Here is a 72,089-nt window from a genome sequence, read left to right as displayed (position 1 = left end):
GCCCCTATGTACAAGAATATAACTACTATAATACTGCCCCCTATGTACAAGAATATAACTACTATAATACTGCCCCCTATGTACAAGAATATAACTACTATAATACTGCCCCCTATGTACAAGAATATAACTACTATAATACTGCCCCCTATGTACAAGAATATAACTACTATAATACTGCCCCTATATACAAGAATACAACTACTATAATACTGCTCCTATGTACAAGAATATAACTACTATAATACTGCCCCCTATGTACAAGAATATAACTACTATAATACTGCACCTATATACAAGATTACAACTACTATAATACTGCCCCCTATGTACAAGAATATAACTACTATAATACTGCCCACTATGTACAAGAATATAACTACTATAATACTGCCCCTATGTACAAGAATATAACTACTATAATACTGCCCCTATATAAAGGAATATAACTACTATAATACTGCCCCCTATGTACAAGAATATAACTACTATAATACTGCCCCTATGTACAAGAATATAACTACTATAATACTGTCTCCTATGTACAAGAATATACTATAATACTGCCCCCTATGTACAAGAATATAACTACTATAATACTGCCCCTATGTACAAGAATTGAATTACTATAATACTGCTCCCTATGTACAAGAATTGAACTACTATAATACTGCCCCCTATGTACAAGAATATACTATAATACTGCACCTATATACTAGAATACAACTACTATAATACTGCCCCCTATATACTAGAATACAACTACTATAATTCTGCCCCCTATGTACAAGAATATAACTACTATAATACAGCCCCTATGTACAAGAATATAACTACTACAATTCTTGTACATAGGGAGCAGTATTATAGTAGTTATATTTTTGCACATAGGAGCAGTATTATAGTATATTCTTGTACATAGGGGCAGCATTATATTAGTTATATTCTTGCACATAGGGGCAGTATTATAGTAGTTATATTCTTGTATATGGGGCAGTTTTAAAGTAGTTATATTATTGTACATAGGGGGCAGTATTATAGTAGTTCATTTCTTGTACATAGGGAGCAGTATTAAACTACTATAATACTGCCCCCTATGTACAAGAATATAACTACTATAATACTGCTCCCTATGTACAAGAATATAACTACTATAATACTGCACCTATATACTAGAATATAACTACTATAATACTGCTCCCTATATACTAGAATACAACTACTATAATACTGCCCCCTATGTACAAGAATATAACTACTATAATACTGCCCACTATGTACAAGAATATAACTACTATAATACTGCCCCTATGTACAAGAATATAACTACTATAATACTGCTCCTATGTACAAGAATATAACTACTATAATACTGCCCCTATGTACAAGAATATAACTACTATAATACTGTCTCCTATGTACAAGAATATAACTACTACAATTCTTGTACAGAGGGAGCAGTATTATAGTAGTTATATTTTTGCACATAGGAGCAGTATTATAGTAGTTATATTCTTGTACATAGGGGCAGTATTATACAGTCATATGTTAAAGTTTGGGCACCCCTATTAATATTAACCTTTTTTCTTTATAACAATTTTGTTTTTTGCAACAGCTATTTCAGTTTCATATATCTACTAACTGATGGACTCAGTTATATTTCTGGATTCAAATGAGGTTTATTGTACTAACAGAAAATGTGCAATCTGCATTTTAACAAAATTTGACCGGTGCAAAAGTATGGGCACCTCAACATAAAAGTGACATTAATATTTCGTAGATCCTCCTTTTGCAAAAATAACAGCCTCTAGTCGCTTCCTGTAGCTATTAATGAGTTCCTGGATCCTGGATGAAGGTATTTGTGACCATTCCTGTTTACAAAACAATTCCAGTTCAGTTAAGTTTGATGGTCGCCGAGCATGGACAGCCCGCTTCAAATCATCCCACAGATGTTCAATGATATTCAGGTCTGGGGACTGGGATGGCCATTCCAGAACATTGTAATTGTTCCTCTGCATGAATGCCTGAATAGATTTGGAGCGGTGTTTAGGATCACTGTCTTGCTGAAATATCCATCCCTGCGTAACTTCAACTTCGTCACTGATTCTTGCACATTATTGTCAAGAATCTGCTGATACTGAGTTGAATCCATGCGACCCTCAACTTTAACAAGATTCCTGGTGTCGGCATTGGCCACACAGCCCCAAAGCATGATGGAACCTCCACCAAATTTTACTGTGGGTAGCAAGTGTTTTTCTTGGAATGCTGTGTTTTTTAGCCTCCATGCATAACGCCTTTTTGTATGACCAAACAACTCAATCTTTGTTTCATCAGTCCACAGGACCTTCTTCCAAAATGTAACTGGCTTGTCCAAATGTGCTTTTGCATACCTCAGGCGACTCTGTTTGTGGCGTGCTTGCAGAAACGGCTTCTTTCGCATCACTCTCCCATACAGCTGCTCCTTGTGCAAAGTGCGCTGTATTGTTGACCGATGCACAGTGACACCATCTGCAGCAAGATGATGCTGCAGGTCTTTGGAGGTGGTCTGTGGATTGTCCTTGACTGTTCTCACCATTCTTCTTCTCTGCCTTTCTGATATTTTTCTTGGCCTGCCACTTCTGGGCTTAACAAGAACTGTACCTGTGTTCTTCCATTTCCTTACTATGTTCCCCACAGTGGAAACTGACAGGTTAAATCTCTGAGACAACTTTTTGTATCCTTCCCCTGAAAAGCTATGTTGAATAATCTTTGTTTTCAGATCATTTGAGAGTTGTTTTGAGGAGCCCATGATGCCACTCTTCATAGGAGAATCAAATAGGAGAACTACTTGCAAGTGGCCACCTTAAATTCCTTTTCTCATGATTTGATACACCTGGCTATGAAGTTCAAAGCTCAATGAGGTTACAAAACCAATTTAGTGCTTCAGGAAGTCAGTAAAAAGTAGTTAGGAGTGTTCAAATCAAGAAAATGATAAGGGTGCCCATACTTTTGCACCGGTCAAATTTTGTTTAAATGCAGATTGCACATTTTCTGTTAGTACAATAAACCTCATTTGAATCCAGAAATATAACTGAGTCCATCAGTTATTAGATATATGAAACTGAAATAGCTGTTACAAAAACCAAAATTGTTATAAAGAAAAAAGGTTAACATTAATAGGGGTGCCCAAACTTTAACATATGACTGTAGTAGTTATATTCTTGTACATAGGGGGCAGAATTATAGTAGTTATATTCTTGTACAGAGGGGGCAGAATTATAGTAGTTATATTCTTGTACATAGGGAGCAGTATTATAGTAGTTCAATTCTTGTACATAGGGAGCAGTATTAAACTACTATAATACTGCCCCCTATGTACAAGAATATAACTACTATAATACTGCTCCTATGTGCAAAAATATAGCTACTATAATACTGCCGCTATATACAAGAATATAACTACTATAATACTGCTCCCTATGTACAAGAATATAACTACTCCTATGTACAACAATAACTACTATAATACTGTTCCCTATGTACAAGAATATAACTACTATAATACTGCTCCCTATGTACAGGAATATAACTACTATAATACTGCCCCCTATGTACAAGAATATAACTACTATAATACTGCCCCCTATGTACAAGAATATAACTACTCCTATGTACAACAATATAACTACTATAATACTGCTCCTATGTACAAGAATATAACTACTATAATACTGCTCCCTATGTACAGGAATATAACTACTATAATACTGTTCCTATGTACAAGAATATAACTACTATAATACTGTCCCTATGTACAAGAATATAACTACTATAATACTGCCCCCTATGTACAAGAATATAACTACTATAAAACTGCCCCTATATACAAGAATATAACTATTATAATACTGCTCCTATGTACAAGAATATATACTATAATACTGCTGCTATGTACAAGAATATAACTACTATAATACGGCTCCCTATGTACAAGAATATAACTACTATAATACTGCCCCTATGTACAAGAATATAACTACTATAATACTGCTCCTATGTGCAAGAATATAACTACTATAATACTGCTCCTCTGTACAAGAATATAACTACTATAATACTGTCCTTATGTACAAGAATATAACTACAATAATACTGCTCCTCTGTACAAGAATATAACTACTATAATACTGCCCCTATATACAAGAATATAGCTACTATAATACTGCCCCTATGTACAAGAATATAACTACTATAATACTGCTCCCTTTGTACAAGAATATAACTACTATAATACTGCCCCTATGTACAAGAATATAACTACTATAATACTGCCTCTATGTACAAGAATATAACTACTATAGTACTGCCTCTATGTACAAGAATATAACTACTATAATACTGCTCCTATGTGCAAGAATATAACTACTATAATACTGCTCCTATATACAAGAATATAACTACTATAATACTGCCCCTATGTACAAGAATATAACTACTATATTACTGCTCCTATGTACAAGAATATAGCTACTATAATACTGCCTCCTCTGTACAAGAATATAACTACTATAATACTGCCCCTATGCGCAAGAATATAACTACTATAATACTGCCCCTATGCACAAGAATATAACTACTATAATACTGCCCCTATGTACAAGAATATAACTACTATAATACTGCCCCTATGTACAAGAATATAACTACTATAATACTGCCCCTATGTACAAGAATATAACTACTATAATACGGCCCCTATGTACAAGAATATAACTACTATAATACTGCCCCCATGTACAAGAATATAACTACTATAATACTGCCCCCTATGTACAAGAATATAACTACTATAATACTGCTCCTATGTACAAGAATATAACTACTATAAAACTGCCCTTATGTACAGGAATATAACTACTATAATACTGCTCCCTTTGTACAAGAATATAACTACTATAATTCTGCCTCTATGTACAAGAATATAACTACTATAAAACTGCCCTTATGTACAGGAATATAACTACTATAATACTGCTCCTATGTACAAGAATATAACTACTATAATACTGCCCCTATGTGCAAGAATATAACTACTATAATACTGCTTCTTTTGTACAAGAATATAGCTACTATAATACTGCTCCTATGTACAAGAATATAGCTACTATAATACTGCTCCTATGTACAAGAATATAACTACTATAAAACTGCCCTTATGTACAGGAATATAACTACTATAATACTGCCCCTATGTGCAAGTATATAACTACTATAATACTGCCCCCTATGTACAAGAATATAACTACTATACTGCTCCTATGTGCAAGAATATAACTACTATAATACTGCTCCTATGTACAAGAATATAACTACTATAATACTGCCCCTATGTGCAAGAATATAACTACTATAATACTGTCCCCTATGTACAAGAATATAACTACTATAATACTGCCCCTATGTACAGGAATATAACTACTATAATACTGCCCCTATGTGCAAGAATATAACTACTATAATGCTGCTCCTTTTGTACAAGAATATAGCTACTATAATACTGCCCCTATGTACAAGAATATAACTACTATAATACTGCCCCCTATAGTATACACTGTGGTATCATCCTGTCAGGAGAAGTTTACATTGTTACTAGTGATGAGTAAGCGTGCTCGAGTCCCCGCCTCGCATGTTTCACAGTTATTAGATAGGCAATAAACAGACGGTGATTGCCTGATGTTCTTGGTAATGCCGTGGCCATGTTGGGTACTGGCATTACTGTGATTAGCCATCCGCATCGCGTAGTCAGGTCTTATATACCACTGGGTGATGCAATGTTTGGCACACTGTCACTCTGGAAGCAGTACAGGGACAGTTGATTTAGGAGAAAGAGCTTAGATTTGAGGAGGCATATAGGCAGGGTTTAATTGCTATTGTTATTACTTGTACACCGCTGCTGCACCATTAAAATAATGGTTCTTTTCAGGGCGACATACTGCCCTTTTTGTAGTAAAAGTGGTTACCTGCATTCATTGTAGGGATAGCTGGTGGAGGAGGGATAGTTTGGATTAGGGGTATATAGGCAGGGTTTACAGTCCTTCTATAGGTAAACTTGTCCTGTAGTATAAAAACAAAAGTCCTTTTCAGGGCGACATATTTTCTTTTCTCTATTAATACCAGAAAGTTTACAGGCATATATTATATACCTAATTTAAAATATGCAAGGCATGTGGTAAGGGACAGGCAAGTGGACGTGCTGCTGATGGTGCACGCAGAGGCCGAGGTCCCAGACTTCTCAGCCCAACCAGATGACTGGATGAGAACAGCAGAACATAAAACTAAATCAAATGTTACTTTTGTTTGTTCTGATGTATTGCCATGCACCCTTTCCCACCCCCAAAAAAGTACATGGTTCATATTGTTTTTTTCTTGTCCTCCTCCTCCATCATATCAACAGGGTGATCTTGCAGCCCCCCCGCTCATAATTTTTAGAGAGTCATCATGCGGCCCACACCAGAGGCGTAGCTAGGGGTTTGGTTGAGAGGGGGACGACACTTCTGAGTGGGGTCCTAACCAGGTAACCGTGATTTCAACTATGGTGGCACATCCTCATAGTGGCTGTAGGTGAACCTCAGCGGATGTCTGTGCTGTTACTAAAAAAGTCTCTATACAAAGACCAAGACTGATATTACTGCTGGTGACCATATAATAGGAGATAATAGTAGATACCAGTGCTGCAGATCATATTGGAGATTACAGTTATTGATGGTGACTTACAGCTGATGTTCTTCATGGTGGCATCATTCACTTTTCCCATCTGGCCCAGACTGACATGTCAACTTCTCCAGCCAGAACTCAGATATTACAACACAGACACATCTGGCCAGGGGTGGACACTGACCGCTTGGGGCCCCTGTGCAAGGAATATGTCTGGGCCCCCTTCCATTTATGGTGACAAAGCTATATATATATATATATATATATATATATATATATATAGCCACACAAACATACTTGTATATATATTGCATAGTCTCCTTTTATGTATATTGCCTTATACGGTGCCCTCTCTTGTTATGTACAGTACCGTCCCCTACATTTTGGATTATATAGAGCCCTGTTTTTTTATTACATACCATCCTGTCTTGTTAGCTGTATAATGCGTTGATGGCTGATGGAGCATGGGAAAGCTTCCTTTCTAATGGAGGAGCGGATGGACTGGATGTCTGGTCACCGACTCTTCCATCAGCAGTCATTTTATATCTAAAAAGAGAGGGGACTATGTAATAAAAGAGGGCGCTGTGAATAACAAAGATAACAAGAATACACTATGTAAGAGACAACAAAATACATAACAGCAGTGGAAACTATATAATAAGGGACGGCACCATATATAACTAGAGAGGATGGAACGTAATAAGGGACAGTGTTATACATAATAAAAGAGGAAACCATGTAACTAAGGATGGTGTTAAACAGAATTAGTGAGTACACTATATACTAAGGGACTGTGTTAGACATTATAAGCGATAATAATGTCAACTCCCCCTGTTCCTAAGTCCATTATAAGTCCCCCTTCCTCCCATCCCGATCCCCCACACCACTCATTGTCTTCCTCCCCCCACATCCCATTATTGTCCTCTCTCCCACCCCATCATTGCCCTCTTCACCACCTCCATCATTGCTTTCTCCACTGCCACCTCATCATTGCTCATTCCACCACCTCCACCATTTCCTCCTCCTCACCACCCCCATTATTGCCCTTTCCACCACCATCATCGTTTTTTCCCCTACCAAGCCATCATTGCCCATTCCACCACCTCCATCATTGCCTTCTCCCCCTGCACCCCATCATTGGCCTCTCCTCACCCCCATCATTGCCCTTCCACCACCTCCATCATTGCCTTCTCCCCTACCACCCCATCATTGCCCTCCATCACCCCATCATTGCCCTTTCCACCACCTCCATCACTGCCTTCTCCACCACCCCCATCATTGCCTCCTTCCCCACCACTCCCATCATTTGTCTTTTCCACTATCACCATCATTCCTTTCTCCCCTATCTCCATCATTGCCTTCTCACCCACCCTCATCATTGCCCTTTCCACCACCTCCATGATTTCCTCCTCCCTCACATTCCCATTCTTGCCCATTCCACCACTTCCATCATTTCCTCCTCCACAACCATCCTCATAATTGCCTTCTCCCCATCACCCCCATCATTGCCTTCTCCATCACCCCCATCATTGCCTTCTCCATCACCCCCATCATTGCCTTTTTCCCATCACCCCCATCATTGCCTTCTCCCCATCATTACCTTCTCCCCATCACCCCCATCATTTCCTTCTCCCCATCACCCCCGTCATTGCCCTTTTCTCCACCTACACACACACACACACACAGTACCATTCACCTCTCTGCACATTCCCCCGCAGCGCTACACATGCACACACACACAACACACGTACATACAAAAAAACACACAGCACCTCTCACCTGTCCACACGCTCTCCCGCAGCCACAGCATCACCGCCTCCGGCTGCTTCCTCTCTCTGGCACAGCCAGCCGCTGAATGATGACGTCATCCAGTGGCGCTGCTGTCTGTGTCAAAGACAGGAGGCGCGGGCGCCGGGCAGGAAGCAGGACAGATCCTTGCAGCTCCGCTCTGCTGCTATTTTCTCCTGTAGGCAGCGGCAGTAGAACTGCTGGGATCGCTCCCTGCCCACTGCACATCAGGGCAATCTGGCCAGGGACCCCCCGGAGCCTCGGACCCGGAGAAACCGGCCAGATTGCCCTCTTTATTAGCCGCCCTACAGTGGCCCCTTGGAGCCTCTGGGCCCTGGTGCAGCTGCACAGGTGGTATGTCCGCCCATGCATCTGACTTATCACATTTCCAGTCCCGTCTTCATCTATCCCCAACCTGCACAAACTCCTAATCCTGCTGATACCCCAATGCTGAGCCGCTGCTGCCGTATGTGCCCCTATTACTGCACCTGATACCCCAATACTGAGCCGCTGCTGCCGTATGTGTCCCTATAACTGCACCCGATACCCCAATACTGAGCCGCTGCTGCCGTATGTGTCCCTTTTACTGCACCTGATACCTCAATGCTGAGAAGCTGCTGCCGTATGTGTCCCTATTACTGCACCTGATACCCCAATGCTGAGACGCTGCTGCTGTATGTGTCCCTTTTACTGCACCTGATACCTCAATGCTGAGACACTGCTGCTGTATGTGTCCCTATAACTGCACCCGATACCCCAATACTGAGCTGCTGCTGCCGTATGTGTCCCTTTTACTGCACCTGATACCTCAATGCTGAGACGCTGCTGCCGTATGTGTCCCTATTACTGCACCTGATACCCCAATGCTGAGACGCTGCTGCTGTATGTGTCCCTATTACTGCACCTGCTGTGTGGTACTGTGTGCTGTCTAATATTCCTCCTACTGGAGCCCTAGATTTTCCTTTCATTGCACTCAAAGTATGATGTCAATAAAAGTGCCCCACAAACACTAAGATACATCCACAGTGAATTCCTCTACACGCTCAGTATGATGACCCTACGGTACCCCACCGTAAACTGCCCCAAAAAAGTATGATGACTCCAACACAGTATGATCCCCCAACTGTGACCGCTACACAGCCCTCCATGCAGTATAATGGGCCTAAACACAATATAATGGTCCTACACTGTATAGTATCCCCTTCACAGCCTTCCACACAGTATAATGGACCCCACACAAACCTTCACACTGTACAATTGCTTACATACAGTTTAAAGGCTCCCAAACAGCCCTCCAAATATTATAATAACCCCCACATAGTCCTACATACAGCATAATGCACCCCACAGTCCATATAGTATAATGCACTCCATAATCCATACAGTATAATTCACCACTTAGTTTTTACAGTATAATGCATCCCATAATCCATAAAGTATAATGCATCCCATAGTCCATACAGTATAATGCACCCCATAGTCCATAAAGTATAATGCACCACATAACCCATATTGTATAATGCATCCCATAGCCCATACAGTATAATGCACCACATAACCCATATAATACAATGCACCCCATAGCCCATGCAGTATAATCCACCTCATTGTCCATACAGTATAATGCACCCCATAGCCCATGCAGTATAATCCACCTCATTGTCCATACAGTATAATGCACCCCATAGCCCATGCAGTATAATGCACCCCATAACCGATGCAGTATAATGCACCCCACAGTCCTCCATAAAGTATAATGCACCTCATAGACCATACAGTATAATGCACCCCATAGTCCATACAGTATAATGCACCCCATAGCCCATACAGTATAATGCACCCCATGGCCCATACAGTATAATGCACCCCATAGTCCATACAATATAATGCACCCCATAGTCTATATAGTATAATGCACCCCATGGCCCATACAGTATAATGCACCCCATGGCCCATAGAGTATAATGCACCCCATGGCCCATACAGTATAATGCACCCCATAGTCTATACAGTATAATGCACCCCATAGCCTATACAGTATAATGCGCCCCATGGCCCATACAGTATAATGCACCCCATGGCCCATACAGTATAATGCACCCGATGGCCCATACAGTATAATGCACCCCATAGTCCATACAGTATAATGCACCCCATGGCCCATACAGTATAATGCACCCCATGGCCCATACAGTCTAATGCACCCCATAGTCTATACAGTAAAATGCACCCCATGGGCCATACTTTATAATGCACCCCATGGCCCATACAGTATAATGCACCCCTTTTTCCATACAGTATAATGCACCACATAACCCATATAATACAATGCACCGCATAGCCCATGCAGTATAATCCACCTCATTGTCCATACAGTATAATGCACCCCATAGTCCATACAGTATAATGCACCCCATAGCCCATACAGTATAATGCACCCCATGGCCCATACAGTATAATGCACCCCATAGTCCATACAATATAATGCACCCCATAGTCTATATAGTATAATGCACCCCATGGCCCATACAGTATAATGCACCCCATGGCCCATAGAGTATAATGCACCCCATGGCCCATACAGTATAATGCACCCCATAGTCTATACAGTATAATGCACCCCATAGCCTATACAGTATAATGCGCCCCATGGCCCATACAGTATAATGCACCACATGGCCCATACAGTATAATGCACCCGATGGCCCATACAGTATAATGCACCCCATAGTCCATACAGTATAATGCACCCCATGGCCCATACAGTATAATGCACCCCATGGCCCATACAGTCTAATGCACCCCATAGTCTATACAGTAAAATGCACCCCATGGGCCATACTTTATAATGCACCCCATGGCCCATACAGTATAATGCACCCCTTTTTCCATACAGTATAATGCACCACATAACCCATATAATACAATGCACCGCATAGCCCATGCAGTATAATCCACCTCATTGTCCATACAGTATACACTCACTGGCCACTTTATTAGGTACACCATGCTAGTAAGGGGTTGGACCCCCTTTTGCCTTCAGAACTGCCTCAATTCTTCGTGGCAGAGATTCAACAAGGTGCTGGAAGCATTCCTCAGAGATTTTGGACCATATTGACATGATGGCATCACACAGTTGGCGCAGATTTGTTGGCTGCACATCCCTGATGCGAATCTCCCGTTCCACCACATCCCAAAGATGCTCTATTGGATTGAGATCTGGTGACTGAGGAGGCCATTTGAGTACAGTAAACTCATTGTCATGTTCAAGAAACCAATCTGAGATGATTCGAGCTTTATGACATGGCGCATTATCCTGCTGAAAGTAGCCATCAGATGTTGGGTACATTGTGGTCATAAAGGGATGGACATGGTCAGCAACAATACTCAGGTAGGCTGTGGCGTTGCAACGATGCTCAATTGGTACCAAGGGGCCGAAAGAGTGCCCAGAAAAAATTCCCCACACCATGACACCACCACCACCAGCCTGAACCGTTGATACAAGGCAGGATGGATCCATGCTTTCATGTTGTTTACGCCAAATTCTGACCCTACCATCCGAATGTCGCAGCAGAAATCGAGACTCATCAGACCAGGCAACGTTTTTCCAATCTTCTACTGTCCAATTTCGATGAGCTTGTGCAAATTGTAGCCTCAGTTTCCTGTTCTTAGCTGAGAGGAGTGGTACCCAGTGTGGTCTTCTGCTGCTGTAGCCCATCTGCCTCAAAGTTCGACGCACTGTGCGTTCAGAGATGCTCTTCTGCCTACCTTGGTTGTAACGGGTGGCAATTTGAGTCACTGTTGCCTTTCTATCAGCTCGAACCAGTCTGCCCATTCTCCTCTGACCTCTGGCATCAACATGGCATTTCCGGCCACAGAACTGCCGCTCACTGGATTTTTTTTCTTTTTCGGACCATTCTCTGTAAACCCTAGAGATGGTTGTGCGTGAAAATCCCAGTAGATCAGCAGTTTCTGAAATTCTCAGACCAGCCCTTCTGGCACCAACAATCATGCCACGTTCAAAGGCACTCAAATCACCTTTCTTCCCCATACTGATGCTCGGTTTGAACTGCAGGAGATTGTCTTGACCATGTCTACATGCCTAAATGCACTGAGTTGCCGCCATGTGATTGGCTGATTAGAAATTAAGTCTTAACACACAGTTGGACAGGTGTACCTAATAAAGTGGCCAGTGAGTGTAATGCACCCCATATCCCATGCAGTATAATGCACCCCATAACCGATGCAGTATAGTGCACCCCACAGTCCTCCATAAAGTATAATGCACCTCATAGACCATACAGTATAATGCACCCCATAGTCCATACAGTATAATGCACCCCATAGCCCATACAGTATAATGCACCCCATGGCCCATACAGTATAATGCACCCCATAGTCCATACAATATAATACACCCCATAGTCCATACAGTATAATGCACCCCATGGCCCGTACATTATAATGCACCCCATAGCCCATACAGTATAATGCACCCCATAGTCTATACAGTATAATGCACCCCATGGACCATACTTTAGAATGCACCCCATGACCCATACAGTATAATGCACCCCATGGCCCATACAGTATAATGCACCCCATAGTCCATACAGTATAATGCACCCCATGGCCCATACAGTATAATGCACCCCATGGCGCATACAGTATAATGCACCCCATGACCCGTACAGTATAATGCACCCCATGGCCCATACAGTATAATGCACCCCATGGCCCATACAGTATAATGCACCCCATAGTCCATACAGTATAATGCACCCCATGACCCATACAGTATAATGCACCCCATGACCCATACAGTATAATGCACCCCATGACCCATACAGTATAATGCACCCCATGGACCATACAGTATAATGCACCCCATAGTCCATACAGTATAATGCACCCCATGGCCCATACAGTATAATGCACCCCATGGCCCATACAGTATAATGCACCCCATAGTCCATACAGTATAATGCACCCCATGGCCCATACAGTATAATGCACCCTATGGCCCATACAGTATAATGCACCCCATGGCCCATACAGTATAATGCACCCCATAGTCCATATAGTATAATGCACCCCATGGCCCATACAGTATAATGCACCCCATGGCCCATACAGTATAATGCACCCCATAGTCCATACAGTATAATGCACCCCATGACCCATACAGTATAATGCACCCCATGGCCCATACAGTATGATGCACCCCATGGCCCATACAGTATGATGCACCCCATGGCCCATACAGTATAATGCACCCCATGGCCCATACAGTATAATGCGCCCCATAGTCCATACAGTATAATGCACCCCATGGCCCATACAGTATAATGCACCCCATGGCCCATACAGTATAATGTACCCCATAGTCCATACAGTATAATGCACCCCATAGTCCATACAGTATAATGCACCCCATGGCCCATACAGTATAATGCACCCCATAGTCCATACAGTATAATGCACCCCATGGCCCATACAGTATAATGCACCCCATGGCCCATACAGTATAATGCGCCCCATAGTCCATACAGTATAATGCACCCCATGGCCCATACAGTATAATGAACCCCATGGCCCATACAGTATAATGCACCCCATAGTCCATACAGTATAATGCACCCCATGGCCTATACAGTATAATGCACCCCATGGCCCATAGCTTGCAACAAACATGCACACATTTTCCTGCTGACTGGAAATTGCATCAGATTTCCCAGGCTCAGACCGATTTTGCATACGTTTAATCTGACTCCGCCCTTAGGCCCTCGCTCAAAATTTTTAGAAGGTAAACACTCGACCCTCACTTATTTTCCAGGGTGTGTATGAGGCCTACCTTAACAATTCTCTTACAGATACTGTATATATGTATACTCCACCAGGGGTAAATGTTTTCGACCCTTGCACTTAGTGCGTAGGCTTTACCAGTCTAGGAGTCCCACTATCTAACAGTTGTATCAGGATGTGTATGAGGCCTCCATCATGTCTAGGGCCACGTTCACACGGTCAGTATTTGTTCACCACGTCTCATAATGACCGTGTGACCGTGGCCTAATACGGGGTGCTTCGGGACCCTCCTCCTTCTAATATTTGGCAGTTCTCACATTGTCCCCGTAGGCTTCGTCAGTCTCAGAGTCCGCCCTCCATACATTACACAGGGAGTGTCTGACCATGTCACACACACCACAGCCCAGATAAGGGAGTAATATGGTAAAATTACATCTACCGATGGCTGCCGGGGGGTGCACTGGTAGGTCCCCCTCTACTATGTCATCTACTGTGGTCATGGGGGAAGTACGGGGAGAGGCGGCCGGCTAGTGAGGGGTGAAGGAGGAGGAAGGGGTTTTTTCTCTTTAGTTTGCCTTCTATACTAGTCATTATACAGAACGTTTAATGACATTTTTTTCCTGTAAAATCTATTTTATCTTCTTTTTTATGTTTTATCGTCAGTCCGTAAAAGTGGCGCAATCCTCTGACACTGTCCCCAGCAGAGACCTCAGAGTCAGAGATGCGTCCTGGGGTCGCCCCCGTTTCCATCCATTTCAGCCATTTTCTTAGAGTTCGAGGTTCTCATTGACTTCCATTATGCTCGGCACTCGAGTTGCGCCCGTCCGACCCTCTCGAATTCGAGTACCATTTTAGCGCTCGCTCATTACTGTTACGTTACTTTCCTACATTTCTATAGTTATTATACATTAGTGACCCCCCCCTTATTACACATCTATATCCTGTATATATCGCTCTCCACGACGCCCCCTACTGGCAGACGTTGAGTATGACACATTTTCCGGACTGGACCTTGCTTCATCCCTGGGTTCCGCTCCTTGGTTTGGACTTCTCCACCTGTCTGCAATCTCCATGGACCGAGCGGCTGATTATCCTGGAGGCTCCGCTGGTTCCTGGAGGACTTCTGGCTGTGGAGTCCATGGCTCTGTGTGTCTGGTTATTACTGGTCCTACGTCTGTCCTCGGGTGAGACCTAGGGGTCTTTCTGTATTTATCTTCCAGGATTCCTAGTTTGTAGGTTAGAAGTTTACACTTTGAGTTAACCCTTCTTCACCTTGTGGTGGGACCCTCAGGCCTCCTCAATGGGTGGCGATCGGGTCTGTGTGTACGGTATAGTGTGTGTGTATATATATATATATATATATCCTGGTGTTATGTGCAGGTATCACAGATGTATCCCCGTCCTCTCCGGTCATAGCAAAGAGATGGTCCGGATCGCCAAGAACCGCAGGTCAGATGGTTTCTAATTTTTGTATACTAGTTGGGTAAGGGGCAACGGGCCGGTGCCCATCTAAGGGGCAATGGTAAATTCTGCTGTATTTTCAAGTGGTGCCCCCTGATGGAGGAAGGTATGAATTACCGCTAGCGATGAGCGAGCGTGCTTCGATTAGGTCGCTCATGTCTTAAACGAGTATTTTCGGCGTGCTCGAAAAAAATGGTCAACAGCCACAACACATGCAGGGACTGCCTCTTTGTTTAGGACTAATGATATTGCCGACACCGTTAACCCCTTAAAGAGATTTTTGGGGTATAATAAATCTTTTCCCAGAGATATGATAAAAGTAATTAACTCAATTATATTCACCTACCTGGATCCGGTGCAGGACGCTCCGTGGTCCCTGCAGAAGCAGGAGGCGGCGAAACCAAGCTTGTAGATTTTTTTTTTTATATATATATATATATTGGTGCTTAAAAAAAAAAAAAAAAAAAAAAAAAAAAAAAAACTTTCTTAGAAAATAGCACTTTTTTTTTTTTTGGCTTTTCTTTGTGTGCCGAGCGTGTCTACCTACGTTGTTTATATCACTTTTTATTCAATCTTTTGGGAAACGCTAGAGGACCAAAAAAAAAAAATAATAATTTGAGGCTCCCTTTTTTTTTTTCCCCCGTGCCTTTCTTGTTACATTTACCCTGCAGGTGAACTAGCTGTATAATTTCATAGATTGGACCGTTTTGTGTATGCAGCTCCTGTGCAGATTATAGTTGTCTGGGGACAGAAAACAATCCCTGCGCGTTGTGGAGACTGATGGAAACATTGGTCTGTACAGGAGCTACATGCAGAAAACATTAGGGAATATCTTATTATGGCTGTTTGCAAATTTTTTTTTTTTTTTTTTTAAAGATTTTACTCACTTTGGAGCAATTATAATGTTGCATAAGTACTCACACCCTTAAGTGCTTTTTTTTTTTTACTACTTATTCTTCCCAGGGATGAAGTGCGGCATTCCACCCTTGAGGAAAATGGTAAACCTGATACAAGCGAGCTCGCGTATCGTCGGGGGAGCGGACGCCCCGATTGGTGGACAGCCTTGGACTGTAAGAGTAAACACAAGGGTGTTCCCATGATATGTAGGAAATGAGCACATTACACTCCAGTCACAGCCAAATCTGCATCAAAACTAATTTTAAAGAAATATGCAATAAACATTTCAGCTACAAAAAGGAAACTGTGGAAAATCAGATATTGTGTTGTTTTCTTATCCAGGTGTCAATAAAGTTTTATGAAAGACACATCTGCGGGGGAGCTATTGTAGAGAGAAACCTGGTGGTGACCGCCGCTCACTGTGTGTATCCTGCAGATAAGTGAGTATCAGGCAAACGTCGAGATCAAAGGTGACTCCACAGACTTCTGGGCCCGAAAGGGGACCGTCGAGGTCTTCTGGGCCCGAAAGGGGACCGTCGAGGTCTTCTGGGCCCGAAAGGGGACCGTCGAGGTCTTCTGGGCCCGAAAGGGGACCGTCGAGGTCTTCTGGGCCCGAAAGGGGACCGTCGAGGTCTTCTGGGCCCGAAAGGGGACCGTCGAGGTCTTCTGGGCCCGAAAGGGGACCGTCGAGGTCTTCTGGGCCCGAAAGGGGACCGTCGAGGTCTTCTGGGCCCATAAAGGACCATCATTTGCATCAGGAAATGTAGGAGGTCATCATCACAATTAACTTTTACCTCTATAGGCGGCCATCATTGTCATCTACCCCAGTTCCTATAGGATGATAATCCTCCAGACCCTAGTCCCTATATGCGACTTTCATAGTCCCTTTAGGTGGCCATCAGCACCTTAGTCACCCTCATCATTACCAGTGCCCACACGCGGTCGTCCTCCTCGGCCCCAATGCCTCCATTATAGAATGATAGCATAGCCGGGCTGTGCCGTCGCCCTGTAGATCATGTCCACATTCAACTCCCATCATTTCTTATTTCCAGTAACAAAGTCCAACACTTGTTGGTGGTCGCTGGAGAGTACGACCAGAGCAACGTGGACCCTGAGCAGCAAGAAATCCCCGTGTCTGAGGTGAAGCTGCATCCAGAGTACAAGCACGATGGAAGTAGGAGTTACGACATCGCACTGGTCTATCTGCGGCGGCCGGTCATCCTGGGTGAGTGTCGTGGAGGCTCCTATTGTAGATCTCCTGGGTGCTGCTCCACTTCTCAGCCTTTGGTAATAACAGTCAAAACGTAGGCAAAGGGTTGTGAGTTGTCAGCTTTATAGCAAATAGCATCACTCTCAGCTGAGGCCCAAAAGTGCACTGTACCTTTAAATTCCTTCTGCTCCTTGTCTCAGGGTCTCGGGTCCAGCCAGTGTGCTTACCACAAGTGGGGGAGAAGACTGAGCCGGGGACCTTGTGTGTGACCAGCGGATGGGGAAGGGTTAGCGAGAGTAAGTTTACCAGTTTACATATATAGTTTGGCCACAACCAATATGGCTGCCATGTTGGTTTCCTGTAGCTTAAGGGGCTGTCCAGGATCAGAAAAACATGGCTGATTTCGGTATAAAATGACGCCACACTTGTCCATGGAGGTGCTTGGTATTAGAGCTTGGCTCTGTTAAAGTGGATGGACAATCCCTTTAAGGACATCACTATGCCCCTCCCAAATCTGTTACAGATGTCTTTGCCTTGGACGTATTTTCAGGTGGGGAGCCCGCTAACATCCTGCAGGAGGTGAGCCTGCCCATACTGGATGACGAAACTTGCAGGTCTGCGCTCGTCACCATGGGGCTCCCAGCCCTCCACGAGTCAATGCTGTGTGCCGGCTTCCCAGATGGGAGCAGAGACGCTTGTCAGGTGGGCTATCTAGATGGCACTGCGTGGGTGTGAGCTCTAGTATGACACACCTCTGTTCATTTCTCTTCTTCTAGTTCATATGTTATACAATACACTGCCTCTCCATGCTGCACAGACTTGTTTTAAGCCCCTCCCACGCATAAAGAGGAAGTAAGGGGACATTAACAGGAAGTCACATGGGGGAAACCAAGTAAAAAAAAAAAAAAAAGGGGAAATCCTTGTGTCAGAAATGGAGAAAAATGAACAGTCCTTCTTACACATTGGCTTGTGCTATAAATTGGCCATGTGATTTATCTCAGGGTGACTCTGGAGGACCCCTAGTTTGCAGGCGGCGGTCCGGTACGTGGGTCTTGGTCGGCAGTACGTCCTGGGGCGCTGGTTGTGGAAGAGCTTGGGGAGCGTTCATAACTAACGGAGCCGCTCTCGGGTCTCCGGCCGTTTACTCCAGAACGTCTGCACTTATGGACTTCATCAGAAATTCCTCATCTGATAGTAAGTCGCCCAAAAATAAGCCAGGACTACGCGGGACTGAAATGTGTATCGGTAAGGGGAGGGAAGCAGTGACATCATCTCATCTGACATGATCGTATCGGTCTGAATATTCCCAAAACTCTATGCTGATTACTGCTGTAATAGCTTTATAAAAGTTGGAGCATTTCCTGATGCAGAGCTCCCCCTAGTGGTGGCTGAAGACAGGATCTTATCATGTATCTCTGTATACAGGGAGCTCCCCCTAGTGGTGGCTGAAGACAGAATCTTATCAGGTATCTCTGTATATAGGGAGCTCCCCCTAGTGGTGGCTGCAGACAGGATCTTATCATGTGTCTCTGTATACAGGGAGCTCCCCCTAGTGGTGGCTGCAGACAGGATCTTATCATGTATCTCTGTATACAGGGAGCTCCCCCTAGTGGTGGCTGCAGACAGGATCTTATCATGTATCTCTGTATATAGGGAGCTCCCCCTAGTGGTGGATGCAGACAGGATCTTATCATGTATCTGTGTATACAGGGAGCTCCCCCTAGTGGTGGCTGAAGACAGAATCTTATCAGGTATCTCTGTATATAGGGAGCTCCCCCTAGTGGTGGCTGCAGACAGGATCTTATCATGTGTCTCTGTATACAGGGAGCTCCCCCTAGTGGTGGCTGCAGACAGGATCTTATCATGTATCTCTGTATACAGGGAGCTCCCCCTAGTGGTGGCTGCAGACAGGATCTTATCATGTATCTCTGTATATAGGGAGCTCCCCCTAGTGGTGGATGCAGACAGGATCTTATCATGTATCTGTGTATACAGGGAGCTCCCCCTAGTGGTGGCTGCAGACTGGATCTTATCATGTATCTCTGTGTACAGGGAGCTCCCCCTAGTGGTGGCTGCAGAAAGGATCTTATCATGTATCTCTGTATACAGGGAGCTCCCCCTAGTGGTGGCTGCAGACAGGCTCTCATCATGTATCTCTGTATACAGGGAGCTCCCCCTAGTGGTGACTGCAGACAGGCTCTCATCATGTATCTCTGTATATAGGGAGCTCCCCCTCCATGTTCTTGCAGTGATTTGCACGTAGAATAGCCCCTACCTGTGGTTATAACCAGTACTGCTTCTTATTTTGTCCATTATTTGTGTGTATTCTTCTCTTCTTAGATAAAATCTTATCTATTTTGCGTTTTACAGGCATTTGCAGTTCTAGACCACTGACTATTGTCGCCAAAAATGGTTACATCAAGTACCCTCTAGATGCTAACAGCAATTATTCCAACAACAGGTAACATTGGTTTTGGTGTTGTCATTCTACAAACTCTCCGCCTCCTAGTGGTAGAATTATGTCTTCCATGGAAACAGTCAACATGTTGCTTATGTCATAGATGATTATCTGTAAATGGTTCCCTGCTTTATCTTGATCTCTGTCTACCCTTAAAGAGCATGTATAAACTATATGCATATCAACACTGTGCACCGCCCCTTTAAATCTGTCATCATTGCAGTCAATGTCGATGGACAATAATTTCATCTGCGAATATCAAGATCCGATTTATTAAACTGGACCTGGAGGATCATGTGACCTGCGCTCACGACTCGCTGACTTTTACTGTCAAACAGAAGGAAGTCCGTGAGTATATTTATGCATGAAAATTATTTTGTTACTTTTTATAATAGAAATCCCATTTATAAATGAATTGCCCAGAGTTACAGCCCACATCTTCATATAGTGGTTACAGCTCCATTTTCTGATACAGAGCTCCAAATCCCCTGCATAGCCATCTGGATACATGATAAATATCTGGATGCTTGTAGTCACCACTAGGGGGAGCTCACTGAAGACAGGATTCACTATGTGCCGTGAGCTCCCCCTTGTGCTGGATGCAGGTAGTGACTGTAATGGATTTACATAGAGAATGTATAGAATGGTCGAATACGACAATCTTTTCTGATATACAGTACAATCAATGGAAATGATGGGGGTGAAACATTTCCTGCCCTTTCTCAGGAAAGTTGTGTGGATCCGTCCTGCCATCGCCTCTGATAATCCGCTCCGGTAATGTCACGGTGTCTTTCATCTCGGACGGCTCCGTCAGTGGTCGTGGTTTTGAGTTCGAGTTTTCTACGTTATGTCCTACGTCGAAGAAAGGTGGGTGCTGATGTGATTGGACGGCCATTCTGTGTCGTCTCCGGCGCGGGGTCGTGAGATCTTCTGTGTCGTTGTACAGGCTCCGGGTGCGGCAGCGCTGCAGAGCTACGAGAGGAAGGCAAAATCTTCACCCTTAATTATCCCGGGTTGTACCCAAGTAACACTTCCTGTCGCTGGGTCATAGAAGCGCCAGAAGGGAGCATGATACAGGTAAATGGCTTCTTGGGTCCACAGCGATTGTAAACAACCTCTTATAGAGATTTAATAGTATTAATGTCTATTAGCCCTTTTGGGTCCAATATCAAGGATTCAATAAGAGGAGTTATTTAGGGTTCAGTGATCTTATTTTCAAGAAACAGCGCCACTTAGGTCTATCTGGCTGTGTCTGGTAATGCAGCTTAACCCCAGTATCCACATCTGTAGACCAGACTCTGATGTAATAACCTTGTTGTGTTGCCTTTGTAGATTGTGTTTGAAGACTTTTCTCTGGAGTATCAGAAACGATGTGAATACGATCATGTCTCAATTTACAGTGACAGAGAGGAATCTCGCCTAATCGGTATTAGCAGATACATAACATCCTGTCTGCAGCCACCACTAGGGGGAACTCCCTGTATATAGAGATACATGATAAGATCCTGTCTGCAGCCACCACTAGGGGGAGCTCCCTGTATACAGAGATACAGAAGATCCAGTCTGCAGCCACCACTAGGGGTAGCTCCCTGTATACAGAGATACATGATAAGATCCTGTCTGCAGCCACCACTAGGGGGAGCTCCCTGTATATAGAGATACATAAGATCCTGTCTGCAGCCACCACTAGGGGGAACTCCCTGTATATAGATACATAAGATCCTGTCTGCAGCCACCACTAGGGGGAGCTCCCTGTATACAGAGATACATAAGATCCTGTCTGCAGCCACCACTAGGGGAAGCTCCCTGTATACAGAGATACATGATAAGATCCTGTCTGCAGCCACCACTAGAGGGAGCTCCCTGTATATAGAGATACATAAGATCCTGTCTGCAGCCACCACTAGGGGGAACTCCCTGTATATAGATACATAAGATCCTGTCTGCAGCCACCACTAGGGGGAGCTCCCTGTATACAGAGATACATAAGATCCTGTCTGCAGCCACCACTAGGGGAAGCTCCCTGTATACAGAGATACATGATAAGATCCTGTCTGCAGCCACCACTAGAGGGAGCTCCCTGTATATAGAGATACATAAGATCCTGTCTGCAGCCACCACTAGGGGGAACTCCCTGTATATAGAGATACATAAGATCCTGTCTGCAGCCACCACTAGGGGGAGCTCCCTGTATAGAGATACATGATAAGATCCTGTCTGCAGCCACAACTAGGGGAAGCTCCCTGTATACAGAGATACATGATAAGATCCTGTCTGCAGCCACCACTAGGGGAAGCTCCCTGTATACAGAGATACATGATAAGATCCTGTCTGCAGCCACCACTAGGGGGAGCTCCCTGTACCCAGAGATACATGATAAGATCCTGCATGCAGCAACCACTAGAGGGAGCTCCCTATATACAGAGATACATGATAAGATCCTGTCTGCAGCCACCACTAGGGGGAGCTCCCTGTATACAGAGATACATGATAAGATCCTTTCTGCAGCCACCACTAGGGGGAGCTCCCTGCAGACAGAAGTGAGGTCCTCCTGCCATCACTCCTCCTGCTGCTGGTTTTAGTCTTTCTGACTCTTCTCCCTCCTTCCAGTTACTTTATGTGGGTTTCTGGTGGATCGTGACGTCTTCAGTCCTAGTAACATTATGGTCGTTAAATTCCAAAGCGATCACGAGGGAAATTATGCCGGTTTTAAGGCGAGATTCAGCTTTGTATATCCAGGTATGTGGTGTGCATGATGTGTAGACTTTTGCTAAGTTCTTTTCTCCTCCATCTAAAATAAAACTAATTGTGCTAATTTCTTTAATTTTATAAATAATCTGTTTTATGAACTCTCAATCCTATGTGTCTCCATGGTAGCAGACTACAAACAATCCCTGTGTGTAGTCAGATCTTGTAGTTATGAAACTTTCCTGCTTCTTTCCAGAACACAGCACCACTCTTTTCCAGAGGTTGTCGGTTACTGCAGGAGACCCGTTCACTTTAGCTGAGCCAATCTGCAGTGCCAGACACAACCTTCCGATGGGGTGGCGCTGTTTGAGGAAGAAATCCCTAATTATTTTTGTAACCCAAGAAAATCATTTTGCTTTGTACCAACCTTGGGGGGAACATGAGAATCATGATTTTTTTTTTTTCGTTTTGGATTTCCCTCCAGATCGGTTACATTTTGCAGACGGACAGACAGATGAAAAATCCATTCAGACGCCTCCGGCACTAAATCAGGAGTCAGAGGGTCTTCACATAGGCGAGAAATTGACCCCATTGCTTCTTGGTCCAGGTCCATTTCCCATCCCCACCCCCCATTGTTTTGCTGTTCTTGTCCCCTGATGGGGTCATAATGTTTCTAATATAATGCCATGATTTGTCCCCCCTTGTGTCCGGCTGGTGTTTAGGGGTCTGCGGAGTGGCGCCCCTGCCCCCCCAGTGGCTTCTAAGTCGTATAGTTGGAGGGGAGGAATCTTGCCCGAACTGTTGGCCGTGGCAGGTAGCCATGATGTACGAGGACACGTTCCTGTGCGGAGGAGTCATCGTATCGCCTCAATGGGCCCTGACGGCTGCTCACTGCAAAGTGTAGGTCCCGAAAAATTGCAGGTGGGCTCCCCTGTGGGCGGTGTTGGGCGGCCATGTTTGTTATTACACATAGTAATGGAGCAGATCGGGGGGCTCCCCTCTGGGGGGTGTAGGGTGGCCATGTTGATCACTATACATAGTAATGGAGCAGATCGGGGGGCTCCCCTGTGGGGGGTGTAGGGTGGCCATGTTGATCACTATACATAGTAATGGAGCAGATCGGGGGCTCTGTGGGGGGTGTGTAGGGTGGAGATGTGTGTCACCATGCTTTGACTTTGTGGTTACAGATCCTCCGATGTCTCCCAATACCGTCTCATCGCTGGGATCCATGACCGCTCCATGAATGAATCCAGCAGGCAGGTCAGTGCGCCGGACGGACATATCTGGCCACCTGTAATAAGGGATCGTCTGTATATTTGAGACGAGCTGTTCGTTTTGTGACTTCCAGGTTCGTATGGTTCACTTCTTTGCCGCTCATGAAGCGTACAATCCCATCACCAGAGACTACGACCTTGCGCTGATCCGCTTGGCAAAGGAACTGACCTTTAACGACTTTGTACGTCCCGTCTGCCTGCCCAGTATGGAGGAGCCCCTGGAGCCATCGTCCCTGTGTGTGGTCACGGGCTGGGGCAGTACAAGAGAAGGTGACGGTTCTTGGCATAAATTCTACAATGGGAACTCGCTACCCATCGCTGAATTTGTTTTTGGAGTTGGGGGTCTATATTTTATTATGGAGTTTGGGATTTGTATTTCTTTAGGGTTGCGGGTCTTGATTATTGTAGTTGGTCTATATTTATTTGTTGGGGGTGGGGTCTGGTTTGATCTGTGGTCTGGATTTAAAGGGGGTCTTTATTGGGATGGCCTTGGGTCTCAACTTGTTTATTTGGGGTGCAATGAATGGAGCCATATGCACACCTTGTGATTCAATGCCGTACATTTGGGTGGTGCCTTGTATAAGAAGGACAGGTATACGTAAAACATTTAGTATTTGTCACAACTTTTCCGCTCAGAGTTCCTTGGAAGCAGCGAGTGACACTTTTCCAGCCCTATAGAATAGGGGTCGTGCTGAGCAGTCGGCATTTTGATTGACAGCTCAGCTGTCCAATCTGTGACAGTGAGGTTTTGAGTTTCCTTCAGGGCTTCCCTGTTCTAAGTGATTACCCAACTACTTAGCTAAGCTGTCAGTCCCAGATCACTTGTAGTCACAGCATTTGCCTGATGGGGCATGTTTGCCTTGTATTTCAGTGCTCTGCTTGTTGAGCTATTGCTCCTGACCTTGGACATTACTCTGACCATCCATTTGCCTAGCCCCTTTACTTTGATCCAATATCTTCCTGGTATTCTGACCTCGGACCGTGAACTGACTATGCCTTTGTCTTTCCCCCTTTGTTTACGACATGCTCTCTTGGTATCTGACCCCGGAACATTTGACTACCCTGGCTGACGGCTTGTCCATGAGTAGTGCCTTTGTCACAGTGTTATGTTGAATTTTCCTAGAGGCCTCAAAAGTTGGCAAGTAGGCTATGGTGTTCGGGTGTGTCCACACGTTGTGGCTGGCTACACGGTCAAAGCACTTTCCACCCTTGGTTGGCCAATTGATGAGTGATTATGAAACGACATGGTGCAGCAATTGGCCATGGTGGTGTGCAGAGTTTCTACATGTTGCCAGCCGCCGCCTGTGGTCTCATCCTTGATGTAAAGAGCCAATCAGACCCTGATTACAACTGGTGGTTGATGATTCGATTTGAGTTGGCACTTTCTGCTAGGAGAGGGTAAGAGGGAGCTGCTTCATGCACGGTCTGGCCACAAAGCAGGTGACAGAGACGACGACATGGTTTCAGGTTTTTCTTTTAATGATCCAGTACTTGTCCCATTTATCTGGTAAAATAAAATGAGCTTATTTTTTCTGTACTTCAGATGGGCAATACTCCAATCGCTTGCAGCAATTGCCAGTCCCCATTCTGAACAACAACATCTGCAACAGCACCTATTACCCCGGAGCCATCTCAGATAATATGTTCTGCGCCGGGTTTCCTGGAGGTGAAGGAAAAGATGCCTGCCAGGTCTGTAACAAATATGTCTGAAGTCTCCGATCTCTAAAGCGAGAGGTTATACAACCACACATCACGTATGGTTATTTTATACAGGGGGATTCTGGGGGGCCCTTGGTCTGTCCCAGATCAAATAAAACCTATGTACTTTACGGCATAGTCAGCTGGGGCGTGGGCTGTGCACGACGAAAACGGCCTGGTGTATATACAAGAGTCCGTTCTTTCCTAAGCTGGATTGAAAATACCCAAAAAGGTAACTAGGTAGAGTGGACAATGGCCTCTGTCCAGAAGAAGACCTACGCTGAATGTTAACTTTTCTGTTTATACAGAAGTAAACAAAACTCTACATCATCCACATAATCCCATAAAGAAACCAATGTCTCCTGAGGGCCAAAGATCTCTACCTACTGGTAAGCTGGACAAAAACAATAAGGTATACTATCTCTATGTGAGTCTCAAATGTATCTCTGAGATTTAGAGACAAAGAGCAAAAACTGCACTTGGCTCTCTGAGAACTCATAGGTGTAAGACCTAAAATACCTGCAGATAATTACCTTCTAACAAAAATGTCTTGTGTCTTGTAGCTTGTCCCAATGACCTTCTTTTGGAGGATACGGTTGGCTCGATTGCTTCACCAGGATTTCCATATGGATATACCGGGGGCCTGATCTGCTCTTGGATCATCTCCACCTCATCCTCTCGCGGCTTAATAAAAATTGTTGTGGAACAAGTGTCTATAGGGGAATATGTAAACTGTATGACAGAATCTCTGTCCATCTACCAGGAGAAGAACAATGTCAGTCAATTGATAGGTAAGAAAAACGTGGGTGACGCTTTTGGACTCTCACAGACCAGATGCAGAGAAGGAAAATTGCAGGTATATTCACGCTAATCGAAGTGATCAAGTGATTGATGGGGGAGATCCACCCAAGAGTTACAAGAGCAAGGCTATAAAACCTCTTTCTTGGCCATAGGGCTAAGGTTTGACGAGACAATTTATTCGTAACGGTATTGTCTCTTCAGATAAGGTTTGTGGCTTCCACTCCACTCCTATCACCTATAAAAGTGGCGGGCCCATCATCAGAGTGGTCTTCAGCTCTGCTAGTCAAGGCACATATAGCAGGAAAGGCTTTAGTCTCCAGTACAAGATTTATGGAGGACGAGGTAATATTAGATATCGCCATGAGATCCCACCATATGACCACCTGTTCTTCTTGGGGGCGAAAATATTTTGAACTAATTTACAGTTCTCCGCAGTGAGGGAATTTATGGAGACAAGCTGGAAGAAGTCTAGAACTCGGGAAAATTGTAAGGATGTCATTGAAACTTCAGAGAACGGGGTGATCACATCTCCGGGATATCCGACCAATGAATATCCCAGTGATCTAAGGTAATAGTTCTGAATGTTTCCTTGGATTTTGGAATAATAGTTGGTCATAATGGTCTATAGAGAGCGATTCCTAAAATTTGTGACCTCATAACTCCTAATGATCCTATTGTTGATCAAACGAGTCTAGAACAACACATTCCTTAAAAGTTCGTGGTGCCAGTGACCTAATCTATCCAGTAAGCAATAGCTTGCCCAATCTGAGGACGTGGACAGCTATTCTATGAGGCCAAGATAGTTGGTGGCCCACTACTGGAGCACATCCCCCTCCAGTCTGAATTTCAAGTACCGCACCTGGAGAGCTGTTTCATAGGCGTAACCCTATTTCTGACTTGAAGTTATACCAAGGGTCAATGTAAAAACTGTGTGTGTGACTGGAGGGGGGGCACATACTTATTGTATTTTCACTGCACACGCAAAGGTTCAACTCAAAGTTCAGCTTTTAATTCTAGATGTGAATGGAGGATTATTGCACCACTTGGAAGCATCATCCGTCTAGACATCGACTCGTTAATTACAGAAGAAGACGAGACCGGCTGCCGGGATGTCCTCCGCGTTTATCAAGGGCTTGGTGAACAAAAATTTCTTCGAGGTGAGAAATTAAGAAGGTGAAACTTTGACAAAACACATTGTCTATACCCAATGGTGAGGATGGAGTAAGTGATTTGGGTTATGACTGGCCATTGAGGTGTCTCACAGACTTCTATGAACATGAAGGAGTCCAGTGATGGACCACATCCAGAAATGAAAGTTTCTTTTCGTTGGACAGATTTGATTCCCATAGTTAAGATTTACCATATATATTTTTTTTCTTCTCAGGATATTTTTGTGGGAACATGTCTGACTATTCCATGAAGACTAGTAGTCCAGAGATGACCTTGGTGTTTACTTCAGACTCCAAGGTGTCCATGAACGGGTTTATTTCCAGATATTCCTTTTGGAAGCTGCAAACCGGTATGAAGGCTGTTCCACTGGTCAATTATTCCAATATATTAAAAACATGTAGTATCTATTACCTTTAGGGTTGGTTGCTCATAGTTCATAGACCTGGGAATTCACTCTAGCAGAAATCAGAATAGAAAAAAAGATCCGTAATTGACTAACCTGCTTGAAGGCCGTTGCCATGTGGCCGTACCCTACACAATATAAAGCCGTTACCGTGTGGCCGTACCCTACACAATATAAAGCCGTTACCGTGTGGCCGTACCCTACACAATATAAAGCCGTTACCGTGTGGCCGTACCCTACACAATATAAAGCCGTTACCGTGTGGCCGTACCCTACACAATATAAAGCCGTTACCGTGTGGCCGTACCCTACACAATATAAAGCCGTTACCGTGTGGCCGTACCCTACACAATATAAAGCCGTTACCGTACCCTACACAATATAAAGCCGTTACCGTGTGGCCGTACCCTACACAATATAAAGCCGTTACCGTGTGGCCGTACCCTACACAATATAAAGCCGTTACCGTACCCTACACAATATAAAGCCGTTACCGTGTGGCCGTACCCTACACAATATAAAGCCGTTACCGTGTGGCCGTACCCTACACAATATAAAGCCGTTACCGTGTGGCCGTACCCTACACAATATAAAGCCGTTACCGTGTGGCCGTACCCTACACAATATAAAGCCGTTACCGTGTGGCCGTACCCTACACAATATAAAGCCGTTACCGTGTGGCCGTACCCTACACAATATAAAGCCGTTACCGTGTGGCCGTACCCTACACAATATAAAGCCGTTACCGTGTGGCCGTACCCTACACAATATAAAGCCGTTACCGTGTGGCCGTACCCTACACAATATAAAGCCGTTACCGTGTGGCCGTACCCTACACAATATAAAGCCGTTACCGTGTGGCCGTACCCTACACAATATAAAGCCGTTACCGTGTGGCCGTACCCTACACAATATAAAGCCGTTACCGTGTGGCCGTACCCTACACAATATAAAGCCGTTACCGTGTGGCCGTACCCTACACAATATAAAGCCGTTACCGTGTGGCCGTGCCCTACACAATATAAAGCCGTTACCGTGTGGCCGTGCCCTACACAATATAAAGCCGTTACCGTGTGGCCGTACCCTACACAATATAAAGCCGTTACCGTGTGGCCGTACCCTACACAATATAAAGCCGTTACCGTGTGGCCGTGCCCTACACAATATAAAGCCGTTACCGTGTGGCCGTGCCCTACACAATATAAAGCCGTTACCGTGTGGCCGTACCCTACACAATATAAAGCCGTTACCGTGTGGCCGTACCCTACACAATATAAAGCCGTTACCGTGTGGCCGTGCCCTACACAATATAAAGCCGTTACCGTGTGGCCGTGCCCTACACAATATAAAGCCGTTACCGTGTGGCCGTACCCTACACAATATAAAGCCGTTACCGTGTGGCCGTACCCTACACAATATAAAGCCGTTACCGTACCCTACACAATATAAAGCCGTTACCGTGTGGCCGTACGCTACACAATATAAAGCCGTTACCGTGTGGCCGTACCCTACACAATATAAAGCCGTTACCGTGTGGCCGTGCCCTACACAATATAAAGCCGTTACCGTACCCTACACAATATAAAGCCGTTACCGTGTGGCCGTGCCCTACACAATATAAAGCCGTTACCGTGTGGCCGTACCCTACACAATATAAAGCCGTTACCGTACCCTACACAATATAAAGCCGTTACCGTGTGGCCGTACGCTACACAATATAAAGCCGTTACCGTGTGGCCGTACGCTACACAATATAAAGCCGTTACCGTGTGGCCGTACCCTACACAATATAAAAAAAGTTAACAGATCTATAAAGAAGACCCCCAAAGAGGGTAGAAGGTCAACAGAGATGGAACTTTGTTAACCAGTAATATATATAATGTTTTTGCTTTTTTTAGATTCTATAAATCACAGCGAGGATTTGTCTAATCTCAGTAAGTAATTTTCTCAATGAAAAAATTTAAATTTTCGAATTTCAGAGTTCACTCAATCCTTCATGCTAGGTGTCTTAATATACCACTTCACAATTTTTGGTGCACTCCTCTCCAAGATCTGAGTACCTTGGTCAGGCATTTTAGATATTGACTACTTGTCATGTGTTTCGATATGATTTTTTTTAAAATATTTTCTTCTTCTTTGATCATTTTTACCTTTTCAGGTTGCCCCGTTCTGAAAGTTTTAAGAGCTGGAACATCCAAGTTAAAATCACCCGGGTATCCGGTGACTTACCTTAGTGGACTTGATTGTCGTTGGATCATTTCTTCTGAATCTGGGCATGAGCTTGCGTTATACATTGTAGACCTAGGACTGGAGGACTCTCCAAACTGCACATGGGATTTTTTAAGTATTTATGATGGAGACGGTAATGATACCACCTTGTTGGGTAAGCTTTATTGTTTTTGAAAGTGTTGTGAGAGGGGAAGAGATTATTTTTCCTTTCTCATGATATGAAGCTTCAAATCTTCTGCTAAATTATAAAGTTCTACCACTAGGCGAGCTCAAGAGCTTACTGCATACTGGGTTACTATTGAGTTCTATTGATTATCAGTATGCATTTAGCTCCCCCTAGTGGAGGCTGCAGGTAGACAGAATTCTATAAGGAATTTGTACGTGGTGTCAGAAAAATGGAGTAATTTTGTCTATATCTTTATTCTAGGAAATAATCCTGGGAGCAATTTTGAATCTACTTAATATAAAAATAAAATATTTTGGTAAATGATAACGAATATATCATTGTCTCTTGTGGGGATGCCATCTAGTTTACTTTTCTTCTCCTAGTATCACTTTGCGGAAATAAGTCCAATCGTGTCTTCATCTCCAGAAGCGGCTTCCTAATTCTTCACTTCCACACCGACAACTCTGTGAGTAGTCGCGGTTTCCATATTCGTTACGGTGAGAGAAATAGGTCTTCCGTCATGGAGACATGGAGATCTGTGGAGGTTGCGGTTGATTATGGTAATTCAGTCTACCATATAATGTCCTATATTTCACAAATATATTAATGAGTGCTTGGCACCAAAGTCAGTGAGTCATGACCTTAAAACAACCGTGTTTTTGATTTCTTTTTGTAGACCTCTGTGGGGTCTCTTCTGTAGATCCCATGCCAAAAACCAAGTCTGCTTCAATGACTGAAGTTGTTACAGATGAAAAAGGGACTCCTCGAGTTGTGGGAGGTCAGAACGCTCTGCCCAGGTCCTGGCCTTGGATTGCCAACCTTGAGGACCAATGGGGAGATTCTTTCTGTGGGGCGACAATCATCCATGAGAAATGGTTGCTGACTGCGGCGCACTGCAACTTTGTGTAAATGTTCTCGTTATAACTCAACGTAAAGATAATTTTAAAAGGAATTAAAAATATCCTATGACTGTGCCATAGGGTCAATAACTTTCCCAAAAGTGGAATTTTTGGGGGGAAATTATCTATGAAGCCCCCCTCTCTCTACATCATTCAATAGAAAAATGGTTCTGATTGAAAAGTTTTGTGAGGGAGGAGAAACTGGGTGGGGGTGACCCAATCTTAGTGGAACGACCATGGGTGATGGGTACTCTCAAGACCACCCAAAACCATGGCCACTTGTGCAAGGAAACTGCCTCTATGTTGTTTTTGGGGCAAATTTGACTAAACAGTACATTTTGAAGGGTCCATGTGAAGTCCTATACATGTTATGATGAATGCTGTCCTCCTTTTCGCAGTGTTGGGTCAGACAGAGTGATCCTAGGACACGTAGACCGGTCTTCTGCTAACAGGACAGAAGCCGTAGTAAGAAAATCCTACATTCACGAACTGTACGACAATGACCTGGTTCCTCCAGATTACGACCTCTGCCTACTAGAGCTTGAGTTTCCTCTTCTCTTGGGTAAGAAGCGATTTTTCTAGGACGATCATATCGATGGCTTATCCTTATGGTAGACCAGCAATACCTGAACGGAGTTGGTTAGACTCCAATCACTCTCCCTAAATTAACTGAATAAATGGTCCACGGTGTAAGTTGGCACCACATTCCCTACACCCAGGTACAGTGACATGTCGAATTGTGGCTTTGCCTGGTACTGCATCTTACAGCAGTTTAGTCCAATTCAAGTAAATGGAACTGAGACATATTGGTTCCATTACTTTAAATGCCAAATTTGGTACATTTTTATGGGCTAAATCGGGACAGTTACCAAGTACCTGAATGGTAGGGATGTCGGGAGTCTGCCTCATACACTAAACCCTTAATGGATAGCTTTATACTGACAACCAATATGGCTACCATCATAAATTCAGTAGAGTTGTCTCACATCCTTCACAGGGAGCTTGAAATGCGTCGGTGCATTAGTAAGCCGTTTCACCATTCAAGCTGGGGGAACATTATCCATATAACTGCAGACAACGTTTTATTACATTGCCTATATGAGGCTTGACATTCTGTAGACTTCTCTCTCCCTTATTTAAGGTGATTCCGTGACTGTAATATGTTTGCCGCAAGAAGCTGAAAAGTTTGGACCTGACAGCTGTCTGACTGCAGGATGGGGGGCTACCAAAGGAAGAAGTAAGATGTCTAACAATGCCAGCGAAAGTAAACCCAACTGTAACATAACTGCTTTTTGTCATGTCGGGATCCCTCAGATTACTCTTTCATCTGAAGGACCGATGTTCTTGGGTGTGAAGCATCATATGTCTCTAATTAAATCAGCTCCGTGGAGAAGAACTACACAGACACCAGCTGTATGGTACAACTCAGGATGCCTCCAAGACGCCTCTGGCTTATCAGTTAGGCTTCCGTCTTTTATAGTAAAGAATGTAAACATTTTACAGACATGCGCAGTACAAATGATTTTACAACTTGTTTTCGACAAAGAAAGTCATTTAGGCGAAAAAGCAGAGGTATTTGACCTTGGTTCACAAGGGAGATGTCTGAGACATCTCCTCGAAGAACAGATAAGGTTTTAAACAAGAGAATGCAACATAGACAGAACTCAATTTAACTCCTTCAGTTCCTATCATTCCCCCCTTTGACATCTTCATTTTCCACAATCTGGAACACTGGATCCTGCAACAACAGCGGATAGTGGCTCGTTCACCAGGTACTATCCCAGGCCGACGGGTTGCCCAAGGGAGACAGGTCTTCTACCTTCTCCATCCCCCAGATACTGAAGCCACGTCCATCATTGCAAGAGTACGCTCCTTCATGCCAGAAATGAGATGTCAATCTAGGACTCAAAGGAATAATAGTTAAATTCTTGTTGTTTACAGTCAAACTTCCTTATCTATTTCTACATCTTTTCTTGCATACAGAGATACACCAAAAAACAAGTTTCAATAGCACATATATTACGAAGATACAAACAACAATACGTAATAGACTTAGTATAATCCCAGCTATCCAGCCTCCAATACCCTTAAACCAATTAGCTGGATTAAGAAAGGAGAATGTATCTGACCACCAACTATCCTTAGTACGATCATTGTCTTTATCGTACTGATCTCTAAGTTTTTGAACATCCTCTATTTTTAATTTTAACTTTATAATGCTGTTGGGATCTATATAATGACAGCAAGCTGGTCCGATGACCTGACACATACCTCCTTGCGCTGCAGTTAAATAATCTAATACTATGGTATGCTGATTAGTGGCTATGATGAGCTGATTTTGGACAGCAACGGTGGTGTTCAATATATCCAATATATCCCATATTTGGTCATCTAAGTAATCTGTAGCCCTGACTAATTTATCCCACATTTGAGTAATCATAGGATAAATAAAAATAGAGCTGACAATTTTATTGGCCACACTCATCTGCACTATATGTGGTCTCCCAGAGAGGCGAGGTGTATTGTCAGCAGCTCTTTTGTACAACGTGTGTTTAGGTATGCTCTGAGTATTCAACTGGTCATTCGGAATAACAAAGGTAGCTGGAGTCAAACGACCCAGAGTACAAGCACCTTTTACCCCTACTGGCAACCATTTATATGCATTGTCTCCACATACCCAGAACATGTCACTAGGTAGGTCCCATAGGGCTGAATGTTGTAATACCAGTCTATGAACTAAATCTATGAACGCAGATACATTCTGAAGCATACACCAATTTGGAAGTTGTCCTAAAGGGCTACAATACCCTACATCGGGATTTCCACAGGTGGGAGTTCCTTTCTCATATCCAGATGACTCGTTGCAAGGTATATTACCTGAAATATTAAAACAAGTTTCATTATTGCCCTGGGGAAATAAATTGGAATACTCCCAGGACGTGTTATGCAACCTTCTTTCTAGCAGTATTGGTTTGAAGGCATCAGTAGAGTGGGAAGTTACATTAAAACTAACTTGTAGGCCATACATTGGAATTTGCCCCAGGTAGGTTAATCGAGTTCTATTCCTGGGTACCCAAGCCCCCCCTTTATATGCCAGATATTGAAGGTATGTATTACTTCCTGAAAGATTACCCTGCCACCAAGGGTATCCTACCCATCCCACAATAGGTATACCAACAGTTGTGTTCCATAACTTCACATTATTTGTGGCATTATTAGCAAGTGTATCAGAACAACTGGTCCAGGCAAATAATTCCTCGGGTGGCATAGGAATAACAAGGAACGGAATACTAGTGGCTGATACTGCTGAATGTGTGCAGATCCAGCAAATGATTTGACCAATCATTCAGTAATTTTTCATGATGTTGTATAAACTTATTATTCAAGGACATTGGAGAATTTAGATTGTCCCACGCAGCTACCATTATTACAGATAATGCAACAAAACCAAACCAAAACATTATGCACTCTTATGCTTTGTTAACTCCTGTGGCTAGTTTGCAATGCGATGCGTGGATCCAGGTTGGTCGTCCTTCCAACTTAACAGAAGTAGGCGTTGTTAGGAGTACTTGGTAAGGTCCTTGATATCGGGGTTCAAGGGTCTTTCTGGAGTGTTTCTTGACATATACGTAATCACCAGGTTGTAGACAGTGAGTTCCTTCCACACTATCTGGATCTGGAATGGAAGAGAAAACTAGAGAATGCATTTGAGTTAAATGCTTTTGCAACTGGATTACATAACTTGTCAAATTATCCACATTGAGTGTTAAGACCTGTGGGTAGTACAACCCTGTGTTCGGTGGTCTTCCAAACAGTATCTCGAAGGGTGACAGTTTAGTTTTCCCCGTGGGTGTGTACCTTACTGAGAATAATGCTAATGGGAGACACTCTGGCCATGGTCTATGGGTCTGCTCCATGGTTTTCTGTATTTTCAATTTCAGTGTCCCGTTCATTCTTTCTACCTTCCCTGAACTCTGTGGGTGGTAGGGTGTATGAAATGCTTGTTCTACACCTATCATTTGCATTACATTTTGCATTACCTCAGCAGTAAAGTGTGTACCTCTGTCTGATTCAATTGTTTCAGGGACACCGAATCGTGGTATTAGTTCCATCACCAGTTTCTTTGCAGTGGCTCGAGCTGTAGCCGTTTTCACCGGGTAGGCCTCTGGCCATCCAGAGAAGAGATCTACACATACTAGGATATTTGCATACACTCCTACCTTGGTAGCTGTATGTCGTCAATCTGCCGTCTCTGAAACGGGTAGAGAGGCCTAGGTGTCGCTTTCTTAGGGACTTTTACTGTTTTACCTGGGTTGTGCTGTGCACAGATGAGGCATGATTGTACAAGTTTCGCGGCTGCGCAACTGAAGCCAGGAGCGATCCAGAAGGCATCTACCATGGCACACATGTGACTTTTTGAGGTGTGATTGGGGCCATGTGCTGCTTGCGCCATGATTGGGAACAGGGACTTTGGTGGGCACATTTTATCCTTATTCTCCCATACTCCATTTGAGTTCAGCTCAGCTCCCAGTCTCCCTCGGTGTACCTTCTCTGTTTGGGCAGCCTTTTGCTGGAGGGATTTCAGGACATCTAGACCCAATGTGGCTGGAATACGCTGACTCCCCGCCACCGTCCACTGCTCTCTCTAGGCCGCCTTGTGCTATTTTAGCAGCCTCGTTCGCCCTTCTATTGCCCTCTACCTCCACGGAGTCACCTTTGTGTGTGCTTTTACCTTGACAATGCCAACCTGGACTGGTAACATCAATGCCTCCATCAATTGTTTCAACAGCTCTGCATTTTTAATGGGCTTCGAATCTGTGAAAATATTAGCGACTTTACCTGCAGCGGCTCTACACGCCTCAGTGAGTGCCTTCAACTCTGCCTCCTGCGCCGACATGTGAGGAGAGAGTGGTTCCGCTCGGATTACCTCATGTGAGGATACTACTGCATATCCAGTGTAGAATCGTCCATCCTGGTGGTATCTGGGGCCATCTACAAAAAAGAAACTCAAAGTCTGCATTAGGAACAGGTTTTTCATGAATGTGTGCAAACCCAACTGTCTCCTGACTCATCAGTTCTATGCAGACATGTTCATGCGTCATGTCAAAGTATCCTTCCTCACTTGCCAATACGGTCACCAATTCCCCCTTTTCTGAATCCACAGGCAGGAGGGTGGCTGGATTCAGAACGTTACATCTTTTGAGGAGTGACATACTCAGGAATTAGTCGAGCACACTCAAGTCTGAGCTGTCTGGCCATAGACAGATGTTTTGGTTGAACTTGTAGGAGTATGGCATGGATGTCATGTGGGGAATAGATTGTCAAAAGAAACGTCAGTGTCATCTCACATGCCTTCCCTATTACGTCTCCACTTTTTTCCTTGTGCTCCAGCATACATGACAGGTCGTTTTATTGTCCTTGTTTGCTCAATTTCTTTAGCTACCTTAAGGAGGTCTTTCGGATCTACATGTCTCCATTCAGGTCTGGCTGTCTGTACTGCGTCTCGTAAGTCTTTGTTCATACCGTCAATGAATGCATCCACCAGTATTCTAACATCAAGTGGGTTTATGCAAATGTACCCCATGTCTGCCCATTTCAGCTGTAACCGTCCAAGGTATATCTCTACTCTCTCTCCTCTTTGCTGTGTCACATTAGTCAGGAGTACAGACTGCTCTGATTGTTCCACTGCAGCCCATTGTCTTAGTGACTCACAGTACGTCTCCCCAGATCGTGCAGATTTATCATCCATGCCCCAAGCCTGATTCTTTGTCACATCTGTGTGTCTTAATTATATGATCTAGTGCGTCACCTGCCTTTAAACTCATCAACCTCTCTAGGTCTGCCCAGGTACACTTATATGTCTGCTGTACTTCCTTTATGTGTCTGTAAAACGGGAATGGTTGGTCTTCAGGGGCAGGCAGCTGCTTCAGCAAAGCTAGCTGGTCAGAGGGGCTCCAGGGATAATACACCTGTATCTTTCTTATTCTAGTCACACTTCTAGGTCCTGATGGGGTTGGCCGTCTGATGTCTACTGTCAGCTTACTCCTCAAGGGCCAATGTCCCACTACCCACTATCCACACTATTATGTCAGCTTCTTATGATCTTGTCTGGATAGGATTTAGTGCAATTCTCTTAGGTCAGTAGCACAGGTCACACAAGTAGCTATTCAGTCTGGGTTTGTCTGAGTCTGACCACAGTGTTTACAAGTCCATCTGTTTTGTCTGGGTCTCTGGTTACACTTTGTCAATCAAACATTCATAATACACCTTCCACACTGCTGCACATTCTCAAGCATCATTTATTCACTTGCTATTTTCTTCCCTTGTCTGTGCCTTTTTGTACATCCAAACTTTCACACTCTGGTATTTTTGCCTTTTTCAATATTTGTCCCACTTGTTTTACTGCTTCCTTCCTTCTCTGTCTCTTGTAATTTGACACAATTTGCTATACAAATCAATCACACAACTAGAAGCAGGTTCAAACACATTAATGACCAAGCAATCACTTACAATGACCAAACAATCACTTACAATTCCCTTCTAAATTAGGCACCATATCTTACTTTTAACTTCCAATCTTCAATTAAGTACTGTTGCTTTAAAATGCACAAATCTTTCAGCGCGTTCCTTACGGATAGAATTACAGAGAATTTTGAGCACAGCTCACACTCAGCAGAGATAAGAGCGAAGGGAGAAGAAAAACTACGCAGCGGTATCATTCCCCCCTCCCATCAGAATGCAGCGTCGTCCTTCACAGAATTCTGTAGTTCTTTAGACTTATCAAAATCAATTTCTACAAAGAAACTCAAAATCACGGGATTTCACTGTAAGGGCAGATAACTGTATAATGAGATTAACCATGCCTTGCCCTTTTTCTGGCCACATGCATTCAGGAAACTTTACAATGTAATGCCACATATAACACGAACTATATCATTACTCAATTCATTCAGTCTCAGATGTAGATTTGAAATATCTATAACGCATCTGTCCGGGATTCCACCACAACTAGAAAGGTCACAAATCTCTTGACACAAAAATGATGTGTGATGATTCATTCATACGTGCTCATTCACTGATTTTTTTTTTTTTACTCAATTACTCATCTTTCATCTTATTCAGAGGTTCTCATAGACATATATACAAGGATTCACACAGCCTGCCTATCTTGCACTTTGGATTTGATTAATACTTTTTCCAGGTTCTTTGCTGCACTACTTCCATATCTATCCTCAATTATATCACATAACCGATTTCCTTCTTCAGGTATCTTTCCCTGACTGTTCCCCATCTTATCTTTTATTCTTATCCTGTCTCTCTTGTTGTCTTCCTGTTAGTCCCCTGCCTTAGGTGGTGTATTGGGTAAGCTCAAGACTAGGCTCTACTATACCTCGTTACCTTCTTCCTAAGGTGCTAACAGGCTAAATGGAGTGTCTGTTCCTCGGTGTACTACGTGTTTCGTGTACTTATATGCTATGTAGCATCCGAACAGAAATACTCCCACAACACACAGGATTGTAAATAAAGTGTCCATCTGTCGGGGTTCTTCAGTCATATCCTGTCACAGGCTCATTTCACGGTCCTGTGCTCATTCGGTCACACTCTTATCTGTCACAAGGTTTATTCGTAAAGGGTGTTGATTTAAGCTTAGGCGGTGACCTCCCCGAAAGGACGCTGTCACATGACCCAGTTAGGCAATATCACCACTCTTTGAACGAATACCTACTGTGCAGCTTATTTGTCTACTTTTCACAGTCCTTCAAATCAAAGTAGCCATTCAACAACCTCCTCTATTCCTAGTGCGGAACCGTCTATTGTGAAAAACTTGTCCGTCCGGGCTGCGCAGTATGAACTGTTCACCCAGCCTTATATTCCATAATGTCAGACCTCTCCCATTTTGATTTGCATCAGCTCTTTTTCTAAAAATAGCTGTGCACACACAGAACCTACAGTAACCTCTCATTCGAGCAGAAATTACATATGCGTGTCACACCCGATTTCCTCAGAGTTCTTATATGGACCTGATTTTACGGCCCCCTCCTCTACTAGATTCCCCTTTATACGGACCTTAGTTATAATGATAGATTATGAAGAGCAGAGAAGAGAAAAATTGATCTCTTACCTGGCCAGGTGTTTAGGTCTGCTGTTCACAATTTCATCAGTAACTGGAGTGGTCTGTAGATCGGGTAGTCTTGGAGAGGTGCCTATATCAGGTCCCTGTTTCGGGCGCCAGGAAACTGTCGGGATCCCTCAGATTACTCTTTCATCTGAAGGACCGATGTTCTTGGGTGTGAAGCATCATATGTCTCTAATTAAATCAGCTCCGTGGAGAAGAACTACACAGACACCAGCTGTATGGTACAACTCAGGATGCCTCCAAGACGCCTCTGGCTTATCAGTTAGGCTTCCGTCTTTTATAGTAAAGAATGTAAACATTTTACAGACATGCGCAGTACAAATGATTTTACAACTTGTTTTCGACAAAGAAAGTCATTTAGGCGAAAAAGCAGAGGTATTTGACCTTGGTTCACAAGGGAGATGTCTGAGACATCTCCTCGAAGAACAGATAAGGTTTTAAACAAGAGAATGCAACATAGACAGAACTCAATTTAACTCCTTCAGTTCCTATCAGTCACAATCCATGTTGGATTGTGGCACATCTAGCACATATAACCTTTTTTTTTTTTTTCCTTCAAGCCTTTGGCTTAAGGTTAGTTTTGCCCCCGGTGGCCGCTGGGGTTACTACACTGTAGTCGCTTTAGTGTGGGTTTTGCCCCCGGTGGCCGCTGGGGTTACTACAACTGTAGTGGCTATAGTGCTGGTTTTGCCCCCCCCCCGGTGGCTGCTGGGGTTATTACACGTAAATTACCCAGCAGGTGTGATTACTCTGGCTCCTACCTATAAAGGTGTGTTAGGTGTTCTGAATCACTGTTGGTGATATTGTTCATTCCCCAACCAACCTTGGTGGAGAGAGAAGCTATTGAGAGCAGTGCCTTGCAGCTCAGCCAGAGCTTTGGATTAGCAGCTATTCAGGTGGAAACTATATCCGGGTGCCGTACTCTGTTGCTTGGAGCAATTGCAGCAGAGCAAAGCTAAGTTGTGTGTTTTCCCTGTTTTGTAGTATTTCCCTTGTGTGTATTAGTACAGCGGTGGGACTAGTGTCTGCACCTACCAGCTCCCTAGAAAGGGATAGGTGCAGGGCGAGCTAGGGATTGGAGGTATCCTGCTCGGCGACAGGTGAAGAGCCTGTATAGGGAACGTTAGGAGTGTTTAGGGACACTGCCTCAGGGGAGTGCAGGAGGTCTCCACGTCCCCGTTCCCTATTGCAGGGCCCACCGTGTAACAGTTTCCCCGGTGTTCCCCTTGTTTGTCCTGTCGTTTTAGCACCGTCCTGCGGGTCGCGTCACACAGGACAAGTCACTTTGTGACACTTTTATTCGAGAAGCAATGAAAGTTCTGACTCCGGCTTGATACCGATCAGCTGAATTCAGAGACTCCAACAGTACAGTGCGAGCTGTGTCCCCTTTATTGTTTCCCCAGTGCCGAGCCATACATAAAGTAGTGGCCCTACATTATGTTGTAGTTCAATCCTGCATTCCACCTCCATACTTCATTACATTTACTGGAAAAGAGGGGTGTTCGTCACTTAGTTGGATGAGACTGTTGTGGACATGAAGTCCCAAAACGCGTGGGATTGCCAATAGATATGCACTTTTTGTGATGCTGGTACTCCCCTTCATACCAACAAGAGGAAGATTTGGGAAGTGGATATGAGGTTGTGTTCTTGGTGAGATTGAGTATACATAGTTTACCCCGCATGTGGTTCCTGTTGTAGTGTAAGCTTCAACTTGTCAGTATTTGTGGGAAAAAGCCTGCTGGCATGATGGTAGTGAGAAATGCCAAGTCTGCATATAAGCTGCAGTGCTTGATGTCCACGTTACTTTTGGAGGCCCAGAGTTAAGAGGCCTACCTCACAAGTTGACCTATGATATGGAAAATCCAGCAAAAATCCGGTCTTCACAGGTGAATTTAATGTAACAAAATTCAAATAAATTTATTTTTTAAGTAAATTTTTAAATTCAAATCACATGTAAAGACTGAATCTTTGCTGGATATTCCACAAGTGGTGGAGAATGCGGGCAGATAAGTAATATAACATATTGTATATTGATTATATTGTTTATCACCTAGCAAGGCTTGTGTCTTACCATGTGATAACACTGAGAGCTGTTCATATTAGCTGGTGGTCTTGTCAGTTTGCGGCAGCAAAGATGGGTTGTTGGGAATTGAGTCCAAACTTCAGACCACAATCTTATAGGCATGCTCGACTGAGCTGAGCGTGCACATATCTTTTAATAGCCTCTATCAGACACTTCTGATTCAACATATCTGATCCTAATTTCCTCCATAAGTGGAAACTTCTTCAGGATCACACCTCCGTGTGTAAATCAAAGTGTCACTAGAATATTATGAACTCTGAGGACAATGCATTGAGATATGAAAAACTCTTCTTCTCTTTTTAGGTATCTTTTATCCTAAATTACTTCGACAAGCAAATATCAAGGTCATGTCCACAGAAGACTGTAAGAGCTACTGGGGCCCAGATGTAACGGAAAGAAACCTGTGTGCGGGGGCATCGGGGGCTTCGGCGTGTCTGGTGGGTGAGCTTTCAATTACTTGCTGACTCCCAAATATGCCGCCCTTAGGTGAACATTCGATAGTCAGGGTTGGACGGTTGCACCTTCATCACCCACCAGGGATGCTGGCACTAATTAAATCACTACCCTTGACCACCATATATAGAGATATAATCCCCTCAGCTGACCTGGACCACCAGGGATATAGACAATAATCTTAATTGTGGTAGTCCAGAATGCTGTGCAATATTCCTGGATACGATCTTGCCATGCATTTGGCTGCTATTTATTATATTGCTGTATATTAACATTTTTTATGTTCTATATTTCCCTGGGAGCCCGGACACATACTCTCAGGAATGGATATGTGGCCCCATATATGCAGCTCTCCAGTGGCATGACTAGAGTCCAATGGGCCCGGTACAAAATTTGGACCTGGACCCCCATTTACATCTTCGTCAGATGTATGGACCCTTGTAGCTTTCCAGATCCTGTGAAGACAGAAGTGCTTGCCCTTTTCATGTCACAATGTCCCCCATCCTGTAATAATGTCCCTGATCCGGCACCTTCCTGTAATAATGTCCTTGGCCTTTTTCTTGTATAATGTCCCCCATCCATGGCCTTTTCCTTGTATAATGTCCCCCATCCATGGCCTTTTCCTTGTATAATGTCCCCCATCCATGGCCTTTTCCTTGTATAATGTCCCCCATCCATGGCCTTTTCCTTGTATAATGTCCCCCCCATTAATGTCCCCCATCCATGGCCTTTTCCTTGTATAATGTCCCCATCCATGGCCTTTTCCTTGTATAATGTCTCCCATCCTTGGCCTTTTCCTTGTGTAATGTCCCCCATCCATGGCCTTTTCCTTGTATAATGTCCCCCATCCATGTCCCCCATCCATGGCCTTTTCCTTGTATAATGTCCCCCATCCATGTCCCCCATCCATGGCCTTTTCCTTGTATAATGTCCCCCCATCCATGTCCCCCATCCATGGCCTTTTCCTTGTATAATGTCCCCCCCATCCATGTCCCCCATCCATGGCCTTTTCCTTGTATAATGTCCCCCCCATCCATGTCCCCCATCCATGGCCTTTTCCTTGTATAATGTCCCCCCCATCCATGTCCCCCATCCATGGCCTTTTCCTTGTATAATGTCCCCCCCATCCATGTCCCCCATCCATGGCCTTTTCCTTGCATAATGTCCCCCCCATCCATGGCCTTTTCCTTGTATAATGTCCCCATCCATGGCTTTTTCCTTGTATAATGTCTCCCATCCATGACCTTTTCCTTGTATAATGTCCCCCATCCATGGCCTTTTCCTTGTATAATGTCTCCCATCCTTGGCCTTTTCCTTGTGTAATGTCCCCCATCCATGGCCTTTTCCTTGTATAATGTCCCCCCCATCCATGGCCTTTTCCTTGTATAATGTCCCCATCCATGGCTTTTTCCTTGTATAATGTCTCCCATCCATGACCTTTTCCTTGTATAATGTCTCCCATCCATGACCTTTTCCTTGTATAATGTCTCCCATCCATGACCTTTTCCTTGTATAATGTCCCCCATCCATGGCCTTTTCCTTGTATAATGTCCCCCATCCATGGCTTTTTCCTTGTATAATGTCCCCCATCCATGGCCTTTTCCTTGTATAATGTCCCCCATCCATGGCCTTTTCCTTGTATAATGTCCCCCATCCATGGCCTTTTCCTTGTATAATGTCTCCTATCCTTGGCCTTTTCCTTGTATAATGTCTCCCATCCTTGGCCTTTTCCTTGTATAATGTCCCCCATCCATGGCCTTTTCCTTGTATAATGTCTCCCATCCTTGGCCTTTTCCTTGTATAATGTCTCCCATCCTTGGCCTTTTCCTTGTATAATGTCCCCCATCCATGGCCTTTTCCTTGTATAATGTCCCCCATCCATGACCTTTTCCTTGTATAATGTCCCCATCCATGACCTTTTCCTTGTATAATGTCCCCCATCCATGGCCTTTTCCTTGTATAATGTCCCCCATCCATGGCCTTTTTCCTTGTATAATGTCCCCCATCCTTGGCCTTTTCCTTGTATAATGTCCCCCATCCATGACCTTTTCCTTGTATAATGTCCCCCATCCATGACCTTTTCCTTGTATAATGTCCCCCATCCATGGCCTTTTCCTTGTATAATGTCCCCCATCCTTGGCCTTTTCCTTGTATAATGTCCCCCATCCATGGCCTTTTCCTTGCATAATGTCCCCCCCATCCATGTCCCCCATCCATGGCCTTTTCCTTGTATAATGTCCCCATCCATGGCTTTTTCCTTGTATAATGTCTCCCATCCATGACCTTTTCCTTGTATAATGTCTCCCATCCATGACCTTTTCCTTGTATAATGTCTCCCATCCATGGCCTTTTCCTTGTATAATGTCCCCCATCCTTGGCCTTTTCCTTGTATAATGTCCCCCATCCATGGCCTTTTCCTTGTATAATGTCCCCCATCCATGGCCTTTTCCTTGTATAATGTCCCCCATCCATGGCCTTTTCCTTGTATAATGTCCCCCATCCATGACCTTTTCCTTGTATAATGTCCCCCATCCATGGCCTTTTCCTTGTATAATGTCCCCCATCCATGGCCTTTTCCTTGTATAATGTCCCCCATCCATGGCCTTTTCCTTGCATAATGTCCCCCCCATCCATGTCCCCCATCCATGGCCTTTTCCTTGTATAATGTCCCCATCCATGGCTTTTTCCTTGTATAATGTCTCCCATCCATGACCTTTTCCTTGTATAATGTCTCCCATCCATGGCCTTTTCCTTGTATAATGTCTCCCATCCATGGCCTTTTCCTTGTATAATGTCTCCCATCCTTGGCCTTTTCCTTGTATAATGTCCCCCATCCATGGCCTTTTCCTTGTATAATGTCCCCCATCCATGGCCTTTTCCTTGTATAATGTCCCCCATCCATGGCCTTTTCCTTGTATAATGTCTCCCATCCATGGCCTTTTCCTTGTATAATGTCCCCCATCCATGGCCTTTTCCTTGTATAATGTCCCCATCCATGGCTTTTTCCTTGTATAATGTCTCCCATCCATGACCTTTTCCTTGTATAATGTCCCCCATCCATGACCTTTTCCTTGTATAATGTCCCCCATCCATGACCTTTTCCTTGTATAATGTCCCCCATCCATGACCTTTTCCTTGTATAATGTCCCCCATCCATGACCTTTTCCTTGTATAATGTCCCCCATCCATGACCTTTTCCTTGTATAATGTCCCCCATCCATGGCCTTTTCCTTGTATAATGTCCCCCATCCATGGCCTTTTCCTTGTATAATGTCCCCCATCCATGGCCTTTTCCTTGTATAATGTCCCCCATCCTTGGCCTTTTCCTTGTATAATGTCCCCCATCCATGGCCTTTTCCTTGCATAATGTCCCCCCCATCCATGTCCCCCATCCATGGCCTTTTCCTTGTATAATGTCCCCCATCCTTGGCCTTTTCCTTGTATAATGTCCCCCATCCATGGCCTTTTCCTTGCATAATGTCCCCCCCATCCATGTCCCCCATCCATGGCCTTTTCCTTGTATAATGTCCCCCATCCTTGGCCTTTTCCTTGTATAATGTCCCCCATCCATGGCCTTTTCCTTGCATAATGTCCCCCCCATCCATGTCCCCCATCCATGGCCTTTTCCTTGTATAATGTCCCCCATCCATGGCCTTTTCCTTGTATAATGTCCCCCATCCATGGCCTTTTCCTTGTATAATGTCCCCCATCCTTGGCCTTTTCCTTGTATAATGTCCCCCATCCATGGCCTTTTCCTTGCATAATGTCCCCCCCATCCATGTCCCCCATCCATGGCCTTTTCCTTGTATAATGTCCCCCATCCTTGGCCTTTTCCTTGTATAATGTCCCCCATCCATGGCCTTTTCCTTGCATAATGTCCCCCCCATCCATGTCCCCCATCCATGGCCTTTTCCTTGTATAATGTCCCCCATCCTTGGCCTTTTCCTTGTATAATGTCCCCCATCCATGGCCTTTTCCTTGCATAATGTCCCTCCCATCCATGTCCCCCATCCATGGCCTTTTCCTTGTATAATGTCCCCCATCCATGGCCTTTTCCTTGTATAATGTCCCCCATCCATGGCCTTTTCCTTGTATAATGTCCCCCATCCTTGGCCTTTTCCTTGTATAATGTCCCCCATCCATGGCCTTTTCCTTGCATAATGTCCCCCCCATCCATGTCCCCCATCCATGGCCTTTTCCTTGTATAATGTCCCCCATCCTTGGCCTTTTCCTTGTATAATGTCCCCCATCCTTGGCCTTTTCCTTGTATAATGTCCCCCATCCTTGGCCTTTTCCTTGCATAATGTCCCCCCCATCCATGGCCTTTTCCTTGTATAATGTCTCCCATCCTTGGCCTTTTCCTTGTATAATGTCCCCCATCCATGGCCTTTTCCTTGTATAATGTCCCCCATCCATGGCCTTTTCCTTGTATAATGTCTCCCATCCATGGCCTTTTCCTTGTATAATGTCTCCCATCCATGGCCTTTTCCTTGTATAATGTCCCCCATCCATGGCCTTTTCCTTGTATAATGTCCCCATCCATGGCTTTTTCCTTGTATAATGTCTCCCATCCATGACCTTTTCCTTGTATAATGTCCCCCATCCATGACCTTTTCCTTGTATAATGTCCCCCATCCATGACCTTTTCCTTGTATAATGTCCCCCATCCATGACCTTTTCCTTGTATAATGTCCCCCATCCATGGCCTTTTCCTTGTATAATGTCCCCCATCCATGGCCTTTTCCTTGTATAATGTCCCCCATCCATGGCCTTTTCCTTGTATAATGTCCCCCATCCATGGCCTTTTCCTTGTATAATGTCCCCCATCCTTGGCCTTTTCCTTGTATAATGTCCCCCATCCATGACCTTTTCCTTGTATAATGTCCCCCATCCTTGGCCTTTTCCTTGTATAATGTCCCCCATCCATGACCTTTTCCTTGTATAATGTCTCCCATCCTTGGCCTTTTCCTTGTATAATGTCCCCCATCCATGGCCTTTTCCTTGTATAATGTCCCCCATCCATGGCCTTTTCCTTGTATAATGTCCCCATCCATGGCCTTTTCCTTGTATAATGTCCCCCATCCATGGCCTTTTCCTTGTATAATGTCCCCCATCCATGGCCTTTTCCTTGTATAATGTCCCCCATCCATGGCCTTTTCCTTGTATAATGTCCCCCATCCATGGCCTTTTCCTTGTATAATGTCCCCCATCCTTGGCCTTTTCCTTGTATAATGTCCCCCATCCTTGGCCTTTTCCTTGTATAATGTCCCCCATCCTTGGCCTTTTCCTTGTATAATGTCCCCCATCCATGACCTTTTCCTTGTATAATGTCCCCATCCATGGCCTTTTCCTTGTATAATGTCCCCCATCCTGCAGCTCTCTCCCTACATTTTTATCGAAGTTATGAAAAGTGAAATTCCTACACAAGAGAATGGAACAAGACGGGCATGTCCATCCGGTTTCCCATTCCTGGCGGCATGTGACAGGGCTTTATTCTTGAGACAAATGCAGATCACAAGAGTGGGACTCGGATCTTTAGGATATTTATGGCCTATTCGGTGGATATGCTATGAAGGTCCGAGATAGGAGCGCCCCCATGTGTACCTTAGACTTGCACAGATTAATTTGCTTCTTTGCAGCAGTTGGGCTGGGACTGACACTTCTTCTTTTTGCAGGGGGATTCCGGGGGTCCACTGATCTGCCGGTCAGAAAACAAGTACAAGCTGGTTGGAGTAGTCAGCTGGGGAAGCGACACTTGTGACCCCAACGCTCCCGCTGTATATTCCTCAGTATCTAAGTACAGAGCCTGGATAGAGAAACACATCAGATGATGGAAAACATGATGCAATAAACAGAACTTTAATGTCTCGGTCATGCAGTTTGTTTTTTATACCGATGTGGTAAAACGACTCTTAGCCGCGGGGTGGTTTCATTTAGTGATTAATCTACTGGTAAAATCTCTGATTAAACATGGTGACCAAGGAGCATCAGATGATGAGACTGTGAAGGGCCGCAGCGCCCTCCTGGACTGTGAGCCTGACAAACATGGTGCAGGTGGAATCAACCCTGCAAAAAGTGACATAAAGACGATACAAACTCTACTATATAATGTGGGACAATGCAGCAGGATACAAAAAATATTTAACTTTTTTTTGCCCCGACACCTACGGTGTATGTTCCTAGCTTCTATTACCCATCAGTCTACTAAATGCATTATGGCAGGGGTGGGCAATTAGTTTTGCTGAGGGGCCTCATGAGATAATGACTGTTGTGGAGGCTGAACCAATAGGCTGAAAATAATTCTGCTCAATATTAATATTAACATATTTATTATACCTATTTTATATTAATATTGTATCACTTAATATTGAGAAGTTGCAGCCCCCTTTTATACAGTGAGCCCCCTCATAGCCCCTATATACAGTGTGAGACCCCACGTAGTCTCCATATATACAGCATAAGCCCCCACATAGCCTGCTCTATACAGTGTGAGCCACCACATAGCCCCCCACGCACAGTATGAACCCCCACATAGCCTGCTATATACATCCAAAGATGTCATATACATATGAAAAGAAAAACACATACTCATCCCGTTCCCATTCCCCTGGCGCTCTGGTCAGGTCTCCGCTACACCGACTCTTCGCAATCAGTGTATGAAACAGCAGACACAATTAGGTAATTTCATTGAGTCTAATGTTACACTTGTTGATTAGTGGAAGAAGGCACCGGCAGCCCACTCCTCCACCAATGTACTCACTTTGTACAGAGGCAGTATAATGCTCTCATCATGTGTATCCAGACCTCTTTTAATGCACCCCCATGATCCTGTTTGCCTTGGCAGCCGCTACCTGGCACTGGCTGCTCAAGGTAAGCTTATCATTAACTAGGATCCCCAAGTCCTTCTCCAGGTCAGATTTACCCAGAGGTTTCCCGTTCAGTCTGTAATGGTGATATTGATTCCTTCTTCCCATGTGTATGACCTTACATTTATCACATAATATATGATGGTTCAAAGCCCTAATAACATGCAAAATTGAGTTTGCATTACATTTGAATTTTATATAATCGTGTTGCTCAAAAATTATTAAGGGCGTTTTGTCTTTCAGCATGATATTTCAGCTCGGATATTCGACAGTTCTGGGAAAGGAGTGAAACATGTCACTTGTGAAATAAGATGAGAAACTGAAAGCCAAAGACAAAGCAGATTGAGGAATTTCACCAATTCTGTATTCCTGTACCTTCATTGCCATATTCTTTCCATCATTGCTTCCAATAATTAGGAAAAGCTTAATTAGTTTTAATGAAGGAGAGATGCCACCTTATTAGCAATTTCACCAAGTGACCTACAAGGCAAATACACGAGTAGACCGTATTTAAAGATGTGTAATTCCAATCTTATAGGAATAGCTATTAATAATAATTATAATAAAAATAACGGTCTTCGGCTCAATCTCGAGCCATGGCAATTTGATGGATGAACGGTCTGTGGGAAGATCGATCTTGTGCAAACCTAGATAGGTCCTCCAGGGTCTTCTCTGCCGTTATCTGAATTGTATCAAGCCATCTTGTCTCGGTGTAACCCTGGACTCTGATCTCTCCTTCAAACCACGTATCCAAGCCCTTTCCACTTCCTGTCAACTCCAACTCAAAAATATTTCCCAGATCCGTACATTTCTTAATAAAGAATCTGCAATAGCACTAGTGCAACCCTCATCATCTCCCGCCTTGACTACTGCAATCTCCTACTATGTGGCCTCCCCTTTAACACTCTAACACCCCTCCAATCTATCCTGAACTCTGCAGTCTGACTAATCCACCTGTCCCCCCGCTATTCCCCGGCCTCTCCCCTCTGTCAATCTCTGCACTGGCGACTACCCAGAGACTCCAGTTAAAAATCCTATCCATGGCCTACAAAGCCATCCACAACCTGAGTCCTCCATACATTTGTGACCTCGTTTCCTGGTACTTACCTGCATGTAACCATAGATCCTCACAAGATCTCCTTCTCTACTCCCCTCTTATCTCCTTTTTCCACAATCGTATACAAGATTTCTCCCGCGCATCCCCCCTACTCTGGAACTCTCTACCACAACATATCAGACTCTCATCTATCATTGAAACCTTCAAAAGGATCCTGAAGACCGACCTCTTCCGACAAGCCTACAACCTGCAGTAACACCAAACCGTTGCACGACCAGCTCTACCCTCACCTTCTGTATCCTCACCCATCCCTTGTAAATTATGAACTGTCGCGGGCAGGGTCCTCTGTCCTCCTGTACCAGTTGCTGACTTGTGCTGTCCATGATTATTGTACTTGTTTTTTTATTATGCTTACGCCTTTTCACATGTAAAGCGCCATGGAATATATGGCGCAATTATAAATAATATTGTCAAAAACCTGTTTTCTTGTTAAGATTCATAGGTGTTTGCTTCTCATCTTACAACTGGGAGAGCGAAGTCTCTCATGATATCGCTGTAATTTTCTGCCTCATATTTGTCGAGAAAGTTGATTTTTTGCTTAGTCTATTGTATTTGTCAGTGACAAGTTTAGACTTTCAACTTCTACTTTCGTTTCTTTCTTCCTTCTGCCGTCATTGAAGGCGTCTGCTGGTCCAGGAGAGGAGCTCAAATGTTCTATCTGTCTGACCCCAGATACAGATCCTGTAACCCTGAGAGGTGGACACAACTTCTGACGGGTCTGTATTGATCAGGTCCTGAATACGCAGGATTATTCTGTAGTTTCTTCCTGTTCTAAATGTTGAGCAAAGTTTCTGGAACAACCTGCATGGACTAACGTTGTTGAGTAGACAGGAAATCCTCCACTACATCACGAGGAGGTCAAGATGATTCGCTGCACTTACTGTATTCACGCTCCTGTGTCTGCCGTTAAATCTTGTCTCCTGTGTGAGGCTTCTCTGTGTGATAATCACCTGAGAGTTCACAGCAAAGGACCAGAACACGTCCTCACTGATCCCATCACTTCTCTGGAGACCAGGAAATGTTCTGTCCATAAGAAGATCCTGGAATATTACTGCACTGAGGACGCTGCTTGTATCTGTGTGTCCTGCTATCTGATTGGAAAACACCGAGGACATAAGTTGGAGTCTCTAGATGAGTCCTCTAAGAAGAAGAAGGAAAAATTGAGACATTTTTTCAAGAAGTTGAAGACAAAGAAGGAAGAGACTGAGGAAAGAGTCTGGAGACTAGAGGAGAGCAGGAGAAAAGCTCAAGAAAAAGCATCTGGAAAAGTTGAGAGAGTCACTGCCCTGTTCCCAGACATCAGGAGACGGGTGGACAACCTGGAGAAGAGGATCCTGAGTGATATTTCCTGGCAGAAAGATGAAGTGTTATTGTCACATATGATCCAAAAGCTGGAAATAAAGAAGGACGAGTTGTGCCGGAAGATGAGGCACATTGAGGAGCTGTGTAACGTGATAGATCCACTGACTGTCTTACAGGAACCAGACACCGGTGACTTGTGTGATCCTGAGGAGGAGGAGGGAGGTGATGAGGACACAGGAGGACATGATGGAGGGGATGAGGACAGATGGGGACATGATGGAGGTGATGAGGACACAGGAGGACATGATGGAGGTGATGAGGACACAGGAGGACATGATGGAGGTGATGAGGACACAGGAGGACATGATGGAGGTGATGAGGACACAGGAGGACATGATGGAGGTGATGAGAACACAGGAGAACATGATGGGGGTGATGAGAACACAGGGGGACAAGATGGAGGTGATGAGGACACAGGAGAACGTGATGGAGGTGATGAGAACAGATGGGGACATGATGGAGGTGATGAGGATACAGGAGGACATGATGGAGGTGATGAGGACACAGAAGGACATGATGGAGGTGATGAGAACACAGGAGAACATGATGGGGGTGATGGAGGTGATGAGGACAGATGGGGACATGATGGAGGTGATGAGGACACAATAGATGGTGATGATAAAATTGTGGAGCAAATCTCATACCTATCGCACACATTATCTGCTATGATAAGAGATATAAATGTGACCTTCTATGTTCAGGATCCTGCAGACATATTACTGGCCGTAAACACGGCTGCTAATAATCTCCTTATATCAGACGACCTGAAAACTGCGACCTGGACAGAAATAACACAGAATCGTCCAGAAATATCAGAGAGATTCCAGGAACATCCTCAGGTGATGAGCAGGAGGAGATTTACCTCAGGACGACATTACTGGGATGTGGAGATCAGTGGATCACCGAGGTGGAGGGTGGGGATGTGTTACCCCAGTATAGACAGGAGGGGACCTCAGTCATACATTGGGTATAATAAGTCCTGGGGTTTATATGGCGGGCAGGTTTATAATAATCGATGTTTAGTGATACATAACAGTGAAGAGATCAGATTACCTCACCAGATCTCCAATGAAAGATTCCGGATCTATCTGGATTATGAGGCCGGGCAGTTGTCCTTCTATGAGCTGTGTGACCCCATCAGACACTTACACACCTTCACTGCCGCCTTCTCCGAGCCCCTACATGCTGCGTTATGTATGTGGGGAGGTTATATTAAGTTATTTGGGAATGGAACTTACGAGGAACCATTATTATGAAATAAATCTGCTCAGAGACCGGTGACTTCATAGGGAGCACAGCGTGACTGGTGAAGTAATTCAGCCATTAGGCAGGTTGAGCTCATTTTCTATTTTTTTGATGGACTTCTCGTTTTCTGTGATCTTTAATAGAACTCAGAACCTAGTAGAAAGCTGCAGAATGTTCCTCATACAACGATTAATCTTCATACTCGTGGCTCACAAGGCCTAGAGAATCATAACAGAGTTGTAGATTTGCATTTACCGAGTAGTAGTAAAGGTCTCGTTCACAATCGGTGGAATTTTTCAGGAGTCTTCTGGAGTGAGATCGATCTCAGAGATGCCTGAAAAATTATTCATAAATGCTTGAAAGAATCTTCCGTTTCATTTCCATTGTAAAACAACATGCTGTCTATATGTTCAATCTTTTGAAGGATTTTCTTCTTCTCAAAGTTTGGTGGTAGAAAAGAAAGTGCATATCACTTCTCTTAAGAGTCTCCTCATGAAAAACATTGCGAACAAGGCACAGTCAAATCCAAACATGTATAAAAAGAGAGAAAATCCTGTTTTTCTGCCCATTTATGTGAAGCAAGTATTTTCATAAGTACTGTACCACAGCTATGAACATTAGATGTCATAGTTGTTCCCTTTTTCTGTTCCTGGATTTAGGAACCTCTCCATTTAATAGCTTGTTCTATTTAGAACTGCCCCTTCAGTTTCCCCAGGGCCAGAAAACTTGTAGCCATTTTCTCCCCGGATCTCTGAGTTACACACACACACACGTATTCCTGCTCCCTGCAAATGACTGCTTCTGTCAAGCTGATTCCGGTGAGGGTTTAATACAGTTATGTGTTTGTGCAATGTATCTGTGCTGGCTAGCTATCATGCAGGCACCATGCAGTATCTTGTGAGAGAGGTATATGGTCTAATGTATTTTCCAGCTAGTTGTAATGCTCTTTGCACTGCATATTAGCTAGATGCATCTCTGTTTAGGGTAGTGCAATGCAGCAGCCTATGTTTGCTTATCCCTCTTAATTGCATTATGTGTTGTATTGTGCAACCTCTGTAATACTGCTGTTACTGATGTAATAGCACCCTGTATTACTGCTGCTGTTTTATCTGCCAGTACTGATATACTGTACTGTCTGTTTCTTTGTAATTTTTACCCGATCTCATCCACTATATCATCCGATATCATCTGTTATCATCTACCTTTGTTGTTCTCCGTTACTAAGTTCATCATCATCTCAATAAATATAGACTTAAGCACCCATACAGTCTTTTACTGGGAGTGGATGAAGGGTTTAGCCGTATGCTGGAATCCACAGAGTGTCATACGTGGAAGAAGGCAGAACACCTGTGATCCCAGTGTATTATTATTCCTCTATAAATCAATCATAAGGCCACACCTGGAACATGGGACCAAGTTTTGGGCTCCACATTATTGAATGGTTAGTTCAGAGGTGGCAACTAAACTAGACCTGGGATGAGGGCTCTCGAATGTTGAGAAGTAGAAAAAGTTGGGCTTAGAATAAAGACGTCTCAGAGGAGATCTCATATACATATATAAATACATGTGTGGTCAATTAAAAGGACTAGGAGACATTCACTATGGGTGGAATAAAGGTGATTCCAGCAGCTTAATAGAAAAGGGTTCTTTACAGTTAGAGCAGTCACACTGTGGAATGCCGACCACATGAGGTAGTAATGACAGACACTATGTCAGAATTTATAAAAGGGCCGGATGCTTTTTTCACAACAAATGGCATTGTAGGTTATTATTAATCTAGCGATAGAAAATGTATAAGTGGTAGAGAAAGGGAGAACTTGAAGGACTTGTGACTTTTTTTCATATCTGGCCTCACAAGTGATTTATAGAAGGGTACATTGGGATCGCGGGATTTTCTCTCTCTTTTTATACACCGTAAAATCTTGCTTACTTTTGCGGCTGCTGCTTGACATTTAGTGCTGCTGCTCAGCTTAATTGTAAATCTCATTTGCCAAGTGTTTGCCCATCAGATGTCTTTTCCAGATCGTTCTATAATGCTGTAATGTCAAGGTCAGATCTTAGTATCCTGCATAGTTTGATATCGTCAGCACAGACTGACACTTTACTCTAAATCCCATACAAGAGGTGAAAAAGAATCGGCCCTAGCACAGATCTCTGCAGTGCCCACTGCTCCAAGTACAGATCCCTGCTGTGCCCACTGCTCCAAGTACAGATCTCTGCAGTGCCCACTGCTCCAAGTACAGATCTCTGCAGTGCCCACTGCTCCAAGTACAGATCTCTGCGGTGCCCACTGCTCCAAGTACAGATCTCTGCGGTGCCCACTGCTCCAAGTACAGATCTCTGCAGTGCCCACCGCTCCAAGTACAGATCTCTGCAGTGCCCACCGCTCCAAGTACAGATCCCTGCTCTGCCCACTGCTCCAAGTACAGATCTCTGCGGTGCCCACTGCTCCAAGTACTGATCTCTGCAGTGCCCACTGCTCCAAGTACAGATCTCTGCAGTGCCCACCGCTCCAAGTACAGATCCCTGCTGTGCCCACTGCTCCAAGTACAGATCTCTGCGGTGCTCACTGCTCCCAGTACAGATCTCTGCGGTGCCCACTGCTCCAAGTACTGATCTCTGCAGTGCCCACTGCTCCAAGTACTGATCTCTGCAGTGCCCACTGCTCCAAGTACTGATCTCTGCAGTGCCCACTGCTCCAAGTACAGATCTCTGCAGTGCCCACCGCTCCAAGTACAGATCCCTGCTGTGCTCACTGCTCCCAGTACAGATCTCTGCGGTGCCCGTTGCTCCAAGTACTGATCTCTGCGGTGCCCACTGCTCCAAGTACAGATCTCTGCGGTGCCCACTGCTCCAAGTACTGATCTCTGCGGTGCCCACAGCTCCAAGTACTGATCTCTGCGGTGCCCACTGCTCCAAGTACTGATCTCTGCAGTGCCCACCGCTCCAAGTACAGATCTCTGCAGTGCCCACTGCTCCAAGTACTGATCTCTGCAGTGCCCACCGCTCCAAGTACAGATCTCTGCGGTGCCCACTGCTCCCAGTACAGATCTCTGCAGTGCCCACTGCTCCCAGTACAGATACCAGTGATCACCATTGCTGACTATATCCCATTTCGAGAATGTACCATTTATGACAACTCTTTGTTTCCTGTCATTTAGCCAATTCTTTACTCATCTGCATATAGTTTCCCTCAGTCCCGGCTTCGGGAGCGTCAGTATAAAGCTGTTATGTGGTACAGTGTCAAAAGCCTTTGGAAAGTCCAGATAAATGACAGATTAATGACATCAGCTGTATTACCTACATCCAGATTAGTGTAAGGTAGGCACCGGGCCGCAGTCATGGCCGAACACTCCGGTACTGTTGTGCCCTGGCCTCCCCTCACAAGATAAAGATACAACACTTTCCGCATAGCACGACTTGTACTCACGGTACTGGCAGAGTCCTCCCTCTGCTTTCCAGGACTGTCTTCGGTCACTTACATACAAATAAAGACAGAGTCCAAGTTTAACTCACAATGCAGAACTTTACTAGCGTCTTTTCGCAGGTCATCCAGATTACAAATGTGATGGACATTAAAATCTTTGCTATATTCCAAAACAGCCTTCCCTTCTTCACTCTCCTCCCTATGCAGCTCGAGGTCAGGTCGTACCCACTTGTACGAATTACCGGTATCCCTCCTGTCCGTACTCACTATCACTGGTGCTTCCCTTTGCCGTTTCGCCCCGACTCCTAGAGAATGCCCCCAGGCTGCAAGTCGCCACATGATGAACACTTGCCCGTCTGGCTGCCTTTTGCTTCTTTCAATTCTTCAATGGGGAACTCTATCCCCCCTGACTTTCCTGCTACACTTGTCCTTCTTGACTGGATAGCTGGGCACTATGCCTTAACATTGGAAGAATGTCTCATGTGGGGTACCACAGGGCTCTGTCCTGGGCCCTGTATTGTTCAACATCTTTATCAACGATTTAGATGAAGGAATTGAGGGTAAACTGATTAAATTTGCTGATGACACAAAGCTAGGAGGGATAGCTAATACTAGAGAAGAGAGAGAGAGGATTCAAAAAGATTTAAATAAACTGGAGAAGTGGGCAGCAACTAACAGAATGGTTTTTAACAGGGAGAAATGCAAAGTACTACATCTGGGCAATAAAAATGAAAAAAGCATATATAGAATGGGAGGAATAGGGCTAAGTGACAGCACATGTGAAAAAGACTTGGGTATACTAATAGATCACAGACTGAATATGAGTCAACAGTGTGATGCAGCAGCAAAAAAGGCAAATGCAATTCTAGGATGTATTAACAGAAGCATACAGTCTAGATCACGTGAAGTCATTATTTCCCTCTACTCCTCTTTGGTCAGACCTCATCTGGAATATTGTGTCCAGTTTTGGGCACCACATTTTAAAAAAGACATCAACAAACTGGAGCAAGTTCAGAAAAGAGCGACCAGAATGGTGACCGGTCTGCAAACCCTGTCTTATGAGGAAAGGTTGCAGGATTTGGGAATGTTTAGTTTGCAAAAGAGAAGACTGAGAGGAGACTTAATAGCTGTCTACAAATATCTAAAGGGCTGTCACATTGTAGAAGGATCAACTTTATTCTCATTTGCACAAGGAAAGACTAGAAGCAATGGGATGAAACTGAATGGGAGGAGACACAGATTAGATATTAGAAAAAACTTTTTGACAGTTAGAGTGATCAATGAGTGGAACAGGCTGCCACAAGAAGTGGTGAGTTCTCCTTCAATGGAAGTCTTCAAACAGAGGCTGGACAGACATCTGACTGGGATGATTTAGCGAATCCTGCTTTGAGCAGGGGGTTGGACCAGATGGCCCAGGAGGTCCCTTCCAACTCTACGATTCTATGATTCTATGATTCTATGATTTAACGTTGCTGGAGTTTGTGTTGAGTCCTAAGTCTTGAACACTAAAGGTCAAGTCAAAAAGAGGGTTTTTACACCCCCGGGCAATTAAGCCCGTCTACAGGGTTCGAACACCCCTACCTTAACTAACTCTATCTAGGAAGTCCCCCTCTATTCCTATACAGCTAACCCCTTCTATTATTAACCCTTATATCTCCATCTAAAAATGTAACAAACTATGTCGCATCTAGTGGCCGTAACATTAATTACACTATCCCTAGTACATTATATCACAATACTGTATGAAACACGATAATAACAATGCGGGTATGCGGTAAATAGGTCCGACACCTCAGTAAGAGAAACATGCCCATACCATGATGCTTCTCCACCATGCTTCACTGTCTTCAGAGTGTCCTGCGGCTTGAATGCAGAGTTTGGGGGTCGTCTGACAGACTGTCTTGAACTCAAAAAGAACAATTTTGCTTTCATCAGTCCACAAAATGCTTCTCCGTTTCTCTTTAGGTCAGTTGATGTGTTCTTTGGCAAAGTGTATCTGCTTCAGTATATGCCTTTTTTTGAACAGTGGGACTTTGCGGGGACTTCTTGTTCAGAGATTAGCGTCACACAGGCGTCTTCTCACTGTCACAGTCCTCACAGATAACTTGGGACTGTCTGTGATCATCTTGGAGCCGATCATTGGCTGAGCCTCTGCCATTCTGGCTTTTCTTCCATCCATTTGAATGGTCGTCTTCTGTTTTCGTCCACGTCCCTCCGGTTTGGCTTCCCATTGTAAAGCATTGGAGATCATTTTAGCAGAACAGCAGATCATTGTCTGCACTTCTTTAAGAGTTTTACCCTCTCTACTCAACTTTTTAATCAAAGTCCGCTGTTCTTGTGAACAATGTCTTGAACGACCCATATTTCTCAGGCTTTCAAGGAGAAATGCATGTCCAACATGTCCTGGCTTCACCACCGGATTCACACCTGTGTCTTCACAGAATGGTGGACCTCACTAATTGATCTCCACACTACTATTAGTTTGAGCACACCGACTTACAATTAATTATTCTAAAACACAGACTCAGAAACCTGCAGATCATGAATGCGGAGTCTGGTGGTTTTCTTACAATCTACTGCACCGACTGGTAAATTGTTTGATATGTGGTGATCTAATTTATACCAAAAACCAGGATTAATATGGTTCGTCATATTGGACGGATGGAATATTGAACACTACTGTATGTTTTCTTTTATTAAACAATGTAATGAGAAAATCGCTGCTGGTAATGCCAAACACCGACTAAACATTGATGACAATCTGATCCAGGTCACTGACGACGATCAGTCTGTTTTGTACATGGAGGCTTATAGGAAACACCTTTTAAGCTCAACCTCCTCTTAGGTCATAAACTGAAATCACACCCATTGTTCTCTGACAATTACAAACTCTTACTTTCGGTTCCCTCATCTGCTGTCAGCGATGGCGTCTGCAGGTCTTGAAAAGGAGCTGGAATGTTCCACCTGTCTGACCCCGTATACAGATCCTGTAACCCTGAGATGTGGACACAACTTCTGCCGGGACTGTATTGATCAGGTCCTGAATACTCAGGATGTGTCTGGAGTTTATTCCTGTCCTGAATGTAGAGAAGGGTTTCAGGAGCGGCCGACACTGAAGAAGAACATAACGTTGTGTAATGTGGTGGAGAATGTCCGGTCTACTCATCCACCTCAGGAGGAGATCACCGGGATCCGCTGCACTTACTGTGTGGACTCTCCTGTACCTGCTGTTAGATCCTGTCTACACTGCGAGGCTTCTCTGTGTGATAATCACCTGAGAATTCACAGTAAAGGAGCAGAACACGTCCTCACTGATCCCAGCACTTCTCTGGAGACCAGGAAATGTTCTGTCCATAAGAAGATCCTGGAATATTACTGCACTGAGGATGCTGCTTGTATATGTGCGTCCTGCTGTCTGACTGGAGAGCACAGTGGCCATAAACTGGAGTCTCTGGATGAGACCTTTGTGAAAAAGGAGAAATTTAGAGATGTTCTGCAGAAACTGATCACAAACAGAGAGAAAATTGAGAGAATAGTACAGAATCTGAAGGAGCAGAGGAGAAAAGCTCAACAACAAGCATCTAGAGAAGCCGAGAGAGTCACTGCCCTGTTTATAGACATCAGGAGACGGGTGGACGACCTGGAGAAGAAGGTCCTGAGTGAGATCTCCAGGTGGGAAAAGCAGGTGTCACTGTCACATGTGATCCAGAAGCTGGAAATAAAGAAGGACGAGCTGTCCAGGAAGATGAGACACATTGAGGAGCTGTGTAACATGACGGATCCACTGACTGTCCTACAGGATCCAGACATTGGTGACCTGTGTGATCCTGAGGAAGAGGGAGGTGATGAGGACACAGGAGGACATGATGGAGGTGATGAGGACACAGGAGGACATGATGGAGGTGATGAGGACACAGGAGGACATGATGGAGGTGATGAGGACACAGGAGGACATGATGGAGGTGATGAGGCCACAGGAGGACATGATGGAGGTGATCGGGGTGCGGAGCTGATCTCACACATATCACACACATTATCTGCTATGATAAGAGGTATAAATGTGATCTTCCATGTTCAGGATCCTGCAGACATATTACTGGATGTAAACACGGCTGCTAATAATCTCCTTATATCAGACGACCTGAAAACTGCGACCTGGACAAGAATAACACAGAATCGTCCAGAAACAGCAGAGAGATTCTGGGATTATCAGGTGATGAGCGGGAGGAGATTTACCTCAGGACGACATTACTGGAATGTGGAGGGCAGGAGGTCAGGACTGTGGAGTGTGGGGATGTGTTACCCCAGTATAGACAGGAGGGGGCGCCAGTCATACATTGGAAATAGTCACAAGTCCTGGTGTTTATATAGAGGGTTCGGGTATAATACTGAGTATTCAGTGATACATGACAGTAAAGTGATCCCGTTACCTCACCAGATCTCCAGTGATGGGGTCAGGATCTGTCTGGATTATGAGGCCGGGCAGCTGTCCTTTTATGAGCTGTGTGACCCCATCAGACACTTACACACCTTCACTGCCGCCTTCTCCGAGCCTCTACATGCTGCGTTATATGTATGTGATGGTTCTGTAGAAATATCAGGGAGCAGCAGAAGAGGAACACAATCGCCAAAGTATGAAGGGGGGTCTCTTAGCTTAGCACAGTTTTAGTTCCTTGCTTCGAAGTGTAATATTTCAACCTCTTATGGTTGAACACTATGGAAAAATGACTACATTCAGCACAAACTTTGATTTTATGGCCACAGGCCAGAAAAATTTTGCATTTATTGTGTCAAAAATAGGAAATTTTGACTTTTTTGTTGCTACGCTGTTTAGCGATCAGGTTAATCCTCTTTTTTATTGATAGATCAGGCGATTCTGAACGCGGCGATACCTAATATGTGTATGTTTGATTATTTTTATTGTTTTATTTTGAATGGGGCGAAAGGGGGGATTTGAACTTATGTGTTTGTTTGTTCATATTTTTTAAAAACATTTTTTTTTACTTTTGGCATGCTTCAATAGTCTCCATGGGAGGCTAGAAGCTGTGAGAGCTCGATCGCCTCTGCTACATAGAGGTGATGCTCTATGTAGCAGAATTACTGAGCGCCGTCCGCAGGGTGACCTCTCCGGTACACACTGTAGAAACTTCTGCACCATTCTAGTAGTTCAACAATATTCTAGAAGACTACTAAGTATTGAATACGAATTGTGAATTTTCTCGAAAACAGACAAAATTTCAAAATTTCATTGTCCTGATCACAAAAGCAAAGTGTTTGCGGAACAACAACTATTTTCTATTTGTTTTAGGACCCGCTCGGGTGTGACCCTCATTGATGGACGTTCATTATTATATTTACACCAGATTCTAATCACTTCAGAATTTTGCTCCACATGAAAAATAGGAAAGAACTAAAAATTCTAAATACTCAACAATTTTGCTTTCTCTTCCTAAACATCAGCCTGGCTAGCCGATATTTAAGTTTTAGATAAATTTTGTTAAGCAAAAAATTATAAGTGGTCTCTAAAATATTGGGTAAAGTAAGCCAATTATCAAGTGATGTAAAGGGAATATTTATAAAAACGTGGGCAAAGTAAAAGTAGAAGGAATCAGATTCCTCCTCCCAATGGCGCAAGGATTGAGGAATGGCCTCCAATGAGTAACGGGTCCACTCAACTACAACGGGAGGAGGTTGAGATGAGAGCCCGACTTCAACCCCTTCCAACACCTTGGGGATGAGCCAGAGCGGAGATTGTGATCCCGCACCTCTCACCAGCATCAGGGTCTGATCTCGCAATTGTTCTCCTGGATGAAGGGGCAAACATTTCTCTTCATCCAAAAATCTTTTTTTTTGTTTTCTTTTAGAATTTATTGCCATTTCTCGCATCACATTCTTCATCCGTTGTACGTGGGTTGATGAATTTTTGTGTAAAATCGAAAATACTCAATTTTTTTTTTTTTTTTTTTACTTTTTAAAGTAACAAGTCACACCTTCTTTTAAAAATTCTGCACATTAATCTTCAACTACATAAAAAAAAAAATAAAAGGTTTTGTACTAAGGTGCTGGAGCAGAACTGCGAAACTAATCTGTGACGTTTGGAAAAGTTGTAAATGATGAATTTGGCTTGAAAATTTGGATAATCAAAACTACGTCCAGAATTCTAAGAAATAAAAAACCACATAAAAAAACAAGTAAAGTTAACTGAATGAAGGTGCAAGTAAAGAAAAGGTCACGATTAGTTTCACTCCAGAAAAAAAGGGGCAAAAGCAATGATAAATGTCAGGGCCGTAATGGAGCTTCAGGAAACATTACAAATGTACACCAGCCTCATCAGGTCTAAGGTATGACATAATGTAACTGGTTACAGATCCACTTTAAGTGTCATTTTCCTAGATCACAAGGTTCATTAGACTATATCAATATAATATAAGGTCACATGTATCAGGCACATACAAGAGAAAACAATGCTGCCCTGTCAGAAACCGGTTAGGCTATGTACCCACGTTGCAGAAATGCTGCAGAAATTTCCGCAACACTTCCGCACTCCGGCCGCGGGTAAAACGCATGCGTTTTTCCCACGGAAAACAAACGTTTTTCAAGCCTTTTTCGCTTGCGGAATGCATCGCTTGGAATGTGATAGGTAGGATGTTAAAATAATTAAAAAAATGAAAAATAATGTTATTCTCACATTCCGACAGCCCCCGATCTGCTCTGCGGCGCTCCCAGCATCATCCGATCCCAGTTATGCTTTGCATGAAGGACCTGAGATGACGTCACTCTCGCGAGAGCGCGACGTCATCACGGTCATTCGCGCAAAGTATTACTGGGACCGGAAGATACCGGGAGCGTGGTGAGAGGCGGGAAGGACTCCGCGGGCTGTCGGAAGGTGAGAATAACAATTTTTTATTTTTATTCTATATTTTACAGGATTATGGTACCTAGGGCCCGGGGGACAGTCTCCCCTCCTCCAGGCCCTGGGTACCATCCACACATGAAGCGCTCACTTCCCGCATGGTGTGCACAGCCACATGCGGAAAGTAAGCGGATCAATGCATTCCTATGGGTGCGGAATCGCCGCGATTCCGCAAAATGAATGAGCATGCTGCGTATTTTTCCGCTATGCGATTCCACAGTGGAAAAATCCACAGCATTAGCATAGCATTGCGGAATCCCATAGGATTGCATGGGATGGTTTTTTTGGCGTTTTCGCGGCGATTCCGCAGCGGGAAAATGCCGCAAAAATGCAACGTGTGCACACAGCCTTATTGTTGTGCCGATGGACTGAACACATTTCTGTCTCGTCATCATCATTTCTCAGTAGTGCAGCCTCAGCCTTGGGGCCCGGAACTTCATGCAAACATATCCTGTAAAGTAAAATTGCATTTTCATATATTTTACGTAATTAAAAAGTTTTGCTTCTTCTCATTTTCCTCTGTGCTTTTATTTTATTATATGTCATAGATGAATTCCATAAAGCCATCTCTTAAGAGGAGACTTGTCACCCTCATATTGAACATATTGAATTAATCATAACTGGGGAAGTGATGAAGAGCTCGCACTTCATTCCAATCTCTATTGAACTAAGACATCCTGCCGTGAACATGGTAGGGTGCAGCCACCAAGTCTTGGATTCGTATATTCAAGGGGCAGGCATAGGTCCTGTAATTATGAGAGACATATTTTTGGCGTCATGGCTAACATAATGCAATCACTTGCATCACTGTGTGACCTGCCTATCAGCCCCGAATTAAGATTGAACAGAGGGTTAACATTATAAATGCCATGTTTCCTATCTATGAAAAGGTACAATCATGATAAGAAATACAGTCATATGTAAAAGTTTGGGCACCCCTATTAATGTTAACCTTTTTTCTTTATAACAATTTTGGTTTTTGCAACAGCTATTTCAGTTTCATATATCTAATAACTGATGGACTCAGTTATATTTCTGGATTCAAATGAGGTTTATTGTACTAACAGAAAATGTGCAATCTGCATTTAAACAAAATTTGACCGGTGCAAAAGTATGGGCACCCTTATCATTTTCTTGATTTGAACACTCCTAACTACTTTTTACTGACTTCCTGAAGCACTAAATTGGTTTTGTAACCTCATTGAGCTTTGAACTTCATAGCCAGGTGTATCAAATCATGAGAAAAGGTATTTAAGGTGGCCACTTGCAAGTAGTTCTCCTATTTGATTCTCCTATGAAGAGTGGCATCATGGGCTCCTCAAAACAACTCTCAAATGATCTGAAAACAAAAATTATTCAGCATAGCTTTTCAGGGGAAGGATACAAAAAGTTGTCTCAGAGATTTAACCTGTTAGTTTCCACTGTGAGGAACATAGTAAGGAGATGGAAGAACACAGGTACAGTTCTTGTTAAGCCCAGAAGTGGCAGGCCAAGAAAAATATCAGAAAGGCAGAGAAGAATGGTGAGAACAGTCAAGGACAATCCACAGACCACCTCCAAAGACCTGCAGCATCATCTTGCTGCAGATGGTGTCACTGTGCATCGGTCAACAATACAGCGCATGCATAACGCCTTTTTGTAAGACCAAACAACTCAATCTTTGTTTCATCAGTCCACAGGACCTTCTTCCAAAATGTAACTGGCTTGTCCAAATGTGCTTTTGCATACCTCAGGCGACTCTGTTTGTGGCGTGCTTGCAGAAACGGCTTCTTTCGCATCACTCTCCCATACAGCGTCTCCTTGTGTAAAGTGCGCTGTATTGTTGACCGATGCACAGTGACCCATCTGCAGCAAGATGATGCTGCAGGTCTTTGGAGGTGGTCTGTGGATTGTCCTTGACTGTTCTCACCATTCTTCTTCTCTGCCTTTCTGATATTTTTCTTGGCCTGCCACTTCTGGGCTTAACAAGAACTGTACCTGTGTTCTTCCATTTCCTTACTATGTTCCTCACAGTGGAAACTGACAGGTTAAATCTCTGAGACAACTTTTTGTATCCTTCCCCTGAAAAGCTATGTTGAATAATCTTTGTTTTCAGATCATTTGAGAGTTGTTTTGAGGAGCCCATGATGCCACTCTTCATAGGAGAATCAAATAGGAGAACTACCTGCAAGTGGCCACCTTAAATACCTTTTCTCATGATTTGATACACCTGGCTATGAAGTTCAAAGCTCAATGAGGTTACAAAACCAATTTAGTGCTTCAGGAAGTCAGTAAAAAGTAGTTAGGAGTGTTCAAATCAAGAAAATGATAAGGGTGCCCATACTTTTGCACCGGTCAAATTTTGTTTAAATGCAGATTGCACATTTTCTGTTAGTACAATAAACCTCATTTGAATCCAGAACTATAACTGAGTCCATCAGTTATTAGATATATGAAACTGAAATAGCTGGTGCAAAAACCAAAATTGTTATAAAGAAAAAAGGTTAACATTAATAGGAGTGCCCAAACTTTTACATATGACTGTATGCCATTGATATCTCTCGCCTGGGACCTCCAGGGGCAAAGATATCCTGAAAATTGGGGATCTCATGATTTTCTAAAGACCTAGCCACATCCCATGACAGTCCCCCTATGAGCTCACCAATGGGAGGTATGTGGGTGTAACCTTTATGTAATAAAATCAGGTTTACTATTTTTCTTTTGTTACCCTTTTTTTATATAATTGTATATGCTGTATGGTTTTGTTCCCATTTTGTACCATCTTTTGCATATGTTTATAAACACTGACTACTTTCAGATTAAATATATAAAATGTAATAGTTTTTTTTACTCTTGCTCTATAAACCAAATCACTGAAGCCATATGCTACCTATAATGGGTGTCCATTCGGCCTGTATAAATGATTGGTGATGGCATTTAGTTTTTCGTTGGTTATTGCGGAGCTTGGAATTATAAGTAGATGTGTACATATCATATGCTCACTGTGAGTTCCCCAATATCCGGCATAGCAGGAAAGCCAGGTGCGATCTTGTTCATCAATCGTCAGCCAATTGCTTAGGCCTGTTTCACACATCCGTTTTTGGTCATCAGTCAAAATCCGCCAATTTTATAAAAAAACGGATCTGCCAAAAAAGGGGCGGATCCGTTTTTTCCCCCATTGATTTGCGGATCTTGACTGATGGTCATCCGTTGGGTCCGTTATTTGACAGGTCCGTGAGAATTTTAGCGGCTCCTGGGCGGACCAGACGGACACTGCAACTTTTTTTTGGTTGACGGTCCGCTATTTTTAACTGCGCATGCCCGAAAAGTGAAAGCCGGGAGCAGTTTTAACCCTGAAATGCTGTCTCGGGAGCTGCTAAAATTCTCTCTCTCTCTCATCCGTAAATACAACGGTCCGGTGCCACACGTTGCTGTCAATCCGCCGACGGATCCCTTTTCCGCCATTTTCGCGGATTACAACTGATCTGAAATACGGATGTGTGAAACAGGCCTTAACTGTCTTGACAATTGCAGGCGGCAGAGTGTTGGCTCATGACAATCTGGAAACAGCAGGAGGATATCTGTGGGGTGCCCTGGCTGTTCTTCCTTGAAAATTGGTGGGATATAGAGCATTAGTGATCTAATTTAAGCAATCATTCCAGTCACTAAAATCTTGCACGGCCCTTGAGAGGATTCTGTGAAGAGTTTTGAGGACTGGACTTGTGTGTTTAGGTACACGTGGGACATTACTGTACATCTATCAGTTACAACCCTCCCCTTTTCTTGTTTTTCTGTTCTATCTTTTGTTTGGCAATCATGACTACAGTTTGGGAGGCCTGGTACAACCAGAAGAAGGTGGATCTTTCTGCCATCTGTACGATGAGACAGATTGACTTCATTGGCAGAAACAGGCGGCAAATAGTCACTGAACTGTTGCATTAGGATGTGGAGCAAGTCCATCACCCAAGCCCTGATGAAGGGGTAGTGAGTCACAGCCTGGACGCGCAGCTGCCGGGGTCCCACCTATGGATGCAAGCCACATCAGCAATCAGGGTAGCATGGAACCCCACCAGCAGATGACCCTACTGCAATTCAGAATGTGATGGGAGGGGCTGGTTTATAGAGAGCCTGCTCGCATGGGATAGGCCAGGGAGCCAGATCACTGCAGAACACAACACAGTTAAATTCCTGCAGAGACTGTCCATGCCCCCCCAAAGGCCAGATGGAATCACCATGCTTTCGCAGCAGTGCAGCATTAAACGAAGCTCAGCAAACAGTTCTGATGTGAGGTCTGTGCCACCCAATGACCATGGTGAGTGGGGCAGCGCAGAGGAGGCATACAGGTTATCACCGTGACAGTACAGTCCCCTAAAGTCCCCACTTCTCTAAGCCAGCCCAGCGGAGAAGCCGCTCAAGAATGCCAGAGGGCGTAAATATGGTCGGCAGGCTCCCAAGTCCTATCCGCAGGACTGACACTCCTCCAATCAACTAAATAAAAGGACCTCCTCCGCACCTTCTTGGAGTCCAGAATGTCTTTTACCTCAAACACTTCCAAGGGACCCTCGGGAACAAGTGTAAAGGTCGGAGTAAGTGGCTTGGGAAATGGTTAAGGGCTACAGGTTTAAGGAGAAAGATATGGAGGGAATTGGGGATTCGTAGGCTCGCCGGGAGCTCAATTCTGTACGTCACATTATGTGGAGAGGGAGACTTTGGAGATTAAATACATGCTGGAAGAACTGCGTGGCTAGCTTAGGAGCGAGGGGAAACAGACCAGAGGTATGAAATGAATCATAGAGAACCGATCCACCATGACACAGATGGTGTTACAATCCTCGGACAGGGGCAGATCCATGATGAAATCCATAGCGATATGTTGCCAGGGATCAAAAGGAACCGGTAGAGGCTGGAGGAGACCAGCAGGATTATCCCTGGAAGACATATTTCTGGCGAATTGTGAACAAGAGGCTACAAAAAGTCAACCTTGACTATCAAGGGCCATCAAAAGCGGCAAAAAATCAGCTTGGAAAACTTGGACTCATGCCCCCAGGACAAAATGTTCTTACTTCTAGAAGAGGGAACAAAGGTCTTGCCAGGAGGAATGTCCTTTAAAAGGACAGGCACTGCCTCAATAATAACCATCGCTGTCTTGATAGATAGATGCTCACGGTCCCCAATAGTATAATTTTGCTCCAACGGAAATGGTCTATTTCAAATGCTGGAGGTTTGACAATGCCGACTCCAACCAGTCTCTGTTATTGGCCCATTTCTTGGTTAAGGCGGAGAGAGGTGCTATAAGTGACAAAAAGTGCATGATAAATTGCCTGCAGAAATTGGTTGAAACCCCATGAAACTCTGGATGGCACGTAGACCTTGAGAAGGGGGCCACGATAGAACTGAAGAGACCTTCTCTGGATCCATTTCAAGACTTAGATTGCAGACAGTGTAGCCAAAGAATGGCAAGGAGGGTTTTTTCTAGACACATTTGGACAATTTGGCAAATAAGTTCTTTGGCAGAAGATGGATGTGCGGCCTGTGGAATACAAGGTCAGGGGAGAATATCAGGATATCTTCCAAATACACAACCAAGGAAACGTATTGGAGATCCTGTAAGATATAATTAACAAAACGCCTGAAACACAGCTGGTACATTACACAATATGATGGAGGTGAGGAAGACACAGGGACATGATGGAGGTGATGAGGACACAGGGGGACATGATGGAGGTGATGAGGACAGATGGGGACATGATGGAGGTGATGAGTACACAGGAAGACATGATGGAGGTGATGAGGACACAGGAGGACATGATGGAGGTGAGGAAGACACAGGGGGACATGATGGAGGTGATGAGGACACAGGAGGACGTGATGGAGGTGATGAGGACAGATGGGGACATGATGGAGGTGATGAGTACACAGGAAGACATGATGGAGGTGATGAGGACACAGGGGGACATGATGGAGGTGATGAGGACACAGGGGGACATGATGGAGGTGATGAGGACACAGGAGGACGTGATGGAGGTGATGAGGACACAGGAGGACGTGATGGAGGTGATGAGGACAGATGGGGACATGATGGAGGTGATGAGTACACAGGAAGACATGATGGAGGTGATGAGGACACAGGGGAACATGATGGAGGTGATGAGGACACAGGAGGACGTGATAGAGGTGATGAGGACACAAGGGAACATGATGGAGGTGATGAGGACACAGGAGGACGTGATGGAGGTGATGAGGACACAGGAGGACGTGATAGAGGTGATGAGGACACAAGGGAACATGATGGAGGTGATGAGGACACAGGAGGACGTGATGGAGGTGATGAGGACACAGGAGGACGTGATGGAGGTGATGAGGACACGGGGACGTGATGGAGGTGATGAGGACAGATGGGGACATGATGGAGGTGATGAGGACAGATGGGGACATGATGGAGGTGATGGAGGTGATGAGGACACAAGGGGACATGATGGAGGTGATGGAGGTGATGAGGACACAAGGGGACATGATGGAGGTGATGAGGACACAGGAGGACATGATGGAGGTGATGAGGACACGGGGACGTGATGGAGGTGATGAGGACAGATGGGAACATGATGGAGGTGATGAGGACAGATGGAGGTGATGAGGACACAGGGGGACATGATGGAGGTGATGAGGACACAGAGGGACATGATGAAGGTGATGAGGACAGATGGGAACATGATGGAGGTGATGAGGACACAGGGGGACATGATGGAGGTGATGAGGACAGATGGGGACATGATGGAGGTGATGAGGACACAAGGGGACATGATGGAGGTGATGAGGACACAGAGGGACATGATGGAGGTGATGAGGACACAAGGGGACATGATGGAGGTGATGAGGACACAGAGGGACATGATGGAGGTGATGAGGACACAAGGGGACATGATGGAGGTGATGGAGGTGATGAGGACACAGAGGGACATGATGGAGGTGATGAGGACAGATGGAGGTGATGAGGACACAGGGGGACATGATGGAGGTGATGAGGACACAGAGGGACATGATGGAGGTGATGAGGACACAGGGGGACATGATGGAGGTGATGAGGACACAGGAGGACATGATGGAGGTGATCGGGGTGCGGAGCTGGTCTCACACATATCACACACATTATCTGCTATGATAAGAGATATAAATGTGATCTTCTATGTTCAGGATCCTGCAGACATATTACTGGATGTAAACACGGCTGCTAATAATCTCCTTATATCAGACGACCTGAAAACTGCGACCTGGACAGAAATAACACAGAATCGTCTAGAAACAGCAGAGACAGGAGGAGGCGCCAGTCATACTTTGGAGATAACAAGTCCTGGTGTTTACATGGAGGGTAGTTATAAGGGTACATTCACACTAGGTGTTTTTTCAGCTTTTTTTCTGCAGCAAAAACGTGATCTCTCAGCAGAAAAGAAACTGCAGAAAAAAGCATATTTTTCCTGGTGGTTTTGGCATGCTATATTTGACTCATTCTGACTTGGTTTTTCACCCCGCACATGTGGTGCCCCTGAGGCTCAGTTGCCACAGAGGTACTGCACCTCCTCCTGAGGTGTAGTGCCCCACCATCCAGGTGAGGTGGAGACTCCTGACCACACTCCAACACCTGCATCCCACACAATAGAGTAGTGTAGCAAAGCACCTTCGGCGGCTCCCTACTTGGAGAATAGCAAAGCACTCATTGGTGGCTCCCTGCTTGGAACACGAAACGTGCTGGGAGGTGGGTGGAGTTAGATTACATTTCAAGGAGTGGGAAGAGTTTGAGTGAGCGTAGTCAGTAGTTGGTTGGAGAGAGAAGAAGATCCCCGGAGAGAGGGATAGATGGATGGAAGTGCTGCAGCAGATCCCAGTGATCTGAGTCTGCTGGCACGGGAAAGAGAGAAAGAGAGAGCAGCATAGACTGAAAGCCTGATTCTCCATAGAAAGAAAGGATTAGTACGGAACGTGAGGAGTAAAAGAGAACAGAGGATGTGGGTGAGAAGAGAACCCTTCCTAGAAGTTCTAAGCGCAAGGCCGGGGCCCGGTCTCCGAGGTTGTATGGATACTAATGGTCCTGCAGCAGACACTGGAGGAATAGAAGTAGTGACCACTTTATTCCCACACAAGACTTGGGGCAGAGGCGTATCTAGGCTTTCTGGCACCCGGAGCAAGAATTTGGTTCGGCGCCCCCCCCAAGTACATATGCGACTTGCACAGTTAGCCATGTACCCACGAGCTGCTCTCCCTAATCTTCTCAATGTTCAGTAAAAAACTGAAAGCAGGAAGAGAAGCTCGTTGTCACAAGACCATAACTATGAAAATCGCATATGAGTGAAGTGTCCATGTGATGACACTGGAACCTGCAGAGCTGAATCCTGACATTGCAGCTTCTGAATTCTCACAACGAATGCACTGCACACTTTTAGGATTCTCCCTTGCCGATATACAGTCAGCACAAGTATGTGATTTATATACTTCTGGCCACATTCCGACTAGACGTGCCCGGCCTCGCTCCGTGCATTTTCATTGAGTGAAGCCACACATGTCTAGTCAGCATGTGACCGCATGGATGTAAATTACCGGCACGAGAGAATCCTGACAGCGTTCAGTGAGCACTGTGAGAATTCAGAAGTCTGCAGTCACATAGAATGTCTGCAGACTCAGCACAAACCTCGACAACCCCTGTAATGCTCCTAACAAATAAAAACAAGAGAATTAGTCAGTATCACAAATAACATTTACATCCAGGTACCTTATAGATGACGTCTCTGGAGTCGTTCTCCTTTTCTTCTTGTCCAGACCCCATGATGAGTTTTCTCATTCACAGCCGTCTCTGTAGACTTCCATCTTCTCCGGTC

At 44.3% G+C, this 72,089-nt stretch overlaps 3 protein-coding genes across 11 annotated transcripts; all 3 read left to right on the top strand.

The window, feature by feature from the left end:
• Positions 1–15,235: 15,235 nt before the first annotated feature.
• On the top strand, positions 15,236–48,180 carry OVCH1 (ovochymase 1). Of its 9 annotated transcripts, none has more exons than XM_073544248.1 (34): positions 15,239–15,470; positions 15,667–15,735; positions 16,711–16,817; positions 16,987–17,084; positions 17,697–17,869; positions 18,055–18,150; positions 18,378–18,556; positions 18,856–19,048; positions 20,225–20,315; positions 20,536–20,660; positions 21,039–21,179; positions 21,259–21,389; positions 21,645–21,738; positions 22,923–23,051; positions 23,485–23,607; positions 23,723–23,900; positions 24,188–24,260; positions 24,349–24,544; positions 25,818–25,963; positions 26,048–26,204; positions 26,281–26,361; positions 26,536–26,763; positions 26,975–27,115; positions 27,209–27,341; positions 27,791–27,930; positions 28,158–28,292; positions 30,245–30,280; positions 30,505–30,729; positions 31,125–31,301; positions 31,418–31,646; positions 32,039–32,202; positions 32,782–32,877; positions 42,164–42,297; positions 47,989–48,180. In XM_073544248.1, the coding sequence occupies exons 1-34, from the start codon at positions 15,275–15,277 to the stop codon at positions 48,142–48,144; spliced, it is 4,770 nt and encodes a 1,589-aa protein (XP_073400349.1). In that variant the 5' UTR covers positions 15,239–15,274; the 3' UTR covers positions 48,145–48,180. The 9 variants fall into 9 exon arrangements, 8 of the variants coding, with proteins under 8 accessions (XP_073400355.1, XP_073400356.1, XP_073400353.1 ...); XM_073544249.1 differs by having other exon boundaries at positions 15,240–15,470; positions 18,405–18,556; XM_073544251.1 differs by having other exon boundaries at positions 15,416–15,522.
• Positions 48,181–50,937: 2,757 nt separating this feature from the next.
• On the top strand, positions 50,938–52,914 carry LOC141048579 (uncharacterized). The gene has a single exon (XM_073544295.1). It carries the CDS (start codon positions 51,160–51,162, stop codon positions 52,912–52,914), a length of 1,755 nt encoding a protein of 584 aa, XP_073400396.1. The 5' UTR covers positions 50,938–51,159.
• A 6,328-nt stretch (positions 52,915–59,242) lies between these two features.
• LOC141048550 (E3 ubiquitin/ISG15 ligase TRIM25-like) lies at positions 59,243–63,755 on the top strand. The gene has a single exon (XM_073544247.1). It carries the CDS (start codon positions 59,254–59,256, stop codon positions 60,997–60,999), a length of 1,746 nt encoding a protein of 581 aa, XP_073400348.1. The 5' UTR covers positions 59,243–59,253; the 3' UTR covers positions 61,000–63,755.
• The last annotated feature ends 8,334 nt before the right edge of the window (positions 63,756–72,089 follow it).

This window comes from Dendrobates tinctorius, unplaced genomic scaffold, assembly GCF_039654945.1.
Source record: "Dendrobates tinctorius isolate UK_male_01 unplaced genomic scaffold, ASM3965494v1 ptg000136l, whole genome shotgun sequence".
NCBI classification, from domain to species: Eukaryota; Metazoa; Chordata; class Amphibia; order Anura; family Dendrobatidae; genus Dendrobates; species Dendrobates tinctorius.
Note: the sequence above shows the minus strand (reverse complement) of the source record. Positions and strands in the feature narration are given on the sequence as shown.

Coding starts and splice junctions, on each gene's coding strand:
- OVCH1 (XM_073544248.1), top strand. CDS start 15,275: ATGACACATTTTCCGGACTGGACCTTGCTTCATCCCTGGGTTCCGCTC. Junction 24,545..25,817: donor CTGGGGCAGTACAAGAGAAG/GTGACGGTTCTT, acceptor TCTGTACTTCAG/ATGGGCAATACTCCAATCGC. Junction 27,116..27,208: donor CAAGATTTATGGAGGACGAG/GTAATATTAGAT, acceptor AGTTCTCCGCAG/TGAGGGAATTTATGGAGACA.
- LOC141048579 (XM_073544295.1), top strand. CDS start 51,160: ATGATTCGCTGCACTTACTGTATTCACGCTCCTGTGTCTGCCGTTAAA.
- LOC141048550 (XM_073544247.1), top strand. CDS start 59,254: ATGGCGTCTGCAGGTCTTGAAAAGGAGCTGGAATGTTCCACCTGTCTG.